Source organism: Silene latifolia, chromosome 3 (genome assembly GCF_048544455.1).
Source record: "Silene latifolia isolate original U9 population chromosome 3, ASM4854445v1, whole genome shotgun sequence".
NCBI classification, from domain to species: Eukaryota; Viridiplantae; Streptophyta; class Magnoliopsida; order Caryophyllales; family Caryophyllaceae; genus Silene; species Silene latifolia.
Window position 1 is genome coordinate 120,414,628 of NC_133528.1, and position 72,089 is coordinate 120,486,716.

General features: G+C 40.0%; 1 protein-coding gene and 2 non-coding genes across 3 annotated transcripts; 1 reads left to right on the top strand and 2 right to left on the bottom strand.

Annotated features, from left to right (window-relative positions):
• Positions 1-6,297: 6,297 nt before the first annotated feature.
• LOC141647929 (uncharacterized) lies at positions 6,298-7,385 on the top strand. Its single transcript, XM_074456304.1, has one exon. It carries the CDS (start codon positions 6,377-6,379, stop codon positions 7,175-7,177), a length of 801 nt encoding a protein of 266 aa, XP_074312405.1. The 5' UTR covers positions 6,298-6,376; the 3' UTR covers positions 7,178-7,385.
• Positions 7,386-17,104: 9,719 nt separating this feature from the next.
• Positions 17,105-17,210, bottom strand: LOC141650244 (small nucleolar RNA R71). The gene has a single exon (XR_012546288.1). It is a non-coding gene; the product is annotated as a small nucleolar RNA R71 (small nucleolar RNA).
• A 31,983-nt stretch (positions 17,211-49,193) lies between these two features.
• On the bottom strand, positions 49,194-49,302 carry LOC141650139 (small nucleolar RNA R71). Its single transcript, XR_012546195.1, has one exon. It is a non-coding gene; the product is annotated as a small nucleolar RNA R71 (small nucleolar RNA).
• Between the last annotated feature and the right edge of the window lie 22,787 nt (positions 49,303-72,089).

A 72,089-nucleotide genomic window follows, 5' to 3' on the forward strand; every position in this document is an offset into this window, starting at 1 on the left:
CTAGAGGGCCAACTTTTCGTCCTATCTCAATTGCTAGGGGTGAGCTTGAGACGTTGAGAGTAAAGTAGCTGATTGGATGATTGACGGACCAAAAAGGAGAAATATAGAGAAGTTGCAGCAACACCTTCTTGATTTTGAGGTGCAGGACGTGGTGTAAATTCCGCTTTGTGATGGAGTTGATGAAGATAAGCTAATTTGGCACTATGAAAAGAACGGGAAATACACTGTTAAGACAGGCTACCATTTTATTCGGTGGAAGAAAGAACAAATGGAAGGAAGTGGGAGTTCGAGTGTATGGGGAAAATTGTGGAAGCTTCAGGTACCACAAAGTTAAGAGCTTTGTATGGCGAGGTTACAAAGGACCATTACCGTGTGCGATGAATATACAAGGTTGGGTAAATGAGGCGAATCCGACTTGCTTGTTGGAAGTGATGCTTCAAAAGAAGCAAATTGTAATTTCAAGTTATTCATGGGATAGTTTTCCAAATTGATTGTGCATTCTCCATACTTGATTTATGAGATTTTCCACATTGATTGTGTAATATCCTAAACCATTTTACAATACTAAGTTTGTGATTTACCATACCCATTTCACTATTATATAAACCCATCCCTACCACACAAAAAAGACACATCACAACTATTCTCTCTAAACTTTACACACTATTTCCATCGTTGATTTTGGCAACGTTCTGGTAATAGTCCTCAATCTGAGTCTTTGTCGTACACCTTAGATGATACGAGCAATTTATATAAACTTTTTAACCTTTTATTGCACACATTTCTATGCCATTTGTGTCACTTTGTATTGCAAAATGCCCCAAATTGGCTACTTTGGTTTGTTTTGTCTTAATTGCATAAATGGACCTAAAAGTAGTGGAATCGCACCTTATTCGTCCCATTTAGCATGCATTGTAAGGAGACGGAGACTTAGAGCGGAAGTCGTACCTCGGGAAGCGTGAAGGGAGGTATTAGGAAGCTGCCAAGACGAAGTCAAGGCTGATCTTAGTGGAAAGTGCTCGATCGAGATGTTCTGGAGTTCGATCGAGGGTTTTGGCAGAAGCTGAAGGTCGATCGAGTGATTTATATGCTCGATCGAAATGTGCTGAATTGGGAATGTTCGATCGATAGGACTTTTTATTCGATCGAACAGTTTGGCTGAAGAAATCCTCGATCGAGTGGTCTGAAATGACTCGATCGAGTAGTTTGCTGTGTTACACGGGTTATCTTAATCCGTGTTAGGTTTATTTTAGTTAATTTTCAATCCCCTATATAAGGGAGTCGTAATTAGGTCTAAAACATCTCTTAATCTTTCATACTCTTAATTATGTTTTATCAAACACTACTTTACTCTAATTACTGCTGAACTTTTCTCTGCCTCTTTTCTCTCCGGATTCGAATTCTGTAATCTTTCCTCTCTCTTTAATTTTAATTCTTATTTACTCTTATTTATTGCTCTCTTATTTAGTTTATGCTTTATTATCATTCTGTTATTATGTCTCTTGTTAGTATGCTTATTGTTATTATTGTTGATTGCATTAAGAACATGAGTAGCTAATCTCCTTATGTTAGGATTAGGGAATCCATGGTAGTGTTGAGACGATGTAGTGAATAGATTAGATGATTTACATGTGAGAATCTGTGACCGTAGCAATATAACTGTAACATATTTAGTTGAGTGCACGCTTCTAAATAACATATTTAGTTGGGTGCACGCTTATAAAGGCCTCTCCCTTGGAATTCCGTTACAAAATAACCCTAGAAATCTCATCTAAGGGCCATGATTAGGTCTTAGGATACAAACAAAGTGATGGAAATATATTACAAATGATAACAAAATGATTTAAAGAAAACTGAACAAAACAAAAGAAAATTGCAGCTGATAGTGACAGGTTGCTTCCTTGACTGTTGTGCTACTTTGGCTGGGAGTGTAAGGACGAGTTGATGCAACTGATGCCTTCACTTTGGCTCTAGGTGATATCTGAAATGTGGAGAGACAAACAAAAAGGACCAATGCAACAGCTTTCTCATTGTTTAGCCTGAAATGTCAATCTGCTTTATGCTTTATATCCTTATCTGCAACTTGTCTTTCAGCTTGGTTTTCTCTTGAATGCAGTGTGAATTAAGTCTGGCTCCCTACGACTTTTCTGAGCTTAGTTGAACAAGGTTTCAGCTGGTCATGGTGGCAGCTGGTGGTTGGGCTTGTACTGATACATGTGACCTCCCAAAGCAGGCCCGGTAGTGGCTATTATCAGGGCAGTGTGGTTAAGATTGTGGCCTGGTTCCTAATCAGTGTTCGCCTGATCCTTGGCACCTGCTGCAACTATTAAAGGGAATGAGGGATTTTGATTCCCTTTTTTCTTTTCTGAATACATCTAAGCAAACGCCCCATGTGTTCATTATTTATTATACTCAAGTACTCACCCATAAAATTAACTTCTGACTTCAGTGTTAATCAATTTAATACTCGTAGTTTTTAAGTTTGAATGCAACAGAAAAATGAAATGAATGAACAATTTTGTAGATGATGGGTGTTAGTATTAATAAAATACAACCATATATGTGTGTGTGTGTTACAAGTTTCTCTATTTTAATAAGGAAATAAATAGAAATTGAAATTATTCCAAGTGATATACTTAAAGGATAACATTAATTTTGTAATTAAAAGAAAAATAAAAAAAAACTAAATAATGTTTAAGACCATGACACACTGCCTAGAAATGGAATGGATTGGAATGAGAAACAATAGAAGTATGAGGTTCCAACTCCATACCTTTCAAAACTTGTTTGATTCATTGGAAAAATAAATATAAAATATGGAGTTTGAATCCAAACGGATGAGATGGATATGAGATTCCAAGGGGTTGGAATGAAGTTAAAATTCATTATGTATCTAACTCTATTACAAAATGCTTCAACCAAACATTGGAACAGATCAAATCCATTCCAAGTCATTCCAAATTTCCAATGATACCAACCAAACACCCCCTTAACGTATTTTAATATGCTACATATAAAAATCAGATTTGTTGCCAAAACTCACAATGAATAAAAAAATCAATTTTTTTATTTTGCTTACCATTTATATATTTTCTCATTAAAATATCATATTGCATGAGATCTAAACTAGTATATACAAATGTAGTAAGTCACTTGTAATTGTAACAAGTATATCCGTGATATACAAATGAGAATATTTTCATCTTAATTTCATCTTAAGATAAATAATCTGATTGTAAAAGAGACTTGCGACAATCAAATAAGTCAGCAGAAGCATTAAAGCCGAGGTTGTATCACTTGTATAGTTGTATGTGTACCCGACGACTTATTGGCATCAGACTACATCAGAGTGGCGGGAAGTAGTCAAATAGCAGGAAACTAAACAAAATACAACGACATTTACAACCAATTTGGATCTTCGCTACTTCTTTTTCTTAATTTTCTCTCTAATACACCTATATTTTAATATATTTTTTCTCTTCATCCATTAGAACTTTATTTTTATGAAACGATTACTAGTATTGATTATTATAAAATTTTATCCAAACCGGTTAAACAGAGGTCCATTTCTTTTGAGGAAATGGAGAGAATCCATATTCCAGACCGATTTACGGCATCCTTCTCTTGTATTATTGATTTATTGCCGTCCTAATAAATTGTGACTGATCTGATGAGCATAACATGCACTATCAAGATGCTGCTTTTAATGATTTAGCTCACCGGTCTTTTTCTTACATACTCCTCCGTTTCAATGAAATACTTACTTACATATACGTTATACACAAATATTAAGATTCAAGATACAAAGATAGAGGAATGTTTTAAGATTATAAAAGATACAAAAACTTACCAAAAATAAAAACGTAAATTATTGACTAAAACACCTTAAAAAGAGAAAGTGTAAACTATTGACCTGGATGGAGGAGGGAGTATATCTTACAACAATCACATTTTGGTTAATTGTACATAACTACTCGTATGTATACTATGTAGAAGTACATTTTTATTGTAAATTGTAATCTGATGAGTTTTTTTGTCATGATTTAAAATGGTTTGGTTTTTCATGTTAGCAGCTTAAGCATCCATCTGAAAAACATTGGATATCGCATTAGACTAGCTATTTTATAAAATGGCCTTACGAAACGTTATTGTGAGACTATTTGATAATAGGGTAATTAGAAGTCGTGAAATATATAAAAGGATAATACATTATGATTTTTGAGGTACTTCGTACTAATATGAAAGATAACAGAATACGACGAAATATACTCCTTATGTTCTAATATTGCAAAATGGGCACCAATGTACCATTAAAAGTACATGTAACAAATATCATTAAAATTGGTACGAAGAGCATAAAAATATAATCCGTATGTATGTGTATGTAATTAAATTTATATGTCTTTTTTTTTTGGTGAACAAACTAGTATGACTATATAGATGCTTGCGAATTATTACTCGGTAACATCTAATAATCAAACGTTGAAAATTCTTAATAATCCATACAATGCAATACATTATTTCTATAATATTATTTCTATAATGCCTTGAATTCTCCTCATTCGGTTATTTTACATCACAGCATTATTCCATCTGTCTTTAATACACATTGTACTCGTACTTAGATATCCAATTCACCTAAACTTCCTCTATATCATACTCCTAAATCATATACGGAGTACTTTAAAGGCTTTCTCAAATCCATGCATCGCTCAAAAGTCAAAACCCTTGTATACGTACTACAGTATCTCATTCATTTCTTTAACATTGATTAAAATAATAGTACTCCATCTGTCCCGATCATTTATTGTCCTATTTTATTTTGAGTGTCTTAATCAAATTTTTTTTTTGGTTTAACGAAGCGCACACTTAGTCGCATTACAATAGGGGGAGGGGGATTCGAACCTGAGACTTATTGTCCAGAATACCTCCGTCTTATTCACTAGACTAAGACATCTGTCATAATATTACTGCGTAATCCACTTATGCTTATGGCATATATAATATTTTCAAATTTTAACAAAATCTAAATTATTCCCTTAATTCCAATCATTTATTTACCTTTCATATTTATCGTGAAATAAGATACTCCATCCGCCCCGGTCATTTGTTGTCCTTTGATTTTGGCACAAAGACCAAGAAAAGAGGAGAGAACCAATTACTAAATGACATGTGGATCAAATTGTGTGTGAATGACCAAATTGTTCATCAAATGCATTCCTAAAATAAAAAGGACAACAAATGACTGAGACACCCAAAAATGGAAAATGACAATAAATGACCGGGACGGAGGGAGTATTTTAATTAAAAGTAAATAAATGATAGAAAATGAGATAGCGCCACCGGGTAGTACTCAAATTGAGCGCCACCCGGGATATAATAGTAAATTACTCAAATTTTTGAGTTTCTCCCTTTCAAACTTTAAATTTCAAACTGACTAATAATAAAGGGTAGTTTAGTAACTTAAAATATCATAATTAATGAATTAAAGCAAAATCAAAAATAAATTGTGTATATGCATCTACGATCACGAAACAATGAATCATTGAAGCATATATAACGCATTTCTGATGATCAACTAATTGATACTTCAACATATTGAAAGATTTAATATACATTAAATACCTAGCACTTGCATTATTACTTTGGTTACCTAATTGATTCAATGAATATTCTTTACGGATAACTTTTTGTCCATGAATGAATTTTGTTGAATTGATTGTACTTTTGCAGAAATCAATTAGCAGGAGAATACTATCCCAGTCTCTCATATGCATTATGAACTTATTAAATCTTATCTTATTTGATATGATTAGGTTAAGTTACAAATTTACAATACTACCCATCAAATTTGGTGCAAAAGTTAGAAATTGATCTTATTTATTTACATATTTTTCCTTTTTTTAATTGAGGCGCCGAGTTTCGGTACTACCCGGTCGTCATCCATAAATGATTAAGACACCACGTATATTAAACTGTGAATAATCACCACTATAATTCTAACTTTAAGTCAACTACACAGTGCAATGGTAGAATGCTTATAAATTATAATGTGGTCGAAATTAGATTAATTCTACATAAATATTAAAACACAAAATGTAAAAAAAAAAAATATTCATCCAGCTTAGTTGAAGTCCTTTTTTTCAAACTTGACAGTTGAAGGCATTAAAGAGTTAAGATACGGTTTACTGATGAATAATTGAAAATGCCATGCATTTATAAGTTTCTCAACTGTTTCGACGTACTCCTCCTAATCAAACCATGCATACTATCACTACTATATAATCCCCTCCTTCGATCCTTCACTTCTCATCCCAATTCATAATACAAAAACAAAAACAAAAACAAAAACAAAAACAAAAAACATTTGTCCAAAATGACTTATACTAGTAGCAAGCTCTTTTTGTGTTTACTAGTTGGTGCCCTAGCGGTTTACACAACTACAAGCGCTAGGAGCCTTGTGAGCACTCACTCATCGTTTGATGATGAGAAGTTTTTTGGCCACCATGGAGGCGGCCTAGGAGGAGGTGGCGGTGGCGGCCTTGGAGGTGGAGGCGGTGGTGGCCTTGGAGGAGGCACAGGTTCTGGATTTGGAGGAGGAGCTGGTGCTGGAGGAGGAGCTGGTGGTGGTCTTGGAGGTGGAGGTGGTCTTGGAGGTGGAGGTGGTGGAGGGCTTGGTGGAGGACATGGTGGTGGACTTGGTGGGGGAGCTGGTTCAGGAGGTGGTGCTGGTTTTGGTGGTGGAGCTGGTAGTGGAGGTGGAGCTGGTGGTGGATTAGGCGGAGGAGCTGGAGGCGGTGGTGGTTTAGGAGGCGGTGGAGGTAGTGGTGGTGGACTTGGTGGTGGAGCTGGTGCAGGAGGCGGTGCTGGATTTGGTGGAGGAGCTGGATCTGGTGGTGGATTAGGTGGAGGCTCTGGTGGCGGTCTTGGAGGTGGAGGTGGAAGTGGTGGAGGTGGTGGACTTGGTGGTGGAGGTGGTTCAGGAGGTGGTGCTGGGTTTGGTGGTGGAGCTGGAGGTGGAGCCGGTGGTGGACTAGGTGGAGGAGCTGGAGGTGGTGGTGGGTTTGGTGGAGGAGGTGGGGGTGGTCATGGCGGCGGTCTCGGTGGTGGTTCTGGTGGTGGATTCGGTGGAGGAGCTGGTGGTGGCAGTGGCATTGGAGGCGGTGGGCTACCATGAGAGCACACATGCATAATGTGCACACCTAAAAGTTATGATGATTGATGAGATTGTAATGTTCTTTAATTTGCACCTATGTCGATCTAAGTATGTACTCGATCGTTGGTTTAGCCGTTCCTATTGGCTTTTCTAACGCTATATTATAAAACAATGTTTAAATGTTTTATTCATCAATCAAGAGAATATAATTAAGTTACATTCTTGTCTCCTTTATCTCTCAGCGGATCTCCGTTTCTCCATATATACTTTATGCTTCCTTCTCCTAGCTAGGCCTCTTAGAGTACTACTCCCTCCAAGCTTAGGGGAATAAATGATACTCTCTCACACTTGTGTCAGACAAGTGGGAGATTGTTGGAGTAGTGTCCTCCACAATGAGTGCGTTTACATATTAAATCTCGTAGAAGGAACATCTTCCTGCAGTGTCACATCAGTTTGCGGCTCTTGAACTTCATCAAGTTCAAATTTTCTCCCACTCGGTCTTCTAGAAATAAACTCTCATCTTTTTCTAGAAAGACAGCTTCACGAGCCACAAACACTTTGTTCTCGTTACTATTGTAGAAGTAATATCCACAAGTTCCCTTAGGGTAGCCTACAAAAATACACTTTTCAGAACGAGGTGCAAGCTTATCGTCAGACTTGCTCTTGACATAAGCATCACAACCCAATACTTTCATGTATCGCAGATTCGGGACTTTCCTTTCCATATCTCATATGAAGTTTTGTCAGTTGCTTTAGTGGGACTTTTATTAACTGATTGTACAACAGATAAAATGGCAAAACCCCAGAATGACTTAGGTAACTCTGTTTGACTCATCATCGATCGAACCATATCTAATAAAGTTCGATTCCTCCTTTCAGCCACACCATTTAATTGTGGTGTGCCAGGAGGAGTTAACTGAGATACAATACCGCAGTTTATAAGGTGATCTTTAAAGTCATTGCTTAAATATTCCCCACCACGATCTGATCGTAATGCTTTAATCTTCTTATTTAATTGGTTTTCTACTTCATTCTGAAACTCTTTGAACTTATCAAAAGCTTCACTTTTATATCTCATTAAGTAGATATACCCATATCTACTCATGTCATCGCTAAAAGTAATGAAATAGTCATAATTACCTCTAGCAGTGACTGACATTGGGCCACAAACATCGGTATGTATTAAACCCAATAACTCACTAGCTCGAGATCCTTTTCCTAGAAAAGGTGAACGAGTCATCTTGCCAAGAAGACAAGATTCGCATGTACCAAATGATTCGAAATCAAAAGGTTTAATTACACCAGTCGACACTAGTCTTTTAATGCGTTTCTCGTTGATGTGTCCTAATCGACAATGCCATAAATAAGATAGATCAGGATCACCTGTTTTGAGTCTTTTATTATCTAAATGATAAACATCGTTGCAAGTATCTAGAATATAAATACCATTGATTGAAATAGCTTGACTACATACAATCCCATTAAGGGAAAAAGTACAACACTTGTCTTTAATTATAAAGGAAAACCCTTCTGTGTCTAACACAGATACGGATATTATATTTCTAGATAGCGTTGGTACAAAATAACAATTATTAAGATGTAACTCCAACCCCGAAGCTAAACTAAGTACATAAGTTCCTACGAGACGACATGACTACTTTAGACCCGTTTCCCATTCGGAGATCGACATCACCCTTGTTTAGCTTTCTTATGCTTTTTAGGCCCTGCAAATGATTACACAAGTGAGAACCACAACCAGTATCTAATACCCAAGTTGTATTTGAAGCATAATTTATGTCTATCATAAAAGATTCAGTTGAGAAATTACATGTCGGCTTCACAATGCCAGCTTTTATGTCATCCAGGTACTTTGTACAATTACGTCTCCAATGTCCCTTGTTATTACAATAATTACAAGTATCTTTAAGAGGATTACCCTTTATAGGTTTTGGCTTGGTAGAGCAATTCGCAATTGCTTTACCTTTGCCCTCCACCTGAACGGGCTTCTTACCTGCGTTCCTCTTAAACTACTTCTTCCCCTTCACATTAATCGCAAGCACATCTTTCCTCGTACTCCCACTCAATCCCATGTCCTTATCTGCTTGCACAAGCAGAGAATGGAGCTCATGTAAACTCTTTCTCATGTTTGTCATATTGTAATTTACCCTAAATTTGGTAAATCCCTTGACGTGCGAGAGAGAGTAGAGCACTCGGTCCACCACAAGTTCTTCGGGGATCTTGCATCCCAACCCCTCTAAAGTTTCCACGTACTCAATCATTTTAAGTACGTGTGAACTTACAGGTTGACCAACTTTGAGGTTAGCCTCAAAGAAACGAACAGCGGTGTCATACTGAATTATTCTCGGGGCTTGAGAAAACATAGTGGAAAGCCTCGAGAATACTTCATGTGCATCACGAAACTTGACACATTGCCTTTGTAAAGCAGGTTCCATTGAAAAAATCAAAACATTTTTTATTGCTGCGGATTCCTTTTGATAATTTGAAAAAGCCTCCCTTACATCGGCAGTGGCCCTAGTACTAGGCGAAGGGGGAGAGGGATCGACAAGGTAGCGTAATTTGCCATCACCTGCGGCAGCTAATCGAAGTTGTTCCTCCCAATCTTTAAAATTACTACCGTTGGCTTTTAATACATATTTGTCCATAAAAGAACGTAGCCAAGAATCTCTAGCTATGGTGGCGGTTTCACTAGTAGAAGCCATCGTGATTACTACAAAGGAAATAAAAGAAAGATTAACATTTATCGTCTAGAAATATTTAACTTGTGAAACTATTTAACAAGTTTCCATTTATATAATGATCTCCCACTGAATTATATAAATGATTCCAAGATCCAATTTTATATAAACACGGGTACGGTGGACCGATTCAACCCATATTTATATAAATTTGGTGAGTCAACATTTTGACTGATTCTACTACTAGAACTCTTGGTTGACGGATTTTCTTAAAATCTATCTTTTAGCCCCAGAATAAATATGGGCACGGTGGACCGATTCAACCCATATTTATCCCGTTGAGTCCAACCAATTTTCACGCGTAATAACTTTTATTACCCTACTTACCCAACGTAAAAAGAGTGTACCTCGGTGATCCGAACCTACCTCTAATGAAGAAGGGATTCATAGGTGCTATTATTTGGTAAGGCTTAATCTCAATTTTAAACAAATGTGAGAGATCTTATCAATTTAATTGTCTATCACTTTTAAGTGAACAAAATTAGTGAATGCTAGACGATTAAATCGATAACAACAAAAATAAAACATGTAGTGAAGATTTGGCATGAATGCATAGAAGAATTAAAACAAACAAGTCCTAATATGGCCACCTAGTTAATCTAATTAACTAAAATTATTACACTTCGGAAACCAACTCCTTGGTCCCTTGAGTCTTCATAAATTGGCCTCCTTCTTTAGGATTTCGGAACGCCTTTCCGAAAACACCGTCTTCATGTAAACTCCGTCTTTAGTAGCTTCATCTAATTACTAATAATTAAATTACATAACAATACCCTATTATACAATTTGTAATAAAATTAAAATAAAACTATTAATTAATTACAAATTAGGCGATGCGAAATCGCAATTAATTACAAAACAAGTTGATATTCCCTTACATTTCGGGAAATACCAACTTCTACCTATGGCCGTATTAGGAAAAATTACATAATTATAATTCTAAAAAAAAACACATTCATCTAAATGAATAATAAAATGCATTATGGAAAATGACATGCCAAATCGTCTAACTTACCAACAACGATCATTTGAGCTTGCTTTGACGGAATTTTTACCAATAAAAATTCATAATCAATTCTTAAAACACTTTTAAGATTTACTTATCATACTAATCTGGTCTAATATCAAAATAATTATTCTCAACAATTATCTTGAATTTATATGGGAATTAAAACACAATTGTGACAAAAAAAAAATATAATAATTCACAATTATCATACAAAAAATTCCATTTAATATAAAAATTTATGGAAAAATAAATTTCAAAACCATGAACATTCTGGTCTTACACCAAAAATGCCATGCAAGTGAAAATTTTTATTTTTAAAATTTATTTAAAATGATTTCACAATTTAATCGGTAAAGCAACAATTTTTACGATTTAATTCTAAATCAAACCATAAAAATTGAAATGACTTAAAATAAAATTTTGTACATTTTGGAACAATTTCCAGGATCTAAAAATTAAGAAATTTTGAGCCCTAAAGTTAAATCAAAATTTATTTACAAAATAACCATTATTTACCCATTTTTATCAAATAAAAATCAATAAACTACCTAAATTAATCACATTAACCTAAAGTATCTACTTATCTCATAAATAGAATATGCATGTGGTTATTTATAAATAAATATGCATAAGATTAACATGCAATCAATTTTAATTAACTCTTAATTAATTTTAATGCATTTTTACTCAATTTTATGCCAATTTAAGTTATAAAAAGTGGAAAAATTTAACAAAAATTAAATTTTCGTTCCATATCATCCTAAGACCAGATTATTTACATGCAAGACTATATTATGTGATAAAACTAATTTTAGTAACATAATATCAATTTTATTAATTTATCTCATAAATTACTAAAATCGTCTTAAGACAACATGCATGTATTTAACAATGCTCTGATACCACTTGTTAGTTATTTAGACCAAATTAATACTCATCTTAAGATATTAAAATTACAAATTAATTTAAAGTGGTCTAAATCTACATGCATGCAAATAAAAGTATAAAAGATGGTTTTAAACCATCTTAAGACAAAAAATCCTTACATTGCTATAAGGCAAATATGGGCACTACAAAGGTCTCCTATCTTTATAGTTCTTGAGCTATTCAACTATGGATGATCCTCCAAGAACACCAATTACCAATATAGGTAATCTCCTTTGGTGGCACCCAAGATTAACCCAAAATACTACTAAAATTAATAACTAGTTAATAGTAGTAGTAACCTTGTAATTGTATATTTGATGTACTAATTAATATTACTACTTTGATAATATTATTAGTTAGTTTTTATATGTGTTTTAAGATGAAAATGATGAACAAAATAAGAAGAAAAGTTGGTCTTCAAAGGGGATGATGAAACCGGTTTTGCCAACTAACAAAGACCAAGTTTTTCTTCTAATTTTTCTAACTTATGAATGAGGTGAATATTGGTGTATTTATAGGTAAATGTGGGAGACAAATCATAGTGGAAAAACCATCTAAATAGACACATGTATGCCCTTATAAAAACCGAAACATGTGGACTACTTATGGTCCATTTCGGTTTTCGACATTTGCCCCACAAATGCTTATAAGTCTTATATTTAATTATCTTACATAATTAAATATTAATTTAATTATTTAACCCTTAAATAATATAAATTAACTACCAATGACTACTTAACTATTAAGTAATCATAAGACCATATTATCAACATACAATGTATCAATATTAACCCATTTAGCTAATTTTACAACCTCTTGTAAAATATAATAGCTAATTGATTCTACCTCAAAACATATATACACATATCGTATAAAATTAATTAATTAACAATTAATTAATAAATTCTAATCATTTATTATTTAAATATCTCATAATTAAATAATAAATCTCTTTGTCCCGAGTTCATAACCCGTCATCAAATAATACATTTATGTGACTAACTAAGAGTCAAATAATACAAGGAATTAATTATCTCGTATCTCATACAAACAATTAATTTATTCTATTTGGGCGTCATCCTATAGGTGTGACCTAAAGGGATCAGCTGATCACCGGCGTCACACGACAGTAATGTCAAACTCTAGTCAGCCAATCATTACCGATTAACGATGACCAGTTGACAAATAAATAAATAAATCCCTGATATTCCTTTTACGAGATTTAATATGTAAACGCACTCATTGTGGAGGACACTACTCCAACATACTCCCTCCGTCTCAATGAATTGTTATCTATTCGATTTTGCATAAAGACCAATGAGAGAATATAAATGTGAAATAGACTTAGGCCCTGTTCTTTTGACGAAATTGTATCAATCAATCAATCAATGAATCGAACTTAATGGAACTGAATCGAACTGATCTGAATCAATCGATCTGAATCGAATGAATGAATCTGAAATAATAATAAAAAGATTATATTAATAATAATAATAAATATTATAATAAAAATAATACCAATAATAATAATAATAATAAATATTAGTATAATATTATTCATTCAAAGTAATAATATATTAATATAATCTCATAATAATAATAATCTAATAAGATATATAAAAAATAAAATATTAATATAATAATAAATATAGTAATAATAATAATAATAATATATTAGTAATATAAATGATAACATTATTAATAATAATATAATATATTAATAATAATAAATAATAAATAAATATAATAATAATAATAATAATAATAGGTCTAATATAATAACTTATTAACATAATAATATTAAATATAATAATAATAATAAATATGTGATTAATAATATTAATAATAATGAGTATATTAATAAAATAATAAATATATAATAATAACTTATTAATATAATAATATTAAATATAATAATAATAATAATAAGAATAATAATAATAATAATAATAAATATGTTATGAATAATATTAATAATAATAAATATATTAATAAAATAATAAATATAATATAATAATAATAATGATAATAATAATAATGACGATGATAATAATAATAATAATAACAATAATAATAATAATAATAATAAATGTAATAAATATAAATATAATAATATAAACAATACAAATTAATTATTAATAAATATAATAGTAATATAATAAATATAAAATAAATATAATAATAATAATAACAATATTAAATACATTAATATAATAATAATAATAATAATAACAATAATAATAATAATAATAATAATAATAATAATAATAATAATAATAATAATAATAATAATAATAATAATAATTTCTTACGTTAGAGAGGGAGAGGGGAGTGCGATTTTGGTGCGATCTCAGGTCTGCCGGCTGCCACCACTGTTTCTCCGTCACCTACATTTTCACCACCGTCGTCTCAGGCCGGCCATCACCTCGTCGGCAACGGTTGTGGTTGTGGGTGTCGGTTTTCTGGGTTGTGGTGTTTGAACGTGCGATTTGCACCGATCGCCATTGCACAACCTGCAATTCCTGCCGTTACATCCATCCCTGCCGCCCCTTCACCGCCGATCATGCCTTCTCCGGCCTTTTTGTTGACGGCCGTTTCAGTGTTGGGTCGGGTTCAATTGGCTGGGGAGTTGCGTGTGGTTTTTCATATCGGGTTCTGTTAGGGCATCGACTTTTTCGGTCTTGCAGCCACCGTTGACGGACAACCACCACCCACATCGAATTTTAGACCTCACGTCGCCGGTCAGGGATGATTGTTGGTGGCTGTGTGTGCGGTAGTGCTGCTGTTTGCAGGGATTCTGTGTTGCGGCTGTAATTGAGGGTCACTGCCGCCTCCTTGCGGCTGGTGAACACCAACACCACCACCCTTTGGCTTTTAGACCTCAAGTCGCTTGTCAAGGCTGTGGTGGCTGACGGCCCAACCCTGTGTTTCCCTCCGGTGAGTTCCCTGTCTGTTGCGTCTTTCTTTGTTTCTTGTGCGTTTTTCGATTTCGGTTTTCTGCTGCGTTTTTTTTCTACGTAGTTTCTACTGGTTGTGACCGTGGTGTTTGCTGGTACTGTATCCGGCCACTTTATGCTGCCGCTGCCAGGTTGTGGTTGTGGTATATAGTGGGTGTTGCGGTTTGCTAGTGTCGTGTGGATACTAGGGTCGTTTGTTTTGATCGTTGACCATCGGCGGAGTGGGTGGTGCGTTGGTGGTTAACTCGACCAGGAGTGGGTCCTGCCTCTCTTTGCTCAAGCGGTTGCCTGTGTGGTGGTTTTCGTGCGGGTGGTTGCTTTGGTGGCTATATTGGTTTTTGTGCAGGTTGGGTGTGGGGTTGCTTCTTCCTTCATGCCTGAACTTGTGCGGTACCATTGTCGTTTTTCGGGTCTTCATGGGTGTCGGGATGGTTTTGGTAAGGGCCTTACTAAGGCAGCTTGGCAGAAACATTTCCAGGTCCGGCATTGTCATGATGGTGCTTTGGACCTTACGCGTCAGACTCTTACTGATAGTTTGACTGTTTATTCCAATGCCGAGAGTTCTTTGAGACGAATGGGGCTCTGGCTGTGTGGGGTGTGTTTTAAAACCCGCACTATTAGAGCTAGATGTCGGCATAGTCGGGGTGATTTTGTGATGCATCCGGAGTGTGTTGATGGCCTCTACACCTTCCATATTCATGGTATTCCGAGACCCTTGGCTCCTTCTACTTCGGTTTCTTCTGATGATAGTGTCGAGCTCGTTCAGTGGTCTATATCTTTGCTGGATCGTTTATTGTCTTTAAGCCTTCGCACAGTGAAATCCATCCCTCCTAAGTGTCGTCTTGGGTTTGCTAGGGCTTTGAAGGGGGCCTTGGATGCGGTGTTTGATGCCCCTAGTGATCTCTCCCGCTGAGTTCGTTTGCTAGTTCTACCGCTTTGTTTGCTTCGGGCTTTTGCTCCTCGGAGTAATCATGAGTGTCGGTCTGCTATTCGGCGTCAGCAACAGGATGAGAGTATTGCCAGGGCTATCCTTGCTTGGGGGGCGCCGGGGGGGGGGTTGCAGTTGTTACAGGAGTGTTTTGATGAGGGTCCTTCTTCTTTTTCTGTAGATGAGGATCTGGATCTGAGTGAGCTTAACCTCCGCCAATGTCGGCGGAAGATTTGTGATGGCCACTATACTGCTTGGAATAAACAGACCTGCTATGAACAGTACACTACCCTAATGAGGACGGAATTTAAGTTAGTGGGAATCTAGGGTGGATAGCGGACCGGAAGGACCTTTCCCTTGCCCTTCTCACAGTAGATTGTCTAGGCTATTTATGACTGAGTCGATAAACTGCCATGGTGAACCGAACTCCTGACATACTCTCCTTTATCTGATCACTTATATCTTATTTTCTCACTTTATTTCTCTTACTTTATTACTCTTGCCTTTAATCCTTAGTAGTTTAGAAAACCAAATTTAAAACCCCCCATTTGTGACTTAGATAGACGGACTTACAGATATATACCTTGCCTCCCCGTGGAGATCGACCCTACTTATCACTAGCTTCTGTTAGTTATATTTAGGTATTTATTTTTGGTACATACGACCGTATCAAATTTTGGCGCCTTTGCCGGGGAGGCAATAGCCCTGTTTGTCTGTGTTGTTTCGTTTATCTCCTTTCGTCTCAGGGAATTATTATTCCTTGAGACAGTTCTTACTTATTCCCTTTAGTGTTGTGTATACCCAGATCTAACAGGTCAGAATTAGTTCCAGCTGATCCTGAGCCAGAAAGATCTTTTCGGCATAGACTAAGACTGCAGAGGAAGATTCAAAAGGAAGACTTGAGTACTTTTGAACCCGAGCTACAATATTTTCTGTTTGCAGAAGATCCGTCTTGTGAAGAAGACAACTCTATTTCTGCTATAAAGTCAGTGAAGATGCCTAACATTGCGAGTCACTCAGAGCCCACAACTGCCTCGATCCCTAAAGGTTTCAGTCTAGCGACCGAGGATGGTAATACTTTCGATATTCGACCGTCCTATATTAATTTGGTTGAACGGAATCTGTTTCGGGGTGTGGCGGGTGAAGATCCGCGAAAACATATGGAGGTGTTTACTGACTATTGCTCTACCATTCCCGCCACCAAGGGAGTGACCCAGGATAAGTTTAAGGAAATCCTATTTCCTTTTTCTTTGACCGACAGAGCCCGTGAATGGCTCACTGATCTTGACCGTACTGCAGCCGGTATTACTGATTGGGAGAGTCTGGCCCTTGCCTTCTATAAAAGGTATTTTCCTCCACAACGAACCAATCAGCTGAGAGGGAAAATTACAAGTTTTAAGCAGACACCTGATGATAACTTGTATGAAGCTTGGTGCCGTTTTAAGAGGTTGGTGAGGTCTCTTCCTCATCATGGTTTTGATCAGTGGTTTTTATGCAACCAGTTCTACAATGGATTGTATGATGACCACCGTGCTATATTGGACGCCTCATCTAATGGGCGATTTCAGAAGAACAATGACGGTGACAAGAGATGGGGTATCATAGAAGAAATGGCGACCCATTGGGCTGAGTATGGGAACCCGAGAGGAGGTATTCGTACTGTCTCTTCAGTAGATAGTGCAGTTGTGGCTCAGCTGGAAGCTATGAATTCCCGTTTTGATAAGCTGGAGTTGCAAATTGCCATGATGAACCGAAATCCTGAAATACTCTCTTCTATCTGATCAATTATCTATCATTTTTTTGCTTTACTGCTCTTGCCGTATTTCTCTTGCCTTTTGACCTCTAGTAGTTTATAAAACCAAACTCAAACCCCCATTTGTGACCTAGATAAACGGACTTACAGATAGATACCTTGCATCCCTGTGGAGATTGACTCTACTTATCACTAGCTTCTGTTAGTTATATTTAGGTATTTATTTTTGGTACATAACGACCGTATCAAATTTTTGCGCCGTTGCCGGGGATAAACAAACGGTTCACTTGTTGACTAGACAGGAAGCCGTTACTTGTGAGAGATGTGGGAGTAATGACGGTCACACTGCTGTTGACTGTCTGACAGAGAAGGAGCAAGTCCTTGCCTTTCAGCAATATAGGCAAGGAGGAGGTTCCTATTATAACAATCAGAGTGGAGTCTATCCCAACTTGAGGTGGACTAGTCAGAATGTGCTTAATCCTACCCCTCGTCCGCAGCAGCAACAGGCTTATGTTCCTCCTCACAAAGCTCAACAAGGCTTTCAAAAGCCTCCATCCTTTCCATCGCCGTGTAGATACCTCATTTATGCACCTCTCGCAAACCACCCGGTGATGATTGGGCCGCATGTTTGCTACGCGGAACGATTTGTGACAATTCGTAAGTTTATCGTCAAGTGATTGCTCAAATATTAATGTCTACCTCTTAGTTGTCATCTACGTGCCGATACGGTCGTTTTGACAGTAATTAGAGTACATTTGGAATCCGGGCCTAAAACCGTCTTCATCTTCTGATAACCGTTAAATCCCGAGTCAGAATGTTCTGGAATGTTCAGGATATTTCTATTCCATATTTCATAATTTTCATCCTTTGGTAAACAATTTCCCGTAAATATTCACATAAGATATTAAGGAAAACCAAATTATTCCGTCCTACCATAACTTAAACACGGAAATCTTTCTTCCGTAGGAGGAAACCACTTGGGAATAGACGCAGCAGGTGCTGCGCCTCTTCCAAGAGACGCAGTGTCTGCTGCGTCTCTTCCCAGGTCCTTTTCTGCGTAATTCTCGTATCTTTTTCATATCTTTCCGAGATTCACTTCCAAAGAGTCTCCGAAACCCTAATTCCTTCACGTGATTAGTATAAATAGGAGCCTTCGCTCCTCATATTTCTCACGCGAGTGTCCGCCCTTCTCTTCTCCCTTTGCATTCTAGACCTTTGTTCTTACTTTTTGGCGTCTACGTGCTTGAACATTCGACCACGTAAGCTCGAATCTTTAGAGTACCAGCCTCGTTTGCATGACCGACCAATTTGACCAACTCCACAATCAATCAACTTAATCAACTTAACTAAATTAATCGTTTTCCTCTTACGAGGGCACTTTTGTTACATTCGCGTCGAGCATCACTAATCGATATCTTAGTCTTTCTCGTTTCGTCAAACATGTAAGTCTGAGGGTGTAAATCTCTCTTTTATTATTGTATTTTATTCTTTTGTATCATTAATGTAAGGTTTATGTCGAAAATACCTCTTAAAACCGATTTCTAAAACCATGTTTAAAAACCTCTTTTTACGGATTTCCAGAAGACAAACCGTCGAGAAAGGACGCAGCAACTGCTGCGTCTCTTCGAAGGAGCGCAGTACCTGCTGCACCTCTTCGTGAGGCTGCCGCAGTTCCTGCTTCCTTTCTTCTTCCTTCGTCCTCTGTAATTCATCTTTTTTTTATTTGTTTTCGTTTGTTCTTTAATTCTTTGCCATAATAGCATAATAATTTCACATGTATATTAATCATCATCATTAACACGTTTTGTTCATCATTAAATCCGACTTAAATCCCTTATAATCTTATATTTGCGGGTTTTCGCTATTAAAATCAATTCGGGTTATAGAAATTCGATTTGTTCATATTGAGTTTCTGTAATTCACTTCTTTGATATATTTTCATCTGTCTTTTGTCATATTCGTCATTAATTTGTCATCAATTCATCATGTTTAGTTTATTTCATTCACCCATATTCACTAATTAATCGTTTATTCATGTAATTAATCCATCTTTGATTCCGTCTCATCCATGTTTATCGCTTTTATGACTATCAATCACATGTAAATAACCTATTAATCACTTTCATCCGAGTAAATAATTTAATCAATCATTAAATTTACCAACGAGTATTAACAACACGCAATTTCCGCTTAAAAATGCGGAGAATTGGTCGAAACAGAAAAGCGCAAAGAATCGCTGCGCTTTATTATTAAGGGGACTCTCTACTGCTTTATTCGAGTTGAATTCTGTCCCTGAACTCCGTTTTTGCCTTGACTTAGTTAATTAGCATACGTATAATTAACTATTCATCGTATTATCGCCCTCTGTTTTTGTTCGTTAATTTATTCTTTATTTCGTTTTTCTCAAATTATCCGTTTTAAAGGTATTTTCGTCATAAATCGCCTATTCCATTGTAATTATTGTAATTTTCATTATTGTAATTTTCTTTTATTGTATTTATCATATTTCTTGTATCATTTGTATGTTTTCACATGTAATTGAACATTAAATCCTACTTAGACATTAATTGTATGATTAAATTACGTGTTTACCGACTTAGTCTAATTCTTCACATGCTAGGATTAAAACTTGGATGTTGCATTGCATGCATATAACCGACGATATATCGAGTATAAATGATGTCCCTAATCATTAGTACAGGCCGCTATCGAGGCGGGCGGTATTAGGTGTTCGATCAAAAGAGCTTCCTAATACGTACCCTCACCCCTTACTCCAGATCTCCGTGAGCACCCGTGTTCATTGGCATCCACGAGAGTCATTCTAGACATAGAATTCTAAGGGTAACGATTTCTTAGTGTTCATGTCTCTACTTTGTGTCTAGACATGACACGAGGTATTCGAACGGTTCCAATTTCCCATAAAAATTGGTGGCGACTCCAACAAAAATGCAAATGCTTGTTCTCTTCCTCCCAAGCGCCCCCGTGGGCCCCCCGCTGTCCTCAGTTTGGCGACTCCGCTGGGGAAATACACTTACGTGTAAAGGTGAAACTTGAACAAGGTTAGGGAATAATTTGTACAAGACAATTGTCGGTTTTCATAACTCGGTCTTCCTAGACCGTTTTATTCGGCCTTCCTAGGCCCAACCCAACCCATTCGACCAATCGTCCCGTCTAAACGGTCCTAATTCTTATTTGGGCCTAAGGATGGACAACGATTGACGTCATGCATACCATGATGCTTACTCTTGTTTGTATCAAGGGCCTTCACTACTTGAGGAAATGGACTAGGAATCGGCTTTACTTCTGTTTGGCACGAGCCTCTCCACAGACTTCGGGTTTGATGGTTCGGTATGGCAACCCACCCTTTAAACCAAAACCCTTTTAAATGCACTCAGCATCCCGTTATAATGCTTGTATGAATGTTTGTACCTTACGTGATCACCATTTTTAAACAAAACCATGACAATTTTGCAAAAATCAAAACCCTTCTTTTGAATCAAAATTTCGAAAATTAGGCCTTCAATTAGCGCAAAACCAAGTCAAAACTTTGTCCGTTTGTCGCGTCAAAATTCGGGCCACAAGCCCAATTCAAAACCTCACTTTGAGTCCACTCCTACAACTACACTATAGTTGACTAGGATACACATTTTCAAAAACCTTGTCTTTCTTCAAAACTCACTCAACACAAGTGGCACACACCCACTTCACGAGTCAAAACGTTTCTCCTTTTAGCAAGTGTGTTAGAATGGTCGATCGTGTTTTGATTCGTCGTCAATCTCTTATCCAGTTTTCAAGATGCTTGGATCCAACGAAACAAACCTCCACCAACTGCAAGATGGTAATGATCGAATCCTAGCCGTGCTAGCCCAAATCCAAGTTACCCAAGACCAAGTCCATGATCGCCTTGAGATCATCGAGGGACGGATCTATGCCGTAGAGGGTAGGTTGGCTCCCCATGAAAGTGAAGCAATAGGTTACTCTGCGGATGAATCCAGGGATGAAAATCCTCCTATGGGACTAACTGTAGCTGAGAAAAGACTCCAATACTTAGAGGAGCAATTGATGTACCTTAAGGGAGATGACATTTATAGGGAGAACAATCGCAAGTATGAGGCCGTCAATTCCAAATTGCCAACCAACTTCAACATGACGGATATCCCTAAATTCAAGGGGCACGAGAACCCTTTGAACCATATCCGTGCCTTCAAGGATTACATGTCTATCAAAGGCATCAAACCCGAGATGTTCTTAAGGATCTTTCCTTCATCTCTCGACACCATCCCGAAGCAATGGTTCTACTCCTTAGAACATAAGAAGGTCGCTACTTGGGAAGATGCCGCGATCGAGTTTTCTAAGCAATATGCGGATAATGCCGAAATTCAAGTTAACATGCGCACTCTAGAGGTTCTTACCCAAAATGACAAAGAAGGATTCACCGACTTCCTAAGTAGGTGGAGGAAGACTAGTACCCAACTAGTTGAACGCCCGGATGAGGCTACCCTTGTGGAGAAGTTTGTGGACAATCTCAAACCCATCTATGCCAATCATTTGAGATACCAAAATATCAAAACTTTCAAGGACTTAACCGTACTAGGGACAAGGATTGAAGATGACATCCGTAAAGGACTCTTGTCCAAAACGGTAGGTCGAGGATATCAAGGCTCAACAAGTCGTTCATACGGCTCCACTAGCAAGACCGATGAAGTTAACCTTCTCGAGCCATCCAAGAAAAGTACCCCACCAAGGAAATTCACAAATCTTGGGGACACTTACTCCAACGCTCTAAAAAGGTTAATGAAGCAAGGCAAACTCCAACCCATTGGGCCTACTCCCGAACCCGAAAGGAAATCCAAATTTCTGGGACGAGAACTCGTGATCGTGAATACCATAGGGGCAAGGGGCACGACACAGAAAAATGCTACAAGTTGAAAAATGTGCTTCAAGACATGATTGAAGATGGTCGATTGCCAATACCGCCGGGAGGTAAACCCAACAACACTCAGAATCCTCTTGGAGTTCTAGTGATTACAAGTGACGAATCTACCTTAGATTGCTCACACCTCATTTCTCCAGTCGAAAATGATATCCATGCCATCGAGAATGAAGGGTTCTACTCTACTATCTCCCATACCATCCGACTTCATCACATGGACAAGGAGTGTAGATAGGCAAGTTTGGGAACTAGAAAATATGGTGACAACTTTACGCAATCCCAACGCAACACCCAAAGAACATATGCCACTAATCTTCTCTCAAAATGCTACTATGCAAGAAGTAGTCATCGTGGTTGATAAACTAGTCGACCAAATCATACGACTAGAGGATGAAATAATGAGAATGAGGAAACTAGCTACAATCAATGGAGTTTGGGCCGACGATGACGAGGACGAGTACCTCATTGAGAACTCCCTAGTCAAGGAAATAGTCCAAAATGGCGAAGACCAAGATGTGGACCACCTAACTCGCTCGGGTCGTCCATATCAAAGCACTACTCAAAATAATCCAACCAACGTTGTCACGCCAAATGATAACGAAGAGGACTCCACTGACCATTTGCTCAAGCAATTACAGAAGACAAAGGCTGATCTTTCAGTCTGGCAATTAATAGCAAGCTCATTCCCACATCGCCAAGCTTTGCTGCAAGCTTTGGCCAAACTAAATGTAGCACATAACTCGACACCCGAAGATGTAGTCAACTTGGTCTTCCAAGAATCACCAAAGCTAAGTAATCCTATTACTTTCTCAGACGAAGATTTGCCACCTTTTGGCGCTAGTCACAATTTTGCTCTTTACATCACTGTCATTTGTCTAAAGAAGAACGTGCCAATGACCTTGGTAGATAATGGCTCCGCGGTCAACGTCAGACCCCTCAAAACGGCATACAAGCTAAGCATGAAAGAATCGGATTGGACCCCCACCAATCAAGGTGTGCGTGCATATGACGGTACACGACGAAAGGTAGTAGGACTTGCTAACCTAACCATAGCCACAGGGCCAATTGAGCGAATGGTTAACTTCCAAATAGTGGACATCGAAGCTTCCTTCAACATACTTCTGGGAAGACCTTGGATTCACGCTTCCAAAGCGGTAACATCCACTCTTCATCAAAAGATCAAAATCCCACTAAATGTCAAAGTAGTGACGATCACTTCGTCACCTGTCAAGGCAATAATCGAAAAACAGTCGAACAATCAAGTCCTTGCAGATCCCGTATACGAACTTGGGGGCTTCCAAAGCATAAGTGTCATAGAAAGTGAGTTGGAACCCTTATACTATGATCCCTACTCCAACTTGGTGGTCAACCACATGCTCAAAACCCAGGGATACTTCCCTGGAATGCCTTTGAACCCTATTCGAAGAAACACCTTCGCACCATATAAGGAAGGCAACTAAAAAAGGATACCACTTGGACTAGGGTACAAACCCACTAAAGAAGAGGTTCTCAAAATGCTTGCTCAAGTCCAAAACCGCAAGCACGTAGGAGTCCAAATGCGACCCTATCTCCCTACTTTAAATGGGTACTTTGTTCAAGAAGGAAGTCTAGAACTCTTTCACGGATTTCCCGAGCCTTGGCATTATCTCGAGAGGAAGCTAGCCGGAATCGAGATCTTTCACGATTGCTACTTCATCCCTCCAGAGACGGTTCCTACCGTCAAAACCCGTCAAGCACCTTGCTTAGACGAACAAGCATCTAGCCTATTGTTCGGAGAAGATCGATTTGTTAGGGCCGCGCAGGATGAGATAATTACCATGATACTTCAAGACGATCACTTCAACCCCACCGCGTTAATCACAGAAACCAACGCAAGTCAGCAGAAAGGATGGAAAAAATCAATCAAGTGGACCAACAATCAAGGAAGACTCTTCAAGCTCACCACTGGAGAAGGAGAGATGTTCAAAGGAGAACCAGAAGACTATGAGTTCGAGTCGGAGTTGGAGTCAGAGTCGGAGTCTAGAGAATTCATTAGAGAGTCTCCTCCTGTCGTCATTCCCACTCCCTTTGTTCCTCCTAGCTTAGCCTCGAGTAGTCACAGTAGTTCGGGAAATGTCCCAACCACTGTCCCCTTACCGCCACTGACCATGGATCAGTTGGCTTCTTTGTTTCAACTCTACTCAAATTTTAATATGAATAAATCAGGTTCTGCTTACTCTTTGTGTTATCTTGAGTGCAATTCTGTTTACGATGATACTGAGGATGACCAAGACCCAGACTCGATCGAAATACCTCCCTACGTAGCCAAAGAAATACTGCAGGAAGGGGAAAGGGGACCAGTAATAGAGGACACCGAACCCATCAATGTAAGAACCGAACTAGAACCCCAAGAACTTAGGATATGGACTACTTTGAGCTCTACCGAAAGGGCCGATTTCATAGACCTCTTAAATGAATTCAAAGACGTTTTCGATTGGTCCTACAAAGACATGCCAGGGATCGACAGGGATATCGCTGAACATAGGATTCCGATTAAGCCAGGTTTCAAACCTGTAAAACAGAAGCTTCGACGAATGAGGACAGAATGGGCTCTAAAAATTAAGGAAGAAGTTGACAAACAATTCAAAGCCGGGTTCATCAAAGTTTCCGAATATTCTGACTGGGTAGCCAACATAGTACCCGTACCCAAAAAGGATGGGAGAATCCGTGTTTGTGTTGATTTTAGGGACTTAAACAAAGCAAGTCCCAAAGACGACTTCCCCCTACCACACATCGATATATTGGTGGACAATACTGCAGACCACGCGTTACTATCCTTCATGGATGGGTATGCGGGTTATAACAAAATCAAGATGGCCATATAAGACATGCATAAGACCGCCTTCGTCACTCAATGGGGAACCTATTGCTATACGGTCATGCCATTTGGATTGATCAATGCCGGAGCTACACATCAACGCACCGCAACTACACTATTACATGACATGATGCACAAAGAAGTTGAGGTATACGTGGACGACATGATTGTCAAATCCAAGGATAGAGAAGGGAATATTGCGAACCTTCGCAAATTTTTCACAAGGCTACGAAAGTACAACATGAGGCTCAATCCTCAGAAATGCACATTCGGAGTAACATCTGTCAAGCTCCTAGGATACGTCGTTAGCCAACGAGGTATAGAAATAGACCCTTCCAAGACCAAAGCTCTGATCGAAATGCCACAACCTCAAACAGAAAAAGAAGTCAGAGGATTCCTGGGAAAAGTTCAATATATGTCGATTCATATCGAAACTCACCATGATTTGCGAGCCTATCTTCAAGAAACTCAAGAAAACAGACCACACCATGTGGGATGATGACTGTCAGAAGGCGTTCGACCGAATCAAAGAGATATTGGCTAAACCACCAGTGCTCATGCCACCCCAACGAGATCAACCTCTTGGTTTATATCTCACGAAGAATCGAAAATGACCATGGGTGCCATTGGCTCAAATCGTAGGAAGTGAAGAAAGAGCTATCTACTACCTCAGTAAGAAGTTCTTGGAGTACGAGTGTAAATACTCACAACTCGAAAAGACATGCCTCGCTCTTGTGTGGGCAACGAAGAAGCTACGCCATTACATGCTTAGCTACTCCGTCAAAATATACTCCAAAATGGATCCAGTCAAATACCTCTTCGAGAAACCCGTCCTCAACGGATGCCTTGCAAGATGGACCTTGATGCTCTCAAAATTCGATCTCAAATACGTACCTCTGAAAGTAATAAAAGGTCGCGCCGTCGCCGAATTCTTCGCAGAAAATCCCATCAACGACGCACAAACGATAGATACTTGGTCATTTCCAGACGAGGATATACTCCAAACTGATATAGACTCCTGGGACCTTTATTTTTATGGAGCATCAAACTTAAGAGGATTTGTAATAGGAGTGTTGCTCATTTCTCCTGAAGGCGAGCATACACCAATTGCTGTTAAACTCGACTTCGAGGTGACAAACAACGCTGCAGAATACGAAGCTTGTCTCATTGGACTACAAGCGGCAGTAAGCTTAGGCATTAAAAACTTCTGAGTACATGGAGATTCATCCTTTATCATCAACCAAGTTACAGGATCTTGGAAAATTCGAAGCGAAAGCCTCGCACCTTATCAAGCCAGAATAGACCAAGTTGCCCAATTCTTTGATCACGTGACGTATCTACACCTGCCTCGGGAAGAAAATCAATTTGCAGACGCTCTTGCGAAACTTGTATCTTTGATTAATATGCCAGATCACATGGTGGAAATGCCTTTGTGCATCGAACGACGGTCAGAGCCGGCTTATGTCCACCAAATCACCGATGAAGAGGAGATCGCGCAGGAACCCTGGTTCCAAGCAATCCTGAATTTTAAGCTCAATGGTACCTATCCACCCGATATGGATAAGAGGGGACAATGTGCTATACGCCTACTGGCTTCCCAATACGTTCTCATGCAAGGAGAATTATACAAAAGGACACCTCTTGGTGTAATCCTACGTTGCCTTGATCATTCACAGGCACGAAAAGTGATGGAAGAAGTACACGACGGAGAATGCGGTCCTCACATGAGTGGGCCCATGATGGCAAAGAAAATCACACGTTTGGGGTATTATTGGACCACAATGGAATCCGATTGCATCAAATACGTAAGACATTGCCACAATTGCCAAATCTTCGGGAATGTGCAACATGTCCCTCCTTCATTGCTCTATACAATGACATCTCCTTGGCCATTTTCTGCTCGGGGAATTGACATAATCGGGAAGATAACCCCAGCCGGAACAGGAGGCCACTATTTCATCCTAGTGGCAATCGACTATTTCACCAAATGGGTAGAAGCGGCTTCCTACACCAGTCTCACGGCTAAAAATGTGGCAAAGTTCATACAAAACAACATCATCTGTCGATACGGTTGCCCACATGAGATCATTAGTGATAATGGATCACATTTCCAAGCTGAGACTGAGCAATTGCTAGCCAAATACAAGATTAGGCATCACCACTCTTCGCCCTATAGACCACAGACTAACGGCGCGGTAGAGGCGGCAAACAAGAATGTTGTCACGATTCTCAAGAAAATGATTGACAACTATAGAGATTGGCCAAGCAAGATACCCTTCGCCTTGTGGGGACATCGTACATCTGTTAGGATGCCCACTGGGGCTACTCCTTTCTATTTGACCTACGACATGGAAGCTGTGCAACCAGTCGAGCTAGAGATACCATCCTTGCGTATTTTACTCGAAAGTCAAATCCCGGAAGCCGATTGGAAGAGGGATAGATATGAAGAACTCATCCTCCTGGATGAACGTAGGCTACGCGCCTTGCATAATGTCCAAACATATCAAGCACGTATCAAACGAGCTTTCAACAAAAGGGTTAGGCCAAGGAACATCAAGGAAGGAGACTTAGTACTCAAATCGGTTAGAGCTCTTTTACCTGTTGACCCACGGGGAAAATTCAAACCTAATTGGGCCGGACCATTTCTAGTCAAATCCATACTCCCAGGGGGTGCGGTTAGAATCACTGACCTAGACGGGAATGAGTTTTCAAACCCGACAAACCTTGACCAACTAAAACGGTACTATGCCTAGAATAGGAACAAACACTCACCTCGCGTAACCCCACGTGTCGCTCTTGTGGCACTAAATAAACGGCCCCTGGCCAAGCTGAAATAAGCTAATGTCACTGTGCTCTTGTATTTTGACAAATTTATCATCCTCGTATCATCAAATAAACTAAATTTGCACCTCCAGAGTAAGCAAAAAGCTCATGCTTATTTTCTAAGTTCATTACAAGCTCTTGCTTAGAACAATTATTCTTTTACATTTACTCGAACTATACGCAAGGGTTTGATTTCATTTTTTTAAGTGAATACGTAGGCAATCCTTCACAGGATACAACCCATCATATTTAAAATGTAAATAGAAGGACATTTGCATTGCATTTGGAATTCGACAAGAATAATAAATAGAAAATCACAACGGTTTCATAACCATTTAACCTTTTTATTTCATTCATTCTAATAATAATAGTACACTACATAATAAAAATAGAATAGGCTAGGATTCTAAAAACCCCACCTTTTTATTACAACAATAAATAATCATAATAATCAATAATAAAAAAAGACTCGGGCTATTCCTCCATCTTCCCTTTGCCCTTGTCATTCTTGTCATATTTCTTGTCACGACCTCGAGCCGGACGCTCTTGCGCCACTTCAGACCTAATCACCAAAGGTCTTTCTCGAGGCCTAGACTTTCCATTCTTGCCAATCACCATTTCTACGGCAGGAGAGGTCCTCGGTTTCTTCGAAAGATGAACGACTCGAAACCCGACTTCTTCCTCTCCCTCAGTCAAATGCTTCTCCTTTTCTTTCTCCACCTCGCGCACCTTGTAGTCAACGGGCTCACACTTTCTCAATCTCTCGCGCTCTTCCGAAGTAGTAGCTTTCCTCCATCGCAGATAAGAATCCGACACCCACAAGGCATTTGCAGAAGAGTTCAGGAACCACACATTTCTTTGAGCCCATTTAATGGCCCACTCCCTTCGGCTCTCTGTAGTAAGCGCCATAGCAGTCTGCGGGACGGTGTCAAGCTTCGGGATTTTCTGTTTCAGTCCAACTTGTCTCATTAGCCTCTCCGGGAAAATGCACACCATAAACTCCAATCCAGGAATGCGCACGGACCGAGTAGGATCCAAAGAAGACACTCCAGTGACAAATTTGAGGCGCCACCACGGCACAATCCACCTAATCAACGGACCATCATCACTCTTCAGTTTGTTCTCCCAATAATTGCAGACTCGGGTGAAATCCACCATGTAAAGCCTAGTCCTCATTGCAATTGAACGAGCATGATAGGAAGGAACGTGAACTGGGGGCTCGATCAATCGGAGCCGTTCCATAAGCCAAACCTACCAAAAGCGGGTATTAGACATCAAAAAAAAAAAAACAAAAAAAAAAAAAACGACAAAACAAAAACAAAAACGAAAAAGAAAAAAAAACGAAAAGAAAAAAAAGAGAAAGAAAAAGAAGAAAGAAATGTCTTTTACCTGCAGAATGACGGGACTTCCCAAATATGGTAGGTCACGGTTGGCTTTCCTATTATCCAAGCCCAAAAGGATCTCTCCTAAGCATAAACAAGCTGGGCTCCTGCGCAGCTCCATTTGCTCAACAAGGCCCAGAAGACGGGGATCACGTCTCAAATCTTCATCAACATGCCCTTGGAAGACATACACATGAAACAAGCAAAACCCAAATGCCCTTCGCCTGGCAACATAAGAAACGGTGGGGTCGGCCCTGTTAATAAATCGGTCAATGAAGTCCAACATTCGCACTCCCTTCGAGGTCACTAGACGGTCCACCTCAAGTCTAGTCAACCCAAGCAAGTCTCTAAATTTGCTCTTGTACCCTTGCGAAGTAGAAGGAATGGCAGGCAAGTGTTCGGGATCCCACCCACCAATCGCAGCAATTTCTTCATGAAATGGGCAAATATCGCCTCCAGGGAACGCAAAAACATGGTAATTCGGGTCCCAATAGTCAAGACAAGCATCCAAGAACGGTTTAACAACCTTGATGAGTTTTAAACTCAACAATGATCCAAAATTATAGGAGCCCATATCATATTTCTCTATATTTGAAAATTCGTTGGTCCATTCTTTAAGGCGAATCTCCAAAGTATTCATGATGAAGAGTTTATTTTGAGAATTTTATGTATTAAGACGTAGAAGAGACGGAAGAATTGTGTGAATAAAAGCTCTATCGACGTTTCTATTTATACTAATTTCTGTTTCCAAAAATCCGTCAGAATAGAACAACTTGGGAACAAAGGAAAAAGCCACTGCTGCGCCTCTTCAAAGGGACGCAGCTCATGCTGCGCCTCTTCCTCAGCTTAACTTCTGTGATTTTCCGCGTTGGATCTATCCTAATTCCATGACGAATAGTTTCCTATTCCTACGGGTTATTATTTTGGTAAATACGTGAAAGTTACCATGTTTCAGGTTTCCTAATTCCGCGGGCATGCATTTCGAGGCGACATCGACATTTTCACAATTTTACCACACTTGCACATTTTTTTTCATTTTAGGAAATAATTTTCATTTTCATTTTAGGAAATAATTTCCATTTTTTTTTTCATTTTAGGAAATAATTTTCATTTTCATTTTAGGAAATAATTTTCATTTTTAATTCATTTTAGGAAATAAATCTCATTTCGATTCACATTCATTTATCTTGTTCTTTTCTATCATCTCACCTCTAACTTATAGATTTCTATTTTTTTCTTTTTTAGGGGGTAACCCTCCCTACCGTCCGGTCATTTTCCGGCAGATTTTTTGCATTTTTTTGCATTCTTTTGAGTCACTTGTTTTACGCTCATTAAAGCCATATGTATATATAAATGTATGTTTTGCGTGATTTTCTATGTAAATTTCGGCGGCATGACGGCGTAAACCGTCATCTACCAAACCTGTTCAAAGCTAACCTGCAGGTACAAGCAACGCAACCCAGCAGCAAAGGCACTAAGGCCATATATACAACTCAAAAGGGAAATGTACAACAAACTGGGGGCTCGAGCCCCAAACAAAGTCCAGAATGTTCCAAATGAAGGTCCAAATGTACAACTGTGCAAAATACAGCCAACAAGCATCCAAAAAAGCTACACAAAACTACTGCTGGTCGCCCTCCAGCTCTGCAACTCTTGCCGCAAGAGCGGCAATCTCGGCGTCCCGAACCTCGAGCTCCCTCAACAAGCGAGCTGTCTCCTCCCGAGACTGGGTCAACTCTCGCTCCAGCTCGCGGTCCCCCTTTAAACAACAAAGTGGCTCATGTTAATCGTTTCAAGAAAAGTTGGAAAATCAAAATTCAAAAATTAAACAGGCACAAGGTTCATACCTGACGGCCTTGACCGCCGACAAGTGCCTCGACGGTAGTAGCTCGCAGCCGGTTGGCTACCCTCCATAACGCCACGAACTGAGACGGCGCAACCTGTATTTTCAAAAAGAAGTTCTCAACAATTGAACAAACTCAATCAAATGTGTTCTTACACAAAAGTTATGCAAAGTTAGAGGATTTACCCTCCGAATCAGATGCTGCCAATCGTCTAGGCCAGCATCCGTCACAGCTACGTCAAAGTCACGCAGCTCGGAGATCGTCGTCCTCCCGGTCGCGTCAGTGTACTCGAGGGTCTCGGGGTACTCTGGGGGTTCGATGCCCGCCGCCTCAACCTCCTGCAAAACCAAATATTTCTCGTTAATCGGTGATCTTTCATCATAGTTCTCAAAAAAATCAAGTAAAGAGGAAGAGTAAAAGATGCTCACCACTACCGGCCAGTACGCCAACCTCCCGTAGAGGAATGCCGAGTAGTCCTCGCCAGGAAGAAGGAGGGCGTCACCACTAGCGCCAACCGAGTTCGCCTCCCTCTCTGCCTCAGAAGGCTCCCTGAACATCGTCCTAGGAGGGTCGATGGGAACCGTCAACACGTCCCGAGAGCACTGACGAGCCAAGCGCTCGCCCAAGTACCACACCGGACCCATCGACGTCCTCAACAGGAGCCAGCTCGAGCGCCTAGGTCGAAGGACCTCAGCCACAAAAGGAGGCGTATCAGTGTACTCCGCCCAAGGCCTGGGCACCCACTGGGATAAGATAAACAAGGAATCATTCTTATGATCAAAGCAATATAGAAGCAAAATGAATATAAGTGAGATGCTTACGCTGTCTAGCTGAAGGGCGTTCACATCCCGCCGGTAGACACCGTGAGAAGAACGCTTGCTCTTCGTCCTGCACATCACCCAATCCCTCAACGGGATAGGCCTTCTCCAGCGGCTCCGTCCTCTTGGGCGCGAGGCTCGGGAAGTAGGAGTACACCCACGCCTATAAAGCAAGATAATCAATAATGATCTTTCAGGATTTGATAAAGAAAGGAATTAACTTTGGTCTAAAGGAAGGTTCATACCTCCAACAGTAGTCCAGGCCCGACAGCACCAGGAGAAGTCCCCTTCTCCATCAACTCCGGACGAACCATGGCCCTCATGAAGCGGATGAGGACCGCAAAACCAGCAGTGACCCAGTCCTAACGCTCTAGGGAGCTCAGGTCAGAAAGGAAGGGAAGAAGCTTCGTCGACAGCCTCTCGCCCTTGTCTCCGAGGTAAATCGGAGACAGAAACCACCAGAGCCACAAGCGATCCCTCTGCTCAGCAGTAAAGGGAGGAGGAGCCGTCTCCCTCCCGTCAATCGTTACCAGCGCCGGGATCTTTCCCGCAAAGTAGTCTCGAACGTAGGAGCTGGGCATCAAACCCGCACTGTGACAGCCCTCGGCGACAAGTTCCAGCCGATCAATCTCCTAGCCTCGGCCGAGTCCACCCTCATGGCAGTCTCCGGCCACTCCACCGCCTCAGACCCACACGGCAGACCAGAAATCATGCCGTAATCCTCCAGAGTGACTCCCACCTCACCAAAAGGCATGTGAAACGTGGAAGTCGTATCCCAGAATCGGTCCAAGAAAGCGCGGACCAGGCTAAGGTTAGCCCGCAGCTTCCTCTTCGCGATATCCCTCCAGGCCTGCACCAAAGAACCGAACGCTCCACGCTCGATCATGGCGCGCTCCTCCGCCGACAGCCGCTCGTAGCACTCCATCATTTGTCGTGTGTAGCCCGAGAACGACCTGATGTTCCCGGCCTCCTATTATGATTTGAAACAAAAGCTATCTTTAGTTTTGAATGAAAATTGAAAGAGATATGAACAAATGAATGAAAAAGGATGAGTAATGAGTAGTGAATTCCTATTTACCCAGCTCTTCACCGTCCTGTAGGACAGGTGACCCTCTGCAGCCCACAGCAAGTGCCTACTCTCCCAAGTCTCAGCCCACTCGGGAGCTCCTCTCAGCTGACGACCTCCTCGCCCAACGTTGGCCCGTCTCGGGGCCTCCTCCTCCTCAAGAGCCTCCTCCTCATGGACCTCGTCCCCAGTAGCCATTACCGCGGCGGTGAAGGCCTGCTCTAAAGCCTCCTCGACAGTAGTAACGTCTATCTCCATGGGAGTCCTCCCAGAAGTAGAAGCCACATCACCTGCAACATTAAAGCAAATTTAGGCCGCGTCACGTGACGACAAGCCTTGGTTAGGGGATTTTCGAGCCTTCGGAAGCCCTGAAATCGCTCTTTTCTCGCCGTCTTTGGCCATATTCCCACGAAACCAATCACTCATGTGGTAACTTGGGTCAAGTCAAGCCTAACCTGAAGCCTAGTCATGGGTTCGAGTCGAAATTTCGGCAGCATTTCGTTATAACAGCGATTATGCCCTAGAAAAGTGTCCTGAAAAAGCTGTAACAAACCAAAATTCCGAGATGGTAGAAAGTTTACCCATCATTCAAGGGTCCCAGTTATCAAGTTTCGTCGCAAACGGACAATCTTAAGGCTATTTTCGAAGCAATTTACGGTTTAGCTGTGAAACCGTCTCAAATTTCACTCAAAGGCTCAAAACTCAACGAAAATTCGAGACAAATACATGGTGACGTTCCTTATATTACCAATTATCCATTTCTAACGTCAATTTCACAAGGCAAATGCATTTGGGGGAAAAGCCCCAAATTTTCGATTAATTGGGTCATAAACCCTAATTTTTTCGATCCAAAATTGAGCCAAAACGGAAGATTAATGCAAGAATGAGACACATACCTCGATTATTCATGATTAATGCAAGATTTTGGATCAAACCTTGGCGGAAATGGTGAAGATTTGAGAGAGAAATGTGTAAATTATGTTTCGAAATAATGATTTGCAAAACCTCTGATTATCGCGTTTTTACGCAGAAAAAACACTATGGGGAATAGACGCAACAGGCGCTGCGCCTCTTCCAAGAGACCGCCTCTTCTTTGTGTTCCCTCCATACGGATTTTCAAAAATTCGTTATGAGTTCGTTATTTGTTGGCCCATCTTTGGTGCGCCTCTTCCCCGATGCTATTTTTTCCTTTTGGTCCGTTTGACGATTTTCTTTCATTCCGACCCGCATTTTCCCAGCCAGCAGCAGACGGTTGCATATTATTTCTTCCAAGACCTTTGCTTGTCGCAAAGAGCATTTCACAGAATTCGACACGCCTTCACTATAGCGAGAGTAAGCGGATATACTTTCCCTCTCAAGACATGGAGATCGACATTGTTTCTCTCAGCAGTTCCCGCCTGTGTCCTGCTACTCGCAATTATTTCTCGGAGACTACCCAAGCAGTCTTCTCTCAGCAGTTCCCGCCTGTGTCCTACTACTCGCAATTATTTCCCGAAGACTACCAAGCAGTCTTCTCTCGGCGATTCGCTTGGTGTCCTGCTGCTCACCTTATTTAGTCCCTACGCCTGACCTTGGCTCGATAGCTCCCATGTACCTCCGAAAGCATTAGGTATGGTCTCTTCTTATGGTTGGCGAGCCTCTTTACGTAGTCTAATGGACTTTAAATGACCCTCCCCGATAGTCGACAGACTCTGAAATGTTTCCGACGACAGGTCCTTGGCTCAGACCCCTTGAGTCGCCTCGCGTCGCCATCGTCGTCAGGTTGTAATCTTCGATTGACCTGATGGCTATACTTTGACTTTCGCCTTGTCCAAGCCTCATTCAAAGTGGGGGCTCTGTAGATACCTCATTTTTGCACCTCTCGCAAACCACCCGGTGATGATTGGGCCGCATGTTTGCTACGCGGAACGATTTGTGACAATTCATAAGTTTATCGTCAAGTGATTGCTCAAATATTAATGTCTACCTCTTAGTTGTCATCTACGTGCCGATACGGTCTTTTTGACAGTAATCAGAGTACATTTGGAGTCCGGGCCTAAAACCGTCTTCATCTTCTGATAACCGTTAAATCCCGAGTCAGAATGTTCTTGAATGTTCCGGATATTTCTATTCCATATTTCATAATTTTCATCCTTTAGTAAACAATTTCCCGTAAATATTCACATAAGATATTAAGGAAAACCAAATTATTCCGTCCTACCATAACTTAAACACGGAAATCTTTCTTCCGCAGGAGGAAACCACTTGGGAATAGACGCAGCAGGTGCTGCGCCTCTTCCAAGAGACGCAGTGGTTGCTGCGCCTCTTCCCAGGTCCTTTTTTGCGTAATTCTCGTATCTTTTTCATATCTTTCCGAGATTTACTTCCAAAGAGTCTCCGAAACCCTAATTCCTTCACGTGATTAGTACAAATAGGAGCCTTCGCTCCTCATATTTCTCACGCGAGTGTCCGCCCTTCTCTTCTCCCTTTGCATTCTAGACCTTTGTTCTTACTTTTTGGCGTCTACGTGCTTGAACATTCGACCACGTAATCTCGGATCTTTCTGAGTACCAGCCTCATTTGCATGACCGACCAATTTGACCAACTCCACAATCAATCAACTTAATCAACTTAACTAAATTAATCGTTTTCCTCTTACGAGGGCACTTTCGTTACATTCGCGTCGAGCATCACTAATCGATATCTTAGTCTTTCTCGTTTCGTCAAACATGTAAGTCTGAGGGTGTAAATCTCTCTTTAATTATTGTATTTTATTCTTTTGTATCATTAATGTAAGGTTTATGTCGAAAATACCTCTTAAAACCGATTTCTAAAACCATGTTTAAAAACCTCTTTTTACGGATTTCCAGAAGACAAACCGTCGAGAAAGGACGCAGCAACTGCTGCGCCTCTTCGAAGGAGCGCAGTACCTGCTGCACCTCTTCGTGAGGCTGCCGCAGTTCCTGCTTCCTTTCTTCTTCCTTCGTCCTATGTAATTCGTCTTTTTTTTATTTGTTTTCGTTTGTTCTTTAATTCTTTGCCATAATAGCATAATAATTTCACATGTATATTAATCATCATCATTAACACGTTTTTTTCATCATTAAATCCGACTTAAATCCCTTATAATCTCATATTTGCGGGTTTTCGCCATTAAAATCAATCCGGGTTATAGAAATTCGATTTGTTCATATTGAGTTTCGGTAATTCACTTCTTTGATATATTTTCATCTGTCTTTTGTCATATTCGTCATTAGTTTGTCATCAATTCATCATGTTTAGTTTATTTCATTCACCCATATTCACTAATTAATCGTTTATTCATGTAATTAATCCATCTTTGATTCCGTCTCATCCATGTTTATCGCTTTTATGACTATCAATCACATGTAAATAACCTATTAATCACTTTCATCCGAGTAAATAATTTAATCAATCATTAAATTTACCAACGAGTATTAACAACACGCAATTCCGGCTTCACAGCCAGAATCCAGGTCAGGAACAGACGCAACAACTGCTGCGCCTATTCCAAGGGACGCAGCTCTGCTGCGTCTGTTCCGGGTTGAATTCTGTCCCTGAACTCCGTTTTTGCCTTGACTTAGTTAATTAGCATACGTATAATTAACTATTAATCGTATTATCGCCCTCTGTTTTTGTTCGTTAATTTATTCTTTATTTCGTTTTTCTCAAATTATCCGTTTTAAAGGTATTTTCGACATAAATCGCCTATTCCATTGTAATTATTGTAATTTTCATTATTGTAATTTTCTTTTATTGTATTTATCATATTTATTGTATCATTTGTATGTTTTCACATGTAATTGAACATTAAATCCTACTTAGACATTAATTGTATGATTAAATTACGTGTTTACCGACTTAGTCTAATTCTTCACATGCTAGGATTAAAACTTGGATGTTGCATTGCATGCATATAACCGACGATATATCGAGTATAAATGATGTCCCTAATCATTAGTAGAGGCCGCTATCGAGGCGGGCGGGATTAGGTGTTCGATTAAAAGAGCTTCCTAATACGTATCCTCACCCCTTACTCCAGATCTCCGTGAGCACCCGTGTTCATTGGTATCCACGAGAGTCATTCTAGACATAAAATGCTAAGGGTAACGATTGCTTAGTGTTCATGTCTCTACTTTGTGTCTAGACATGACACGAGGTATTCGAACGGTTCCAATTTCCCATAAAAATTGGTGGCGACTCCAACAAAAATGCAAACGCTTGTTCTCTTCCTCCCAAGCGCCCCCGTGGGCCCCCCGCTGTCCACATGCCGCATCAAGGAGCTTCTTCTAGTGGAGTTAGTGAGTTAGCTGAGTTGAAGTCGATGATCCAATCATTGACTAAGCAGTTGCAGATTAGTGACCAACAGAAAGAAGCATTAATAAAGTCACTCGAGACCCAAGTGGCTCAACTCGCCGCTAGCCAATCTACAAGGAAGCCGGGTCATTTACCTCTCAATCTGAGAAGAATCCGCACGAGACGATAAATCTGATAAACTTGCGAAGTGACCTTTCTTATGAAGGACCCAAAATGTCAACTGTTAAGGACATATCAGACCCGGGGAGTATTGTTGCTGATGGTGAACAGTCGTCCATAGACGAAACAGTGTTGCATCCGAAGAGAATACTCGATCGACTCATTTCTGAAGGTCGATCGAGAGGAATTGCCGAAGATATTACTCGATCAAGTTGAATTATGGATCGATCGAGTAAAGTTAATAATCAGGGATTCGATCGAGATGGTGAAATTCCTCGATCGAGTGAAAATTCTGGGAAAAGTGTTCGATCGAGTGAAATCATGCCTCAATCGAGCAATGCTGATAAAGAAGATTTCGATCGAGAGCCTGGGAATGCTCGATTAAGTGAAAAAGCTGCTGAAAGACCTCGATCGAGAGGAAAAAGAGATCGATCGAGTAGAAATGAGTTCGAACCCGTCGAGACATTGGAAGAAAGGAATAAATGGATCTATATTCCTATCACGGTGCCCTTTTCAAGGCGATTGCAGAACAACAAGGCTAACCAACAGTTCGGGAAGTTTGCTGAGATTCTGAAGAGCCTTCATGTAAATGTTCCTTTCGCCGAGCTGTTTACCCAGGTACCCTCTTACATGAAATTCATGAAAGAAATTTTATCGCGTAAGAGGCATATAAATGTCCATAAAACGGTGGCTTTGACTGAAGTAGGGACTGCTTTCGTTCAGAAGAAGACACCACCCAAACAATCAGACCCGGGTAGCTTTTCAATTCCTTGTCATATAGGGACCCACTTGATTGACAACGCGCTATGCGACTTAGGAGCTAACGTGAGTGTCTTACCTTTGTCTCTCGCTAAGAGACTCAGTTTGACCAAGTTTAACTGTACTAATATGACCGTTCAGATGGCTGACCGTAGTATATCACGGCCACTAGGAGTTATAGAGGACATACCTGTAAAGACCGGGAGATTCTTTATTCCCGTAGACTTTGTGGTCTTAGACATACCCGAAGACACTCATACCTCTATTATTTTAGGGCGACCATTTCTGTTTACTGTTCGCGCAGTAATTGACGTCGGGGGAAAGACCCTTACCTTTCAGGTAGGAGATGAGGAGCTAATATTTCATCAGTCCAAATCTCGTAGGGCGCCTATGCAAGTTCGACCTTGCAATGCATTACCCTCTATTGACCCAGATACAGACACTCCAGCTGAGAATATCGAATATTGCGCTGCTTTTGTAACACCTCCGCCTCAAACTGAGAGCGAAAAGGAGGACCATTCTGCTGTTTTCCTTGCTGCAGGTACAGACATAGTGGGTGCTAGAGATGATATCGGTCAAGGTACAGTTGAAGTCAATTTCAGTGATGGGAATGCCACCAATGCAGACATGAATGTCAAGGGGAAGAAGAAAGTTAGGGCGTATGTGGATGCCAACTATTCTCCTTCCATCAGTTCGAGTACAACCTCGTGGCGATCGAAGAGAACAGTCCGAGATGCTGAAGGGACCTCCTTCAGTCAGAAGCCCTCTTGTGGGCTATTACAGTGTTTTGGACAATAAGCGGGGAATGCCCCGTTGTATTAACTTGTAACTTTGAATTTCCGTTAGACATTTTAATTGCGTTTTTAGACTTTATACAATAGCTTAGTTAGTTTTAGCGAAAACCGACAATAGACTGCTTATTTTTGTGATTTGGTATTTTCGGGAACTGTTTTTGCGTGTTTCTATGCAGTTTTGGGGAAGATATGTCGCATTGGGACGTGTGCCATAGGAAAACACCCCGATCGAGTACTTTTTGTACTCGATCGAGAGGATTGCCCAGCAATAGTGTTCGATCGAGTTATTTCAGACACTCGATCGAATTGTGAAAATAAAGGAGTTCTCGATCGAGGGAAAATGTGTTCGATCGAGTAGATTGCAAGAGGAAGTTCTCGATCGAGTGATTTCAAATCACTCAATCGAGTGAATGTGCTTATATCACACATGAAGTTATTCTTTTCAACTTCTATTTTTCATTCTAACATATATCCTTCCTCTTTTGCGCGATAACCCTTTGAAAACCCCCCAAAAGTCTTCATTAATCTTCCCCTTTTACCAAAATCACCACCCACTTCGTGTTTATTGTGCTTATTTCGACTTTTGCCCCTTAATTTCCCCTTCAATTTCGCGGTTGTTGCTTTCAATTTGGGATATTAAGGTTTGTTTGGGTTTTGTTGAAATATGATAGTTTTCTTGCAATTTAGTCGATTACTTTGCATATTCTTGTGGGTCTTCAATCAAGTAAGTGATTCCCTCCTTCCTATTGTTGATTAATTGTTATTTCGACCTGATTTAGGCATTTAGGGTTCGAATTTTCCAAAAATTTGTGATAAATTAGGGGAATTCGTGTTTAATTGTTTATTTGATTGATTAGGATGGATAATAACGCAATGCCTTCGACTAGTTCGACTGTTACCCCATCCCTGGCTGAGACGGTGGTCCCTGCTGCTACCACCGTCGTTTCTACTGCTGCTTCCACTGCCGCTTCCACTGTGTCTACTACTGCTGGTACCGTTCCTGCTACGGTGACGATCCCTGCTGCGTCATCACCAGCTGTCACAGCTGCTTACAGGGCTGCCCTAGTACCCTGTCCAGTTACTGCACTGACATCTTCTTCGGGTACTGGAGGGCGTGGACGGGGTCAAGGGAGAGGCATTCCTGCTGCTGGACGTGCTACGTTCCATGCCGATGAGTCTTTTGACCCGCATCCTGACTACCCAGAGGTACGTTTTGTTAACTTTATTCATCGTACCCGCTTTTATGACTTAGAGAGCTATGACTTTGCTTCAACTAAATTTTTGTGTTGGATATCCCTTGAGAAGTTGGGTATTTATGAGCCTGTAGCCGAGATTTTGAACGGGGCGGGGATGACTTGACTGAACACTATGAGTGTCGTGACCTATAAAGAGCTGACCCTTGAGTTTTTCAGCTCCTTCACTTTTTCTGCTGCTGCCTACGCCACTGACCGAGAATGCTCGTTTGTCTCCTTCCGGTTGTTTAACCGGAATACGACCTGGACCTTAGAAGAGTTTGGTAGTAGGTTAGGTCTGTCTTCCCACGGTGAGTCGGACCCTCCTAGGAAGGTCCTGCGTATACTTTGGAGGACCTTGGCACAGACATCCTTTGAGGAGCGCAGACTCGCTCATGTCCACCTCCCCTCGGCCCGTTACTTTTTGCGTCTCATTGGTGGGACGATTTTTGGCCGTAAAGAGCCCAACAACATTAATAATGTTGAGTTGTCGATCCTCGGGGGCTATCTAAACATTGATAGCGAGGGCCCCTTTGTTCTAAACATTGCCTATTTGACTGCTCAGCATTTTAATACTATTGGGAAGAAGAAGTTGGGCACCATTGTCTGTGGTGGCATAGCTACCTACCTCGCCCGTTCTATCATCCCTGATTTCCCTCGTGACCTGGCACATATTGATAGGGATAGGTACCTAGATCTCTCTGCCATGTTGGCAATGTTTTGGCTAGCTTCTGACTAGCGAACTTGGAAGATTTGTGGTTCCTTGTCCGTGCCTTTACCTTCCACCGACCTACCCCGTCTTGTCCCTTTGATCACCATTAGGGGTAGGTTGCCTCCACCTTTGACCTTCTACCACCTTCCACTCGCTCCACCTACCACTACTTCCACTTCTAAGAAGCGGAAGAGACCCGAGACTAGACAGGAATCCACACAGACCGAGGCTGGGCAGTCTTCCACACCCACGTCTCCACCAATCCCTATTCCCACTCCTTCTTCTACACAGCCGGTCTACCCGGCTAATTTTATTCCTCCTCCGCCCTTTGAGGCGTTCGAGGTCATTGACTAAGGGCGTCGTGACAGTTTGCTTCTCGAGTTGCTTATCAGGCAGGCTCGTATGGAGCGGGACATTGCACTTACTTTGTTCCCTCTATACGAGTATCACATGAGACGAGGACGCCCCGTTCCTGAGGGCTGGCCACACCCTTCTTTCTACCGGTACCCGGCGGAAGGGTACCCACAACCAGCTAGCAAGGCAGACACAGCTGAGGAGGAGGAAAGAGTCCGAGCTGAGGAGGGGATGAGGAAGGAGCAGGAGCGTGATCCCGACTACACGATAGTGGGAGAGGAGGAGGACACTGCTGACGAGTAGCTACTGGTCTACTCACTTACCCTGTTTTCTGGCTGGTTTGGGGAAGTTCATCATTTTGTATGTACCTTTTTCTCTTTTATTTATTTTCGTCTCCTTTTTATTTATTGCTTTTCATTCATTTATAGGTTGTATTTATCCCTTTCCCATTATATATCTGCCGGCGTATGCTGGAGGACAACGAGGGCGTTGTCCGTTTTGGTTTGGGGAGAGTAATGCATCCTTTGAGTCTGCATTTTGCATTTGTTTTTGCATTCACGTTTACTTTTCTGCTTGTATTGTATTTATTTCAAAAAAGTCATCAAAACTTATAAAAAAATATTCACGTTTCATTTTGCATATAGGTTGATTCGGAACGGTAGATTTCCATGATGAAACTGCACTTTAACTTGTCATATCACTTGAGCCTTGCATCTAATTGGCAGTTATTAGTTTAGTCGTGCGCATATCTACAAGTTAATGTTGAAAATATAGCTGACTGTGTAGACTTGACCTGATAAATTGGCAACCTACTTTACAATTTCTGAGTTTTAGAGCTGTATAACTGGTGTCATTCATGACCAGTTCATGTAGGAATTGAGAGTAGTACTCCTTGCATAACATGTTCATCACTTTTGCACATTTATGAAATTCGATTGCTTGTCGCTTGCATACATTCGGGTTTGTGGTTAGTGTCACATGTAGGGAGGTGCTTATAATTTTTCCTTTCTTTCATTTTCACCCATTTAGCTCCACATTAGCCAAATATAGCCTTTTGACCTTAACTACACCCAAATTTAGCTACCCAGTCAAGCTAGTTTAGTGTAATTCTTGTGGCATATTTCATATTACTGCGAGTTCGGCTCATTCTTATTTGTACGTAGTTGGTAGAAAAAGAAAGAATGTAGGAAGGAAAAAGAAACGTGGAAAAGAAAAAAAAAAGAAAAAAAAGAAATGAAAAAAAAAGAAGAAAAAAGCGTGAACATTGAAGAACAAAGAAGAAAAAAAAAAGAGAATTTGAAAAGAAAATAGACCGTATTAAATTTTGGAAGTTTGTGACGGTCTTAATCCTCCATTCTTATTTATATATTTTTGAGGAGATTGTGTTTTGGGTAGTGAGTTTTGTGCCAAAGAAGGGTACTTGTGTTTTATTTTTAGACAGCTGAGAATATGATAGTCTTAAATGGTTCTGTTTAGGTGCTAGCTTGACGCTTTACCTCCACATTTCCATAATCTGTTTTGCCTTTTCTTACCTGTAACCTCACTTTCCCATATTATTTGTAAGCCCTCGGTTGTGACGGACATTGTTGGTCGGAATGTATGTATGGTACTTGAATCGTCTATCATTTTTGTTGCATGCATGTTATGTAGGCCGCAGTTTAAGTGAGTGGCTGTCTTCTCTTTCTCTCTTACACATATACTTTCACCATTTGCATCATGAGAGAAGAGTGACCTGTGAGAGTCCGATTTTAATGGTCTTGCAAGGTCGACAGGTCAACTTATTTATAGACATCATACAACTCATTTACGTATTGATTGCTTTAGCTGTAGCTGTTAATTATTGATTGCATTAAATGGTTTAAGTGCACAAGTTATAGCTAGCTCTGAGTTTTCATATCCGTTCCATTAGTTTGCATTTAGTTTACTCAAGGACGAGTAAAGGTTCGGTTTGGGGAGATTTGATACGTGCAATTTATATAGACTTTTTAGCCTCTTATTGCACGCATTTCTATGCCATTTGTGTCACTTTGTATTGCAAAATGCTCCGAATTGGCTACTTTGGTTTGTTTTGTCTTAATTGCATAAATGGACCTAAAAGTAGTGGAATCGCACCATATTCGTCCCATTTAGCATGCATTGTAAGGAGACAGAGACTTAGAGCGGAAGTCGTACCTCAGGAAGCGTGAAGGGAGGTCTTAGGAAGCTGCCAAGACGAAGTCAAGGCTTATCTTAGTGGAAAGTACTCGATCGAGATGTTCTGGAGTTCGATCAAGTGTTTTGGCAGAAGCTTAAGGTCGATCGAGTGATTTATATGCTCGATCGAAATGTGCTGAATTGGGAATGTTCGATCGAGAGGACTTTTTGTTCGATAGAACAGTTTAGCTGAAGAAATCCTCGATTGAGTGGTCTGAAATGACTCGATCGAGTAGTTTGCTGTGTTACACGGGTTATCTTAATCCGTGTTAGGTTTATTTTAGTTAAATTTCACTCCCCTATATAAGGGAATCGTAATTAGGTCTAAAATATCTCTTAATCTTTCATACTCTTAATTACGTTTTATCAAACACTACTTTACTGAACTTTTCTCTGCCTCTTTTCTCTCCGGATTCGAATTCTGTAATCTTTCCTCTCTCTTTTATCTTAATTCTTGTTTGCTCTTATTTATTGCTCTCTTATTTAGTTTATGCTTTATTATCATTCTGTTATTATGTCTCTTGTTAGTATGCTTATTGTTATTATTGTTGATTGCATTAAGAACATGAGTGGCTAATGTCCTTATTTTAGGACTAGGGAATCCATGGTAGTGTTGAGACGATGTAGTGAATAGATTAGATGATTTACATGTGAGAATCTGTGACCGTAGCAATATAACCGTAACATATTTAGTTGAGTGCACGCTTCTAAATAACATTAATTCGGTTAACTTTGTTCCTAGATCGGAAGATTGGAATAAACAGACCTACTATGAACAGTAGACTACCCTAATGAGGATGGAAGTTAAGTTAGTGGGAATCTAGGGTGGATAACGGACCGAAAAGACCTTCCCTTGCCCTTCTCACAGTAGATTGTCTAGTCTATTTATGACTGAGTCGATAAACTGCCATGGTGAACCGAACTCCTGACATACTCTCCTTTATCTGATCACTTATATCTTATTTTCTCACTTTATTGCTCTTACTTTATTACTCTTGCCTTTAATCCTTAGTAGTTTAGAAAACCAAATTTAAAACCCCCCATTTGTGACTTAGATAGGCGGACTTACAGACAGATACCTTGCCTCCCTGTGGAGATCGACCCTACTTATCACTAGCTTCTGTTAGTTATATTTAGGTATTTATTTTTGGTACATAACGACCGTATCATAGACTCGGAAGTCGTGTAACACTGGAAAGTTGGTTGCTAAGAGGCCGTGTGTATCGATCGGGGCAAATTCAACTTTAGGGCAGGGATTCTCATCACGCCACGACAAAAACTTTCATATTTTCCGTAAGATTTACTGTTCTTTATTTTTGTAATAGTCATACCGCCTACAATCTAAAGTTGAATTTAAAAATTTCTCTTGCTCGTTAAATCTTTACTTAAGGGGATATGGCTATATCTTTCTGCTTATCCATCACCAAAATTCGAATTTTATTTTTATTCTTTCTTTTGAATATATTACGGTCCCCTATTTTTGCTTTGCTGCCATACCATGAATCATTATTGTTTAGAAGAACCAAAAAAAAAAAATAATCCACATGATGAAGTAAAGAACCGGACTTTTTTGTGAAGCGATGAAGCATTTTGTATTAACTTAAATGATCTTACGCCTTATTTATCAAACATCTTATTTGAAATACCTCTAGTTCCTTTGTATATGAAATTGAGACAAGCAGGCTGACACTAGGATATGTACCCAAGCCTTCTTTTTCTAGTTTCATTATGTGGTTTGCCAATTGATCTTTCTTAAGTCCTTCTTTTATATACTTGGTTTTAATTAGCAACAAATTACAATACTTAGGGTTGCTAATATTTTTGGTGATATGGATATTTTACCTGGTATTGCCAACTTCTTGTCCTTTCCATGCATCTATCTCATTTTTCAGATTCTGTTATTTGACTTGTTATTTGAGTGCCCATTTTGATGATTTTAAGTGTTTTCATGAGTTTGTGTTTGCCCATTTTTCCAAATGATTGAGTTCTCGTGGTTTTATCGGACTTTGATTGCCTTTTTGTTAAACAAGCATTGATTTTCTGTTGAAATTTGTTTGTCTTCTTTGGGAATAATGGGTTACTTTATATATTTATTTATTTATTTTTATCAGAATTTGGAAGAATTTTGATCCATGTTTGGTTAATTAGCATAATTATGAGTTATTATGCAAACCCATCCGTGGGATTCACTATTTTTGGTGTTTTAGTCATTAACTAGTTTTGAAACCCGTGAAAAATCACGGGTCTTATACAAATTTTCTTTTTCTGTTAATACTACTTGTATAAAACAGATTTTGATTTGGAAACATTGCAGACGATAAAATAGGATGAAAATTATGAGATTGAACATAATAACACGGTATAATAATAATAATAATAATAATAATAATAATAATAATAATAATAATAATAATAATAATAATAATAATAATAATAATAATAATAATAATAATAATAATAATAATAATAATAATAATAATAATAATAATAATAATAATAATAATAATAATAATATGAGATTAGTGGGGAATAGCCGAATAGAGGCACTGTATTGTCGTTAAAATGCGGGTCTTTGTAAGAGATAAAAGAAAATAATTATAGAAATAAATATTAGGGACATAAAAGAAAATAATTTTTTCTAATATTGTAATTGTAGAAATAAATATTAGGGGACATAAAAGAAAATAATTATGATATGATGAGACTTGTAATATGGCTTCTTCAAATCATGTGGTTATATCACTTGTCATTTAAAAATGTACTCAACGTTAACCTTTTTTATATTATTATTATTATATAGATTTTAAAGAAATAAATAAATGTATACTTTAATTTTATGAGCTGTTTTAATATGAAAAAAATTAACCGATTCACTAACATATATGTTCTCTTCCAAAAATTTCAATTAAAATGTGAAATATAATTGTAAATTTTGAAACTTTTATGTGAATTTTGGTAAGTTACATCTTGTTTTGGTTTTTTTAGCCCATCAAATCTTTAATATATACATTTAATTTAAGAATATTAATGATGTCTTTTGATTTTCTTTATTTGTATGTTACACAACATGTAATGACATTTTTGTATGGACTTTTAGTAATCATTCATTTTTTTAAAAAAAATTTATATCAAATAACCAATAATCTAATAACAATTAATAAATAATTAAATAATCAATAATAATTAATAGAAATTAATGGGATATAAAATATTAAATGTTAATGCCATGTGGAATTAAATTAAAGGCTTTAATCTAGCCTTTTAACTATATTGTATAGATTAATTAATATTAACCAATCTAAAAATGATATGTGGAATAAAATTAAATGGTATAGTTAGCCTTTTAACTATATAGTATAGATGTCTGCGTGGAGAATGATTGGGTAGATGTGTGTCAATTTTAACTAAGGTGGCAATGTGAATGTCAATGTGGCTTTTCCACATCCTATCTAGTTGGCATTTTTTAGGATGCCTTTTAATAGTATTTATAGATTCCGTAAAAGCGTTTTGATCATTTTGTTACCGCCTAGGTCAATTGGTGTAATTGTGGAGCTTTTGAAATTGATGCATTTAGCATGTTTCACTATGTTGTCTGACAGCAGATTGCTGACCGAATAAGGATTATTGATACGTGCATATTCTATACACTTTACTTGCAGTTTTGGCACGTATTTCCATGCATATTTGTTAGCTTAAAGCTACTATTTCTCCCGAAACGGTTTACTTTGCATTTTCTATGATTTATTGTAGGAATGAGTGGAAGTGAGCCAAATCAAGCCTAAATCGTCCTCCGGAGGCAACTTCAGGGAAGCTTGGAAGAAGGGAGTTCGTACTCACTCACCTCGGGATGCATGCATGAAGCTTGGAGGCTGTTTGGAAGAGGAAAGGAGGTTACTACACAGCTCAGACCAGTCGATCGACCAACCTCAACGGTCGATCGACCGTTGAATCTCGGCAGAGGCTACTGTTCTGAATTGGCCAGTCGATCGACCATGCTCTTTAGTCGATCGACCAGGCTGCGAGCTGAGATTGATTTTTCGTGTTAGACTTTTAAAAGCCCAAATTGTAATTAACTTTTGGCATCGTTTATCAGTAGAACGCAGGAATAATTTTAGGTTATGCTTTCATTACTCAGAAAAGTTTGAGATCTAGTTTTTGGGGATAGACGACGGAATTCGAATCTCAATACTTTGTTCATCAATCCTTAGTAAGCTTTAATTCAATTTACTTCTTCTTTAATTTCTTGTTAATGCAATTCCTTTTGTTACCAATTTAATTTCATCAATTCAGTTCTTGTCTTTTGTCTTTGATTCAATTCAATCATGTCAAACTTATTCCTTGCCTTCAATTTTGCAATTGTCATAGTTTTAATCATGCGTAGCTAAATTTTATTGATTGGGAACGAGGTGAGCCATGGCATAAATTAGGATTGTTTTGTTAGTATGAATTCTTCCGTATCGATCTTGTTGTCTTTTGATAAACCTTTTTACTAGATTGAAAGATTAGTAATTTAAGTTATCATTAGATTGGAATTTCCTTTGAGCGAAAGCTTTGAGAAATTCTTGGGAAATTAAAAGACCGTAAGGTTAATTTGAGCATTGATCGAAAGGCTTGCTCATATTTCCTGAGACCGTATTATAGGATCTCTGCTACCTTATCGACCTGACCTTAGCCATGGTGAACCGAAGTTCCCGATCTTCTTTCTATCTTATTAAGAAATTCTTATTTTAGCAATTAGTCAAACTGGTCAACCAATTTCAAAACCCCCACTTAATTGTTGCTTTTATAGACTGGAAATAGCAAACAAAATTAATCTTGTCTCTATGTGGTTCGACCCTTACTATCACTGTCTACAGTTTTAGTTTGGAATTATAGATTTAATTTTGATACAAAACGACGGTATCAAATTTTGGCGCCGTTGCCGGGGAGACGGTGTAATTCTGTTTGCTTTATTTTTAGTTTATTTTTCTTGTCTCAAGGAACTTTGGTTCCTTGAGGCCGTTGCTTACCCTTGCTTCTAGTTTTGCTTTTTTACAGTTAGAAGACAGATTTTTGAGAGGAAGGCTTGAGTACTCTCAGTTTTGCGAATATGGCTACGATATATGACAATCTTCAGCCAAAAGAGCAGCACCTTCCAAAGGGGCACGTGTTACCTACCCCTACTACCGGTAACTTCGAATTTCGTTCCTCTTATATCTATTTAGTGGAGCGAAATCAGTTTGCTGGTCTACCTGATGAGGATCCTTTGAAGCATATGGAAATTTTCACGGACTCATCATTGTTCCATACCTATACCCTACTGGGGTGACTCAGGATGAAGTAAAGGGGGTAATGTTCTTATACTCCTTGAAGGATTCGGCGCGAGATTGGTACCGCTACCTTGATAGGGTAGCAGCTGGAGTCACAGATTGGGCATCTCTAGCATTAGCCTTCTACAAGAAATACTTCCCACTTGCAAAGACAGATGCCTTGAGAAGTAAAATTACAAATTTTCAGCAAGGACCTGATGAAGACTTTTGTGAAGCGTGGGGACGTTTCAAAAGTTTGGTTCGGGCTGTCCCTCACCATGGCTTCCAGCAGTGGTACCTTTGCAACTTATTCTACAATTCCTTGTATGATGATTACAAGGTCATCCTGGATGCAGCTGCGAATGGTAGGTTCCAAAATAATACTGGTCAGAATAAAGGTTGGAATACTATTGAGGAGATGGCAGTCCATAGAGCTGAGTTTGGGAGTTCACGTGGAAAATCACGAAAGCAAAGTGATGAAATGAGTACCGTTGTGACACTCATTACTTCTATTACTGGCCGTCTCGAGAAGCTTGAGGCCTCTGAAGCCTCCAAGGAAAGAGTTGAAATTCCTGTCCATAATTCAGATGAGACCGCGGAATTGAGAGAAATGGTCCGAACTCTTTTGGTTCAAGTGGCGAAAATAGAAGCAGCTGGAATTGAATCCACAAAGAATTTTGTGAAGCAGCTGGAGAATATTGAGGCTAAGCAAGTCGCCAATTCTTCGAGCAAATGTGAGGGACCAATTGAAATGATTAATGCCATTAATCTCAGAAGTGGCCTATCCTATGAAGGTCCCGACAAGCCAAGAGGAGACTCGGGAAATGATGAAGAGGCTAGTTTAATTTCTGGTGCGAAAACGAGCTATATTACCAGTACCAGCGGTCGATCGACCAGCCCTATCAGCCGATCGACCAGAATTCCTGACGAAATTAATTCTGACCAGAAACTATTCATACCAGACAATGGTCGATCGACCAAAGACTCTCGATCGATCGATCGAGGTTCTCAAGAAACGATTTCGACCAGAAACTATTCACGCCCAGTGTGATTGGTCGATCGACCACTCCTATTAGTCGATCGACCGGGTCTTCAGTACAGGACGCAAATCCGTCAATCCAATTGCATGATTCTACACTTATTGAAGATTTGACGGAGGTTTTAAACTTACGGAAGTCGAAGGTTACTGATCCTACGGCCAGTGTTGCAGTCCCGTATCCGAAGCGTTTAAAGAATACTAAGCTGGAGCGCAAGTTTGGTAAGTTTTTGGAGATGGTCCAGAATCTCGAGCTAACAATTCCTTTCACTGATCTAATTACCCAGGTACCCTCTTACGCTAAATTTATGAAAGACATTTTGAATCGCAAGAGAAATTTTCATGATTATGGTAATGTTGCTTTTGTGGAAGAATGTAATGCTCTTTTGCAAATTAATATACCACCTAAATTAAAGGACCCGGGTAGTTTCTCAATTCCCTGCACCATAGGTAACCACGAAATTGGAAAGGCTCTTTGCGATTTAGGGGCCAGTGTCAGTGTCATGCCGTATTCTGTTTGCGAAAGGTTAAATATTGGTAGACTTAAGGTGACCGATATTACCGTTCAGATGGCAAATAGATCGACTCAGAGACCTATAGGAGTTTTAGAGGATGTACCCGTTCCAGTGGGTAAGTTTTTTATTCCTGTCGATTTCGTTGTTTTGGACATTGCTGAGGACAGTCATATACCTATTATATTAGGTAGACCATTTTTACATACAGCTGGAGCTGTAATAGATGTCAAACGCGGAATCATTACCTTAGAGGTAGGGGATGACACCATTGAGTTTAGTCTTGCTCGTAAGGCTACTGAACCTGCTGATGATGACACGTGTTAGTCCATTGATATTGTTGATAGGGCTGTTAATTATAATTGGAAGGAATCCTTAGCCAAGGATCCCTTAGCTGATCTAACCAGTCTAGATGAGTGTGCAGGTAGTACAGCGGAGAATGCTGAGGAGCCAGATGCCTTGGTAGCCTCAATGGAAAGCTACGAGCTCACAGAGGAAGAAGATGAAATGCTCTTAAGCCTGGCCAACGAGAATTTGGTGAACACTTGCTATACCATTGAAGCTGATTCTGTCTATGCTGTAGAGGTAAAGGTGCCAGAGCGTAAGCCACTTCCTCCTAATCTTAAGTATGTTTTTCTAGATGATACGAGAAGTACCGGACTATTGTTAGTGCTAAGCTTAATGATGACCAGCTGTCTGCTTTGATGCGTGTGCTTAAGAAAAACAGGAAGGCTTTAGGTTACTCTTTGGATGATATTAAGGGCATCAGCCCTGATATTTGCATGCACAGGATAGAGCTGGAGGAAGGCCACAAGCCTTACAGACAGGGTCAACGCAAGTTGAACCCGAAGATGCAGGAAGTTTTTATGGCTGAGGTGATGAAACTACTCGATGCAGGTATTATTTATACAGTTGCCAACTCCAAGTGGGTTAGCCCAGTTCACGTAGTTCCAAAGAAAGGAGGGACTACCGTGGTTAAAAATGAGAAAAATGAATTAATACCAACACGAGTAGTGATAGGGTGGCGGATGTGCATTGATTATAGACAGTTGAATGCCGCCACCAAGAAAGACCACTTCCCCCTCCCTTTTGTTGACCAAATGACTGAAAGACTTGCTTCTAACAAATTTTTCTGTTTTCTAGACGGATATTCAGGGTTCTTTCAGATCCATATTCATCCGGATGATCAGAGTAAGACCACTTTTACCTGTCCACAGGGTGTTTTTGCGTACCGCAGGATGCCCTTCGGATTGTGTAACGCCCCAGCTACCTTTCAGAGGTGCATGATGGGTATTTTTTCTGATTATATAGAGAACATTATGGAGGTATTTATGGATGACTTCTCAGTTTATGGTAATGATTTTGATCATTGTTTAGCTAATCTTGATAAAGTCATGCAGCGTTGTATTGATGTTAATCTTGTTTTAAACTGGGAAAAATGTCAGTTTATGGTCAATGAGGGAGTTGTGTTAGGGCATCTGATTTCTGATAAGGGTATACATGTTGACAAAGTAAAAGTGCAGGTGATTGAGCAATTGCCTCCTCCCGTGAATGTTAAAGGAGTGAGGAGTTTCCTTGGTCACGCGGGTTTCTATCGGCGTTTCATTAAGGATTTTTCAAAAATTGCTAAACCACTTACACAATTGCTTCTTAAGGATGCTGTCTTTGAGTTTACTGATAAGTGCCTTTTAGCTTTTAACAGGTTGAAGGAGGCTCTAGTTTATGCACCAATCATTCAGCCGCCTGATTGGGATCTCCCATTTGAGATTATGTGTGATGCCAGCGATTATGCGATCGGTGCAGTTTTGGGACAGCGGAAGAAAAAAGTGTTGAATGCCATATACTATGCGAGCCGAACTCTGGAAGAGGCTCAAGTCAACTATTATACCACTGAGAAGGAGTTTTTAGCTGTAGTTTTTGCCTTAGACAAATTTCGATCTTATTTGTTAGTTCTAAGGTTGTTGTTTATACTGACCATGCAGCGTTGAAGACTCTCTTTCTTAAGAAAGATGCAAAGCCTAGGCTTTTGAGGTGGATACTCCTTTTGCAGGAATTTGATTTGGAGATTAGAGATAAGAAATGAGCAGAGAATGTGGTGGCTGACCATTTATCTCGTCTGCAGCTGACAGAAAGGGAGGATTCATTACCTATTAATGATTCTTTTCCTGATGAGAGTCTGTTAGCTATTACTACTTCAGGGTCTTATCCACCTCCGTGGTTTGCTGATTTTGCTAACTTTGTTGTGACAGGTAGGATACCGCCCGAGCTTTCATGGCAGCAGAAGAAGCGGTTCGCTTATGATGCTAGACAATACTTTTGGGATGATCCTTATGTTTTCAAGGAATGCGCAGACGGGCTTATCCGGAGATGTGTGCCTCAATGGGAGGTGAAGGATATCCTAGAAGCTTGCCACTCTTCTGCCTATGGTGGTCACCATGGTCCGTCCCGGACTGTGGCAAAGGTACTCCAATCTGGTTTCTATTGGCCAACTTTGCATGCAGATAGTCGCAATTTTGTTCTTTGAGTGCGATGCTTGTCAAAGATCGGGAATATTTCCAAGAGACATGAGATGCCATAGGTAGGCATTCTTGAGGTTGAGATTTTCGATGTCTGGGGCATTGATTATCAAGGACCTTTTCCGAGCAGTCAAGGTAATAAATATATCCTCGTAGCTGTAGATTATGTGTCCAAATGGGTAGAAGCTATCGCTACTCCCCATTGCGACGCAAAGGCCGTGATTAAACTGTTTAAAAAGATTATTTTCCCTCGTTTCGGTGTCCCTAGGGTCGTCATTAGCGATGGGGGAATGCATTTTAAAGAGAAACAACTTAGTGCTTTATTGACTAAATTCGGTGTCCAACATCGTAGAGGTTTGGGGTATCATCCCCAAACTAGTGGTCAGGTTGAGATTTCTAACAGAGAATTGAAAGAAGTCCTAGCTAAAGTTTTTTCTAAATCACGGAAAGATTGGAGTCTTAAGTTAGATGATGTCTTATGGGCTTATAGAACCGCGTTTAAGACGCCAATCGGGATGTCACCATACCGATTGATTTATGGTAAGACATGTCATCTACCTGTTGAGTTGGAGCATAAATCTTGGTGGGCTATATGTGATTTGAATTTGGATCCTAACCTCTCTCGTGAGAAACGCATGACACAGCTGAATGAGCTGGAGGAATTTAGGCTGTTGGCCTATGACAATGCTAGGATCTACAAAGAGAAAACAAAGCGCTGGCACGACAAGAGAATCATCAAGCGCGAGTTCCATATTGGCGATAAGGTACTTCTTTTTAACGCTCGTATCCGTTTATTTCCTGGTAAGCTGAAATCCAGGTGGACTGGCCCCTATACGGTCACAGCAGTTATAAAATTCGGATCAGTTGAATTGGAGACCTCTACTGGAAAAAGGTTCAAGGTTAATGGCCAATATGTGAAACATTATCACGGTGCAGACGATTTCGTTGGGCAGGTCGAAGTACTATACTTTGACCCAATTTTAGAAGCTGCAAACTGAGGTAAAAAGGTCGTGCGGGACCTCTTAAACCAGCGCTAACCGGGAGGCAACCCGGCTTGTAAATTTTTGTAATTAGGATCTTAATGGTTTTATTTCATTTGTTTGCATTAGGAGCTTTAGTTATTTCCTTTTAATAAGCAATTCCTTGATTTGAAAAATGTGCGCCTTTGAGAATTTTGCAGGAATTTATTTTATGCAAAGTGCGTAGGATGATTTACTGAATGTTCATGCGAGAAGAACGGGAAATTGAGTTGAAAAAAAAAATGAATTTTGACGATTTTGAGATTAATTAGCAGCGCAAGCAGTCGATCGACCGTGTTCATCAGTCGATCGACTGAAGGGAAAAGTCCAGAAGCCGTTTTAAGCGAAGACTGGTCGATCGACCAGGTCAGGTGGTCGATCGACCACAGCGCGAGTTCAGAACACAAAGTTAATAGGGAAGTATTACTTCATTCCTCATTCATTCATTCACTTTCATAAAATCGAAAAATCAAAAGCAAACCCTATTTTCTTCCCCTTTTTCGCGATTTTCTTGCTAATCCATCCCTTCATCTCAATTTTTCTTGCTTAAATCGTCAAGTTCTCGTCAAAGGTATGTCTCTAATCTTATTTCCATCCTTTATATTCGATTTTTACTGAACTTTCATGCCCAAATTTCGAGCATTGCTACATTGAGACGGAAAAATCGAATTGGGGAAAATTAATTTCAGGCCATTGTCTTTCGATTTTTATGCTTTAATTACCTTCGCTATCTTATTCCTTTGATTTTCAAGTCATATTAGCAATTGTAGGATGCTTAAATCAATTTCCCCCAAATTTTTAATTTCGGTTTCAATTTCTGAATTTTAGTTAGGGTTTCATAACTTGTTAATGCTAAAGGTTAGCGGAGGCTTGTTGCTAATTTGATTGTTTGTAGGTAGCAAAGATGACAAAAGGAAAGCAACAAATGTACGAAGGGCAGTCCAGCCAGGGAGCTGCCAAGCGGCCGCGGGGTCCGCCACTGATGATTGAGGATACTACGGATAGTCTACCTGACTATCCGCAGGTTATTTTTTTCAACTCTACTCAGCGAGCTAAATTCGCTCTCTTTGCTGCAAAAATGAAAGTCACAGCCACCCGATTTCTTCACAAACCTACTTTAGAGAAATTAGGCTGTTTCGACTCTGTTGTGTCCCTGCTAAATGGGACAGGAATGACGGGTCTTGTGGACATGGCTGAGTTCACTTATTACATTTTGACCCTCTAGTTTTTCTCGTCTTATGCTTTTGACCTGGTTTCTTTTAAGGCTAATAAGAGTAGTGCTTGCATTTCTTTTCGGCTATTCAATGTCACCTACTCCCTGACATTAGCCGACTTTGCTGGATTTTTGGGTCTTTATTTCGAGGGTAACACCTCGGACAGTTCTGATATTCACCGAGTCATGTGGTCATGCATTAGTGACTGGAACGGGCCTAAGAGGACGGGCACTTCCGTCCACCTGCCCCCTTTTCGCTATTTTCTACGGCTAATGGGTAATACCATTTTCGGCCGTAAGGAGTCAAATAATGTGAACAACATTGAATTGTCTATCTTAGCGGGCTATCTGAACATTGAAAGTCGAGAAGCCCGTATCTATAACATAGCTTATTTGACTGCCGCTCACTTTCAATCTGTAAGTCAGGGCACTCTGGCCACTATTTCTTGTGGCGGGTTGGTGACGCGTATCGCCAACCGTCTAGTTCTTCTTTTCCCTCGAGAGGAGGCCCCCATTGACCCTGACCTACGTTTCATGGATCTTGCCTACGCGAGGTCTGTGAAGTGGGTCGATAGACGGAGTCGATGGAAGATTGATTCTTTCATCTGCGAACCCATTCCTGTCCTTGGCCTCCCTCCTATCCTACCCCTTACCACTGTTTCGGGGGCAGCTCGCCCGCCCTTGCCTAGCTACAGGCTCCCTATTAGGGCGGGCACCACTACTGCTAGCACCTCGAGGAGAGCTCGTGCCTCCTCTTCACAGGCACCCGCTTCCTCCACTCCTGCTCCCACCGGTTACCCGGCCACTTTTCGACCACCTACACCTTTGGTTATCCCTCCGGTCATGGACCAAAGAGGGATGTCACGTGTGTTGAGTGATTTGTGCAGGAGCTTTGATCAGCACAGACTTGACACAGCACTGGCCCTGTACCCAGTTTACGAGGAGTTAGCTCGGACGGGGATGCTCCCACAGGGTGCCTGGACTCACCCGTCTTACTTTGTTCCCCCTGTGGGCGGTTACCCTCAGCCTGCCAGGAGACCTCCTCCTCCTCCTCCTCCTCCTCCTCCTCCTACTACTACTACTACTACTACTACTACTGCCGCTGCTGCTGAGGCGGAGGAGGAGGAGAGCGACTCAGGGTCCGGAGAGTCTAGTGGTTCCGAGTATGATGCTTGTGACCTCCCCTGTTTTGGCTGGTTTGGGGCGGTCGTCTTTTGTGAGTTTCCGAACCCTCTTTATTAGTTTCCCTTTATTTTGTTGTGCTTTTATTCTTCCCTATTTCTGTTGGTGATTTGCTGCTGAGCACAATGAGGGCATTGTGCGTTTTGGTTTGGGGAGGGTATTTGCATATGTCTTTTGCATCTGCATTTGTTTTTTTATTGCATTTCAGTCACACGTTTACTGCATTTTAGCTTGCATTTGTGTTATTTCAAAAAAAAAACAAAGAAAAAATTGAAAAAATTCATAAAAAATCAGAAATATCACGTTTACTTTTGCATATAGTTGAGTTGGATTGGAGTTTATTAATGATGACATTGCACTATTAGTCAAATATATGCCATTCCTTGCCTATTCACAACTGCTTAGCAAAAATAAAAAGTGATTTCTCAAATTTTGTTGTGGAATTTACTTCGGGTTATTAGACTTTACTCATTTTTTGGCAAACTACTTATACTTTCTGAGATATAGAGCCTATAACTGGTGACATTCATGACCGGTTAATCTAGGATTGAGAGTAGTACTCCCTTCATTTCATGTTTTGCACGTGTATGAGTTTTGATTGCTTATTGCCTATACGCATCGGTTTGTGGTCGGTATTACATGTTTTGAGAACTATTGCATCTTCCCCTTTCTCATTTTACCCCATTTAACTCCACTATAAGCCATATCTGCTAGTTGCCCTTAACTACATCCCATACTTAGCATACCATTATGCCGAGCTAGGTAGTAGTAGAGGAATTTGTTGAATTATAGCAGTTTTGGTTCGTTTCTGCACTGTTGGAGTAAGTATTCATGAGAATTGTTGGTGACGTGTCAACCTGAAAAAGAGAAAATCAGGAGAGAAAAAGCCTGAAAAAGAAAAAACTCAGAAGAATGAAAAATGAAAAAAAAGGAGGAATTTCACCTGGGCAGAGAGCACAAGAATGCACAGGGTGGTCGATTGACTGCCATCACTGGTCGATCGACTACCAGCTCAGAGAATGAAAAACAAAAAAAAAACAGAAAGAAAGAAAAAAAAAAGAATTTGAAGAAAAAAAACAATAAGAAAAATTTCGGCTGAGTTGAGAACACACCTCATGTGCTTATTTTATGATTTGGAGGTGTCAGTTTTGGGGATAGTTGTTGCCTAGACATTTAGAGGCAATGATTACATTTCGAGTTGGAGGATTGGGATGCCATTTCTGATGGTTTGTAGGTACTAGCTTGGCTCTTACCCACACATTTCCATACTTGTTCTGCCCTTTCTTTCCCACTTAGCCTTACATATCCAAAACTTGCAATAGTTCGGCATGTAATAGTCCTTGACGGTGGTTATGCGTGTGTACGGTAGCTAGAATCATTATTCATACTAGTCAAGCATACATGTTTTGTCGGTCGCAGTTTAGGTGAGAGTCTGTATTTTCTTCCCTCTCTTCTACATATATTCTTACCATTTGCTTTGCTGAGGGAAGAGTGACCCGGGAGAGTCCGAATTTATGAGTCTTGCAAGGACGAACGCCCGATTTAATTTCATAATATGCATAAATTTGTTCACTTGCTTTGAGCTTTGCAGTAGTTGGTTATGTGCATTAAACGGTTTGGCATTGACTTGTAGCTAGCTCTGAGGTATACTCCTTTCCATTAGGTTTTTATTTGGGTCATAGTGCTTGCTTGGGGACAAGCAAGGTTTGGTTTAGGGATATTTGATACGTGCATATTCTATACACTTTATTTGCAGTTTTGGCACGTATTTCCATGCATATTTGTTAGCTTAAAGCTACTATTTCTCCCGAAACGGTTTACTTTGCATTTTCTATGATTTATTTTAGGAATGAGTGGAAGTGAGCCAAATCAAGCCTAAATCGTCCTCCGGAGGCAACTTCAGGGAAGCTTGGAGAAGGGAGTTCGTACTCACTCACCTCGGGATGCGTGCATGAAGCTTGGAGGCTGTTTGGAAGAGGAAAGGAGGTTACTACACAGCTCAGACCAGTCGATCGACCAACCTCAACGGTCGATCGACCGTTGAATCTCGGCAGAGGCTACTGTTCTGAATTGGCCAGTCGATCGACCATGCTCTTTAGTCGATCGACCAGGCTGCGAGCTGAGATTGATTATTCGTGTTAGACTTTTAAAAGCCCAAATTATAATTAACTTTTGTCATCGTTTATCAGTAGAACGCAGGAATAATTTTAGGTTATGCTTTCATTACTCAGAAAAGTTTGAGATCTAGTTTTTGGGGAGAGACGACGGAATTCAAATCTCAATACTTTGTTCATGAATCCTTAGTAAGCTTTAATTCAATTTACTTCTTCTTTAATTTCTTGTTAATGCAATTCCTTTTGTTACCAATTTAATTTCAGCAATTCAGCTCTTATCTTTTGTCTTTGATTCAATTCAATCATGTCAAACTTATTCCTTGCCTTCAATTTTGCAATTGTCATAGTTTTAATCATGCGTAACTAAATTTTATTGATTGGGAACGAGGTGAGCCATGGCATAAATTAGGATTGTTTTGTTAGTATGAATTCTTCCGTATCGATCTTGTTGTCTTTTGATAAACCTTTTTACTAGATTGAAATTGTAACACCCCCATACTCCGAGTGCCTTACCAGGACCACTCAGGTATGAAGACATCACCATCTCGGTTGCCCGAGGTATGATAATCAAATAGACAAAACAGAAACAACATTTATTATAATAGTTTAATGAATAAGTACAATCCTCGAAACCAAACTGAAAGTATAATACATTATTCCAAACTGTCTGGGCTTCAATGAAATGTAAATAAAACTAGACTACGACGGAAGACTCTATCGTCATGTCGTGGCCATCCCGGCCTATCCCAAAGATCATCTCTATACTGCTCGAGATCCGCTCACCATCCCCGAATGGATCACCGCAGTTTACAAAACAACACCGGGTCGTACTAATCACACAATCAATATAGATAACAACAATAAGACAAACAGACAACGGTGAATCGCCACACACACACACATCCAACCAACCGTCTCAATCATCGATCGTCCACTTTGGACCACCACGCGAGTGGGGGACCGCAGCCGTTCCCACCTAAGCCCCGCTCATCGTACGAGCGATAACCCTGCTCATTAATGTGCACATCCCTTCTGTGGCGGGTTCCACAGAAGGCGAAACTAGGGCGTGAGATCACTCCCGCAAGTGACCCCACTCAGCCGAGAACGCATCTCGAGAACCATCAACAAACACAACCACAATCACAATCACAATCACAATCATCATATCAAACAACTAACTACAGCACATCACCAATATCCCATTATGGGACTAATACTGAGTAGGAAATCCTACCTGGAAAGCACAACACGCAGACGGTATCTACAGCTGTCTCAAAACGCCTCTTCTATGAACTCTCCTCCTACCATACAACACATAGATACTACTATTCAATTACTATTCATAAAAACCCCCAATTCCTAAATTAGGGTTTCACTAATCTTAACAAATCATTATATAAATTACATTAAAAGCTTACCCTCGACGCAAGGAATCCAACGACACGAACTACGATGCAAACCGACCGTCTGAACTCCGGGAATTGTCAAGAACGCGATTAGGAAGAAGACAAGTTGCTTTCTCTCTTAAACAGGTTTTAGGTTTTGTAAAAAGTGATTTAGAACAATGCCGAATATGTTTATATACCTTAATCGCGTAATTAACAAAACCCGAGAAAACTCCCCCGATAAACCGGACACTCGATCGAGTACCCAAGGTACTCGATCGAGTACCCCCCTACTCGATCGAGTGCCCCAGCTACTCGATCGAGTGCCCAACAGGTCAGAAACTATTTATCTGCGCAACTTGCCCTTACTCGACAGAGTAAGGGCTACTCGATAGAGTACCCCCAAGACTATAAATACGGAGTATTACAGTCTTCCCTCCTTAAAAAGAACTTCGTCCCCGAAGTTCAAACCACTACAAAAACAAAGGTACTCCCTCAACCTTCCCGACTCAAAAGCCAAACAAAACATGATACAAACCCAAGGCAAACATCCCGACGCAACATATAAAAGGTGTATAAAACTCTTAAAACTCTCGCGATCATCTCCTACCCCCCTAAAAGAAACAAGGTTACGTCCCCGTAACCATACATACCTGATAAAAAAGGAAAGGGTAACGCTCTTTCCTGATGTCCTCGGCCTCCCATGTAGCTTCCTCGGTCTCGTGGTTAGACCACAGGATCTTAAGTAAAACCGTCTCACCACTCCTAGTCTTTCTAACTTTTCGGTCTAGGATCTGCTTGGGTACCTCAAGATATGATAGGGACTCATCTAGCTCCAAACTCTCTGCCTCTAACACATGTGACGGGTCACTCACATACTTCCGTAGCTGCGATACATGAAACACATTATGCACTCTCTCCAAAGCAGCCGGTAAAGCCAAACGATAAGCAACCTCTCCAACTCGCTCTAAGATCTCATACGGCCCTATAAACTTCTGACTTAGCTTGCCTTTCTTCCCAAATCTCATAACTCCGCGCATAGGAGACACTTTCAGAAGAACCTTATCCCCAACCTGAAACTCTATATCCCGGCGATGTAGATCTGCATAACTCTTTTGTCGATCCTGAGCTGCTCTCATCCTTTCCCTGATCATCTTAATCTGTTCAACCATCTCATGCACCATCTCTGGTCCTAAAACCACTGCCTCAAAGACTATCGTCCCAACAGATCGGACTCCTACATCTCCTCCCATACAAAGCCTCAAACGGTGCCATACCAATACTAGTGTGATAGCGTTATTGTAAGAAAACTCTATCAAGTCCAACCTCGCTCCCAGCCTACCACCAAAATCCATCACACAAGCTCGCAACATATCCTCAAGAGTCTTGATTGTTCTCTCGGTCGCCCATCTCGTCGCAGGATGAAATCTTGTACTCATCTTCAAAGCCGTTCCCAATGATTCCTGCAACTCCTTCCAAAACCTCGATATAAACCTCGCATCTCTATCAGACACTATGTCCTTAGGGACTCCATGCAACTTAAGCACGTTCTTTCGATAGGCCATAGCCAATTGTGCCTTAGTCCATGTATCTTTCATTGGAACAAAGTGAGCTGACTTGGTCAAGCGATCCACTATCACCCAAATCATGTTGTTACCTTGCTGACTCTTTGGCAAACCCACAATAAAATCCATGGAAATGGATTCCCACTTCCACTCAGGCACCTCTAAAGACTGAATCTTACCTTGTGGTCTTCTCTGTTCCCCTTTAACTCTCTGGCATGTCAAACAACGGGACACAAACTCAGCTGTCTCTTTCTTCATCCCAGGCCACCAAAACGTTTTCTTCAAATCTTTGTATAACTTGTCTCCACCCGGATGAACTGAATATGGTGTGCAATGCGCCTCTGTCATGATTGTCTTTTTCAATTCCTCATCATTAGGAACACACCACCTACCATCAAACCTCAAGCTACCATCTGTATGAATAGAAAACCGGGACACTGTCCCTTTCTCTACTCCCGCTCTCCACTCAACTATCTTAGGATCCAAAGTCTGTTTACCTCGAATGTCATCATAAAACTCCATATGTACTGTCATATCACCCATGGCATCTCCTTTCTGCATCATATGAATCCCAAAGCTCGCTACCTCATCCCTCAACCTCATCAAAGATAGAGCTGTACACAAGGAATGTACACTCTTCCTACTCAAAGCATCAGCAACAACATTGGCCTTCCCTTCATGGTAGATGATTTCCATGTCATAATCGCCAATCAACTCCATCCACTTCCTCTGTCTCATGTTCAACTCCTTTTGAGTGAAGATGTACTTGAGACTCTTGTGATCAGAAAATACCTTAAAGATTGCTCCATAAAGGTAATGTCTCCAAATCTTGAGAGCAAACACCACCGCACCCAACTCCAGATCATGAGTAGGGTAATTCTCCTCATAAGGCTTCAACTGTCTAGAAGCATAGGCAATCACCTTACCATTCTGCATCAACACACACCCTAACCCATTCTTCGAAGCATCGGTATAAACCTCAAAATTCTCGCTCCCTTCAGGTAATGCTAAGACAGGAGCTGTGGTCAGACGCTCCTTTAATGTTTGGAACGCCGTCTCACAACTCTCATCCCAACGAAACCTGTTCTCTTTCCTCATCAACGCTGTCATCGGTCTAGCTATCTTGGAGAAATCTTTCACGAACCGTCTGTAGTATCCAGCTAAACCCAAGAAACTCCTAACCTCAAAGAACATTCTTTGGTGCTTCCCACTTTGTCACCGCCTCAATCTTCGCCGGATCTACTGACTACCCCATCTTTAGATATCACATGCCCCTTAAAAGCCACTTTCTCTAACCAGAACTCACACTTGGACAGCTTAGCATACAACTCATGATCTCTCAACGTCTGCAACACGATCCTCAGATGCTCCTCATGCTCCTCCTTAGTCGTAGAATAGACTAAGATATCATCAATAAACACCACTACAAACTGATCCAAGAACTGTCTAAAGATCCTATTCATCAAATCCATAAACACTGCCGGCGCATTAGACAACCCAAATGGCATCACCACATACTCATAATGGCCATACCTCGACGTGAAAGCTGTCTTCGGTATGTCCACATCTCTAATCTTCACCTGATGGTACCCCGACCTCAAATCGATCTTAGAAAAGACCGTTGCACCACTCAACTGATCAAACAGGTCATCTATCCTTGGCAAAGGGTACTTATTCTTTATCGTCACTCGGTTCAACTCTCTGTAATCTATGCATAACCTCAAAGTTCCATCTTTCTTCTTCACAAATAGAATCGGTGCTCCCCACGGTGATACACTTGGTCTAATGTATCCCTTCTCTATCAGATCATCCAACTGCTTCCTAAGCTCCTCCATCTCCTTAGGACCCATACGATACGGTGCCTTAGAGATTGGCCCCGTCCCCGGTTTCAACTCAACGCTGAAATCTATCTCCCTCTTCGGTGGCAACCCCGGAATCTCCTCGGAAAGACATCCTGGTAAACTCTCTCACCACTGGTATCTCATCAATGTCGGACTCTCTATCCGGTCATCTCTCACATGGCATAAGATCAAAGGACACCCCTTCCTCAGATAAGACTTCAAGGTGACAGCTGCAATCAACTTAACTTTGGGTCTGACTAGAAACCCCCGGTAAGACACACTAACACCCTTAGGACCTCTCAAGGACACTTTCTTTTGATGACAGTCTATCTTAGCTTTATACTTTCCTAACCAATCCATCCCAACTATCATCTCAAAACCGTTAAAAGGAAACTCTAGCAAGTCTACAGGAAATCAACTTGCCCAACTATCAAGGATACATCTCTAAACAACCTCCCACATGGTACAGACTCACCCGACGGTATGAAAACTTGCTCATTAACAGACTCATATACTCTCAAACCCAACTGTTTTACATGACTCGAAGACACAAACGACTGAGAAGCCCCCGAATCAAACAAAACAAACGTAGGAATACCATTAACAAGGAATGTACCGGTGATAACATGCGCATCTTCCCAGTTTGCCTTCTTGTCCATCATGAATAACTTGCCACATCGGTCTTTCGCCCACCTCCCTGGACAAGATTAGGCGATGCGGTCGGCTTAGCACCCGACCCTTGATTGTTGTTGTTGTTCATCGGTGTCTTCTGATATGAATTACCGCCGTTGCGGTTGCCTCCACTCTGGTAGCTCTGACCTCCCCGGTTTGGCCATGATCCAGCTGGTCTGTTGCTCGCAAAGCTCTGTGCAGGTCTCGAAAGATCCCGGTGCACTCGTGCACTCATGTCTCTTGTGGCCTACGCCACCACATCCAAAGCGAGTCACTCCCCACTGTTACTCACACTCCCTCGGCCGCCCAAAGGAAGCCCCAAAGACCAAATCCCGATCCGTAAGAAAACCCCTTAGACTGATTGTGGTTGCCTTTCTTGTAGTTAGATTGGCCACCACCCTCGCTTTTCGATTTCCTCTTCTCACCACCCGACCTCTCCTGCGCCATCTCCACTAGTCTCTCAGCTCTCCCAGCCCTCTCATACGCTTCCTTTACATCAGTAAGGACTCCCACGGGTAACTTATCCATAATTTTTCGTGGTTAGCCCGCTCTCAAACCTCAAAGCCAGATTCTCATCACTCAAACCCATGTCCTCAGCATATCTAGATTTCTCATTGAACTGCCTGTAGTACTCAGCCACAGACATCTCAGTAGTCATCTTAAACTTATCAAACTCCTCCCTCAACTTACTCCTCATATGTTCCGGCACAAACTCCTTTCTCACAGCCCTACGAAACTCCTCCCAAGGTATAGCAGGTAACCCTTGGTTGGTATACAACTCCTTAGCACTCACCTTCACCGAATCCCACCACTTGCCAGCTGCCTCCCTCAGATAAAATGCAGCCTGATCCACTCTCATCTCATCGGACAAGCGAACTAAATCTAGTATATTCTCCATCTCCCTCACCAACTATCAAGATGGTAAGGCTCCTCAACTCCCTTGTACTCCTTCGGGTTAAACCTCGCAATATAGAGGCTGACTTTAGCATGATCAACCTCCTTCTCCTTACTCTTATCCTTGTCCTCATTCACTCTCTTCGGGGTCTCGTAAGAGCGTCCCCGGTGTTCCAACATCTTAACGATGTCATCCGTAGTCATAACCTCAGCTCTTGCGTACAAAGCATTTCTCTTGGGCGGCATCTCGAAGCTATAGAAGAAAGGGATAAACATAAACACGCGTACTAAACCTCAAAACACGATAACGCGCTGCATAGGACCTACTCGATCGAGTATCCAAACCCACTCGATCGAGTAACGGGCTACTCGATCGAGTGCCCCCATGTACTCGATCGAGTACCCAAACTCCAGAACCAAACAGACCTTCTGATCTCTAACCCACTCGATCGAGTATCTAGGCTACTCGATCGAGTGATTTTCTACTCGATCGAGTACCCCTAGCTACTCGATCGAGTGCCCCAAAACGCGATTCTGGACTCAAAATCGCCAGAAACCCACCCGATCGAGTTAGTCTCACTCGATCAAGTATCACCAATACGTAAAGGCTACCCGCATGTTAGTCATATATTAACATGCTAAACTTTATAAAAACCGCATGATATCATAAATTATAAGCTACGCATTTATTCTACTTATCAGCAAAAATCAATTCATCATGCTATGAAAGCCACATTGTAAACACTCAACATGTTATTCCAACCATACACTACTTTTCTTTCACATGCTCAACCTCCTACTTCAACACCAAACAATCAACACATTTCATCACTTTGTTAACAAGTTAACCAAGCACACATCTATTCGACAAACACTTTCCCCCGTGACCGGTTCAAAGTTGTAGGGCGACCCCTTGCGACTTTAGGACGTCTCCCAAGCCTTTGCACTAGCTCCTACAACTTTTACCCCGGGTTCTTTTTAATTGACTCTCTCTATGTTCATTAAGTTCATTGGTTACAGGTTTCAGGATCGTCGCTCTGATACCATTTGTAACACCCCCATACTCCGAGTGCCTTACCAGGACCACTCAGGTATGAAGACATCACCATCTCGGTTGCCCGAGGTATGATAATCAAATAGACAAAACAGAAATAACATTTATTATAATAGTTTAATGAATAAGTACAATCCTCGAAACCAAACTGAAAGTATAATACATTATTCCAAACTGTCTGAGCTCAACTGAAATGTAAATAAAACTAGACTACAGCGGAAGACTCTATCGTCATGTCGTGGCCATCCCAGCTATCCCAAAGATCATCTCTATACTCGCTCGATATCCGCTCACCATCCCCGAATGGATCACCGCAGGTTTACAAAACAACACCGGGGTCAGTACTAATCACACAATCAATATAGATAACAACAATAAGACAAACAGACAGCTAAACTGCCACACACACACACATCCAACCAACCGTCTCAATCATCGATCGTCCTTTGGGGACCACGCCGTGGGGGACCGCAGCCTGTTCCCACCTAAGCCCCGCTCATCGTACGAGCGATAACCCCGCTCATTAATGTGCACATCCCTTCTGTGGCGGGTTCCACAGAAGGCGAAACTAGGGCGTGAGATCACTCCCGCAAGTGACCCCACTCAGCCGAGAACGCATCTCGAGAACCATCAACAAACACAACCACAATCACAATCACAATCACAATCATCATATCAAACAACTAACTACAAAGACATCACCAATATCCCATTATGGGACTAATACCGAGTAGGAAATCCTACCTGGAAAGCACAACACGCAGACGGTATCTACAAATTGTCTCAAAACGCCTCTTCTATGAACTCTCCTCCTACCATACAACACATAGATACTACTATTCAATTACTATTCATAAAAACCCCCAATTCCTAAATTAGGGTTTCACTAATCTTAACAAATCATTATATAAATTACATTAAAAGCTTACCCTCGACGCAAGGAATCCAACGACACGAACTACGATGCAAACCGACCGTCTGAACTCCGGGAATTGTCAAGAACGCGATTAGGAAGAAGACAAGTTGCTTTCTCTCTTAAACAGGTTTTAGGTTTTGTAAAAAGTGATTTAGAACAATGCCGAATATGTTTATATACCTTAATCGCGTAATTAACAAAACCCGAGAAAACTCCCCGATAAACCTGGGACACTCGATCGAGTACCCAAGGTACTCGATCGAGTACCCCTACTCGATCGAGTGCCTGACTACTCGATCGAGTGCCCAACAGGTCAGAAACTATTTATCTGCGCAACTTGCCCTTACTCGACAGAGTAAGGGCTACTCGATAGAGTACCCCCAAGACTATAAATACGGAGTATTACAGAAATATTAGTAATTTAAGTTATCATTAGATTGGAATTTCCTTTGAACGAAAGCTTTGAGAAATTCTTGGGAAATTAAAAGACCGTAAGGTTAATTTGAGCACTGATCGAAAGGCTTGCTCATATTTCCTGAGACCGTCTTATAGGATCTTTGCTACCTTATCGACCTGACCTTAGCCATGGTGAACCGAAGTTCCCGATCTTCTTTCTATCTTGTTAAGAAATTCTTATTTTAGCAATTAGTCAAACTAGTCAACCAATTTCAAAACCCCCACTTAATTGTTGCTTTTATAGACTGGAAATAGCAAACAAAATTAATCTTGTCTCTCTGTGGTTCGACCCTTACTATCACTGTCTACAGTTTTAGTTTGGAATTATAAATTTAATTTTGATACAAAACGACGGATCAATTATACCTTGAGAAGGAATATTTGGCTGCACTGACCAACTATTGTTGTTAATGTCTTGTTTTCTTTGGGCAGTATGAGTCTTATAGACCGATTAAAACAACCATATATTTAGTGTTAAAAGGTGTGGTTTGGTTGTTTTGCTTAATATACTTTGTTGCATCACAAAAAAAAATGTTCGAGATATGAATATATGTATAAGACGAGCTTGAGTTGTTTTCTTGTTTTTCGGCATGAAACAAATTTTTGCTTTTTATATGGCTGATCGAATAAAGTGAATATGTGACCCCCAAAATGTGTAACGGTCTCGCATACGAAGAAGCGAACTATTGGATTCTTGGGCTTATACATCAATACATTCTAATTTTTGTGATTTTTTTACTACTTTGTGTTGTCGCTTATATATATCGTGACAACATGTGGGTGAAGTAGGTTATTGCTCTACTAGTTTTTTGAGTAACGTTTGTAAAGTTTTGTCCATCCTCTTTAAGTTGTAAAGAGTGTATCCCTTATGTGATATACTTGGAAATATATGGAGCGTGTTAAAGGAAAATATTGTATGTTTGTGCTATACGAAATTGGATCTAAATTGTTATGAATAGTTGGTCATGACAAAGTATAATTTGGCATCTTAGTTTATGATGTTAATAAGTTCCTATACACTACTATAGATACAGGCTATAACAACGGTTAAAAACCATTGTTATATAAAAAAGCGGACGTTGTTAAAGCGTCCGTTGTAAAAGGTTTTAACAACGGTTGGGTTTCTTAAGGAACCCGTTGTTGAAACTATTAACAACGGTTTTAAGTATAAAAACCCGTTGTGGAAAGTGTGACTCAATTTCGGGGGGAAAGTTATAACAACGGTTGTAATATACAAAACCATTGTTATAACTAAAGACAATGGTTTTTTAATAAATAACCGTTGTTGTTTATTCTTAAAAAATAAAAAAAATTAAATTAAATATTACTAGATGCATGCATAATTACGGCCCGTTATAATTCCGATGCATGCATTATTACTGCCATCACTGTGCATATGAACGGACAATATGGAATGAGAAGGGTTAGTAATAAGATTTGAAGCAGCATTGAGAGATATGATGATGATTATGGCACAACTTTCTAACATATATATTAATTAAAAAACAACTCAACTCACACATTGCTTAGTATAAATACATGCATTATCTCAACTAACATTTCCATTATCTCACTATATACATCTCCAAACCCTAACTGCTAAAACAAACTCCAAATAAATTAACCCTACTTAATATTTCAAAACAAACCCTAAACTCTAACAAAATGAATGATATCATCCTTAAGACTCTTACTATGATCGAGAACAACAACAGTTTCATCCACCGGTTGCTCCACATTGAGGAAAGTTTCAGGAGCTACCTTGCGGATGCTCGATCCATTCTGAAGGACGCCAAAGAAGATGACTTGACGGAGCAGCAGTAGTTGCAGCTATATGACGATATAGCAACTGCTGAACGGAACCTCCAAATAGCCAAGGAGGAGAGGACGGATATCATAAAGGAGAATAAGACCCTCTATGAAAATATAAGAATTGCATTTTTATTAATGTAATTTTTTTTTAAATTTATGTATTTATTATATATATATATATATTAATTATGTTTATCGGCATTCCTCTCTATCATCTTGCTTCATCTTTGTTAATTAAGCGAATAATGACGATGAAAGACGAATTAAGCAAATAATACTTAAAGAAATAACATAATGGTCGATAAAAACTAACACATACACACATGCAAATGAAAATTAGAAAAAGAAAATAATGACGATGAAAGACGATGAAACAAACAGTGACGGCGATATTTACCTGATAATTAGACGATGAAATCAACAGTGACGGCGAGAAGATAAAGAGACGATGAGAAAGAGAGAAAGAGACGATGAGAAACAGAGAAAGAGACGATGAGAAAGTGTGTTTTGTGTTTGTGTTTGTGTTTGTCTGCTGGGTTTGTGTTTGTGTATGAAGGTTTGTGTTTTGTGGCTGTAGCAGACTTGTGTTTGTGTGGTTTATAGTATGGAAGGTATTGACAACGGTTATTAAACAACAACCATTGTCAAATAAGTTTTAACAACGGTTGTAAAACAACAACCATTGTCAAATAAGTTTTAACAACGAGTTCCAAAAGCAACCGTTGTGATTACTTTTCACTAACTTTGCGTCAATTTTGCGCCAAATTATTAACAACGGTTGTGCATGTGTAACCCGTTGTTAAAACTTATAACAACGGTTTTTATAACCATACTCGTTGTAATTCATTTTAGTAAAATTCGCGCCATACATTCTACAACGTCTATTGTGATTTTCGTGAATAATCGTTGTTAAAGGGGCGTTGTAGTTGCCTGGATTTGTAGTAGTGATATGACAATATTGATCTTTGGTGATATGTTTCAGAAAGGGTGATTTTTGTTTATCATCTCATGCTATCTTGAACGTTAGCGTTGAGCCTATAATATTGACAATTATCACTACTTACAGTTTGGTAGTTGAGTTGGAAATTTTTACAAATTTTATTCGAGATTATATTGTCAATTCTTATGTGCGTAAATTGTTTGATTTAAAAGGTATGTCTACTTAGTCAAGGCTTTGAGTAAGATTGTGGGGGTGTCTAATGAAGGTATATCCTAAACTTTGTCGTAAGACAATTGAGTTTCAGTGTTGGAAATGGTGATAGTGGCAATTACATGGGATTGATTGATAGCTGTGAATACTCTGATATTGTGATTGTATAAACTTGTTTCTCCGATTATAAAATTTATGGTTGTTTGGTAATACTTGTTAATTACTTTTTATTTGGTTTATTTTGAACTAAGAAGAGGTAAAAGACGCATAATCTGCATTTATTTGGTTTTGCTTTTGCGACGTTTCTTAAAAGAAAGTTGGTGATAATTGGAACACTAATATATGAGTTATTAATTAAGACATATACTTGAGTTTATGCATGACAAAATGGAATTGGTGGACAGATTGTTACATTCATATATATGATATTTGTACGCGTTATGAGAGATATGATATAGCTTATATCGTTGTTATAGGTGCTGGACACCAAGGTTTTTCGTAAGTTAATCTATGAAAATAATTGTATCATTGGGAATGAGTTTGCAATTTAATTGAACGTCGAATAATTATGATATTTATTTGACTTTGGAAAACGGTGTCTTTCATAAGATATCATGTAAGTTATAGAGGCATAATTGCGTTGTTGAATATGTAACGGAGTATGAATATATTGTGAAGAATTTGCAGGGTAAAAAGCTGAATGACTAAGTGGTTGTATTCCTTTGTGGGAATATTTTGACTCTATTAATTTTATTGAATCATAATCTGAAGCATCAGGTTTTTTGGCAGATTATCAAGAGTGATGGATAATCTGATCGGATAATGTGTTAACAAAGGTTGTGAATTATAAGTGGATATTGAGATCCCTTACACAATGTGATAGTATTTACGTAAATTGTGAAGAGGATATTGAGATCCTCCTATCAATGGCCATGATAGATGTTGGTGTAGGTGGCACCACGTGGAATGGGTTTAAAGCCTATTGGGATTGAATCGTGACGGGGCTCCCCCACTTGGTTTTACCAAGTTCAATGGGTCAAACGAAGTCATGAAGATCTCATGTTGTAATACTGGTATCATTCCTATTTTAATAAAAGTAATGTATTATTCTATCTATATATTGAGTTATTTCTGTCATGTGAGTAAGTTTGAGCTAAGCTCTTAATAAGTCCATAATCCTTGTTTAAGTATAGTTTGTGACAGTCAAACCTGATGGACTTACCTATGTGAATGTGGGGGAAATGCCTTACCCCTATGAGGTCTTTAGGCTTTAAGATCTCTAGAGTGTTCACGAGATCCCAGGCATGTGAGGGGAACCTTTTATGACAATTCGCGAGGACGAACACATATTCGAATGCAGTTTTGTGCGTAGTTATCCGTTACTAACCACCATAAAGAGTCCAATGCCGAGAGCAACTCAATATGGCTGTAGCAGGTAATTGTATACACTGGTTGACAATTCAATTCCTCAGGAACATTGTCATCTTAAGACTTACGTTCCGTTGCCTTAATCAGCTATATCTCTTCTTCTTCTTTTGAATCATGTGGGGGATTGTTGGAAGTGATGCTTTAAAAGAATCAAATTTTAATTCCCAAGTTATTCATGGGATAGTTTTCCAAATTGATTGTGCATTCTCCCATACTTGATTTATGAGATTTTCCACATTGATTGTGTAGTATCCTAAAATTACCATTTTACGATACTAACTTTGTGATTTACCATACCCATTTCACT

What these genes read in the sequence shown, in the direction of transcription:
- LOC141647929 (XM_074456304.1), top strand. Translation starts at nt 6,377, where the DNA reads ATGACTTATACTAGTAGCAAGCTCTTTTTGTGTTTACTAGTTGGTGCC.